General features: G+C 41.4%; 1 protein-coding gene across 1 annotated transcript; it reads right to left on the bottom strand.

Annotated features, from left to right (window-relative positions):
• Nucleotides 1-22,226: 22,226 nt before the first annotated feature.
• LOC126336739 (hemolymph lipopolysaccharide-binding protein-like) lies at nt 22,227-63,444 on the bottom strand. Its single transcript, XM_050000735.1, has 5 exons — nt 63,347-63,444; nt 47,917-48,080; nt 47,707-47,842; nt 32,793-33,047; nt 22,227-22,574 (listed from the first exon to the last, which is right to left on the bottom strand). Exons 2-5 carry the CDS (start codon nt 48,070-48,072, stop codon nt 22,402-22,404), a joined length of 720 nt encoding a protein of 239 aa, XP_049856692.1. The 5' UTR covers nt 48,073-48,080; nt 63,347-63,444; the 3' UTR covers nt 22,227-22,401.
• Nucleotides 63,445-72,089: the final 8,645 nt, after the last annotated feature.

Genomic DNA, 72,089 nt, shown 5'->3' with positions numbered 1-72,089 from the left:
CATTTGTTGATGTTCATCTTATACCTTCCTTTCAAGACACTGTCCATTCCTTACAACTGCTCTTCCAAGTCCTTTTCTGTCTCTGACAGAATTACAATGTCATCGGCGAACCTCAAATTTTTATTTCTTCTCCATGGATTTTAATACCTACTCCGAACTTTTCTTTCGTTTCCTTTACTACTGGCTCAATATACAGATTGAATAACATCGAGGACAGGCTACAACCCTGTCTCACTCCCTTACCAACCACTGCATCCCTTTCATGCCCCTCGACTCTTATAACTGCCATCTGGTTTCTGTACAAATTGTAAATAGCCTTTCGCTCCCTGTATTTTACTCCTGCCACCTTCAGAATTTGAAAGAGAGTATTCCAGTCAACATTGTCAAAAGCTTTGTCTGAGTCTACAAATGCTAGAAATATAGGTTTGCCTTTCCTTAATCTTTCTTCTAAGATAAGTCGTGGGGTCAGTATTGCCTCGCGTGTTCCAACATTTCTACGGAATCCAAACTGATCTTTCCCGAGGTCGCCTTCTACCAGTTTTACCATTCGTCTGTAAAGAATTCGCTTTAGTATTTTACAGCTTTGACTTATTAAACTGATAGTTCGGTAATTTTCACATCTGTCAACACCTGATTTCTTTGGAGTTGGAATTATGATATTCTTCTTGAAGTCCAAGGGAATTTCGCCTCTCTCTTACATCTTGCTCACCAGATGGTAGAGTTTTTAGAGTTGTGTCAGGACTGGCTCTCCCGAGGCTGTCAGTAGTTCTAATGGAATGTTGTCTACTCCTAAGGCCTTGTTTCGACTTAGGTCTTTCAGTGCTCTGTCAAACTCTTCCCGCAGTATCATATCTTCCATTTCATCTTCATCTACATCCTCTTCCATTTCCATAATATTGTCCTCAAGAACATCGCTCCTGTATAGACACTCTATATACTTCTTCCACCTTTCTGCTTTCCCTTCTTTGCTTAGAACTGGGTATCCATCTGAGCTCTTGATATTCATGCAAGTGGTTCTTTTATCTCCAAAGGTCTCTTTAATTTTCCTTTAGGCAGTATCTATCTTACCCCTCGTGAGATAAGCCTCTACGTCCTTATATTTGTCCTCCAGCCATCCCTTCTTAGCCATTTTGCACATCCTGTCGATTTCATTTTTGAGACTTTTATATTCCTTTTTTCCTGCTTCATTTAGTGCATTTTTATATTTTCTCCTTTCATCAATTCTGTTACCCAAGGATTTCTACTAGCCCTCGTCTTTTTACCTACTTGATCCTCTACTGCCTTCACTATTTCATTCCTCAAAGCTACCCATTCGTCTTCTACTGTATTTCTTTCCCCCATTCCTGTCAATTGTTTCCTTATGCTCTCCCTGAAACTCAGTACATCCTCTGGTTCTTTCAGTTTACCCAGGCCTCATCTCCTTAAATTCCCATGTTTTTGTAGTTTCTTCAGTTTTAATCTACAGTTTATAATCAACAGATTGTGGTCAGAGTCCAGATCTGCCCCTGGAAATGTCTTACAATTTAAAACCTGGTTTTTAAATCTCTGTCTAACCATTATATAATCTACCTGAAACCTTCTAGTATATCCAGGGTTCTTCCATGTATACAACCTTCTTTCATGATCCTTGAACCAAGTGTTAGCTATGATTAAGTTATGCTCTGTGCAAAATTCTACCAGGCGGCTTCTTCTTTCATTTCTTAGCCCTAATCCATATTCTCCTACTACGTTTCCTTCTCTTCCTTTTCCTACTCTCGAATTCCAGTCATCCATGACTATTAAATTTTCGTCTCCCTTCACTACCTGAATAATGTCTTTTATCTCATCATACATTCATCAATTTATTCATCATCTGCAGAGCTAGTTGGCATATAAACTTGTACTACTGTAGTAGGCGTCGGCTTTGTTTTTGTTTCTGACACAATAATGCGTTTTCCATTTAGTTATTATGATAAGAGGGCCCATTTCTTTTTATATACCATGTCGCAATCTAGTCACCTGCGTGAGATGAGAACTAAAGTATCCTGTTGTGGGTGATTACACGTAAGCAGAGATAGGTGCCCATGTACCCGAGAACAATAGCACTCTGTTGCTACAGAGAAGTCCACATTAATGGGAATCACAGGACCAAACCAACGTAACGAATGTCGTGATTTAATGAAAGGAAGCAAGAAATACACACAATTCATGAAGGTGTAATTTGAGCACTCAGTCTGTCAATATCAAGAAACGTTGCCATTGGCATCTACGCTGCTGGCTTAATTAACGATGTCCAAGGTTCTGATAACGTGCATTACACTTGAAGTACATTAGCGACACTTCAGAAGTACAGTATTGACGTCGAGGCTGAGGCTGACGCAGATGCCGGGCGGTGTCCATAAATACCTACCGGTGAAGAAACACGGACATTGTCTGGTGTCACGTGGCTTGCAGACGCAGGCTAGTCCTGGCTGTATGTGTGAATGTGACGCCCTCAAATTCGCAACGGTTGTCACAGCCAACGATGAGCGGCACCGGCTTCAAAGCTCCTGATATGGCGGCAACCCACAGCACTGGGCTGTGTGGCATGTGCCCAGATCATGAAGCCACATCCGTATGCCACAGTCCTCTACCCTTCGATCGAGGTGCCGAAGCCATCTCGCTGCATGGACGGTGGCTGGTTGAGACGAGAGTCGAAGATATGGCAATAAATGTTGATGTACCTTCAAGTTAGAGAGAGTTCCTCTCATTCTCTGGAAGACATGAGAGAGTTCATTGACATCCTTTATTCCTGCTCAAATGGCTCTGAGCACATCTGAGGTCATCAGTCCCCTAGAACTCATAACTACTTAAAAGTAACTAACCTAAGGACATCACACACATCCTTGCCCGAGACAGGATTCGAACCTGCGACCGTAGTGGTGGCTCGGTTCCAGACTGAAGACGCTAAAACCGCTCTGCCACACCGGCTGGCTTTGTTCCTGCCTGGTGGAAATAAGTCTCAATGACGGAGTAGAGCCTTGCTCCCATTTTTTAAAACGGAGTCCTTTTATTGGCCCTGCAGATTACTGTACAGAAATTTTTATACCTTCCTCGAACATTTCTCTGTTCAGAAAGTACCTAGAACCTGTGGTCACCCACGCTTTTCCAGCCGCTGTGGTTGGCTCAGCAGCTCACACTTTTCAACAGAAGCTGGGGTTTGGTAAGTTGCTGCCCCTAGTATTGGAATGACTCTGACACTGGGTTCGGGGGAAGTTCGTGAATTTTCGTTAGAGAGACACACGGATCTGGGTAGCTGGTAAAGGCACATGTCCTGATGGAACGTGTTGTTAGATATTAAGCTGGGTTGAGATTTTATGAGCCAGGTCGCAGAAAACGTGTGATATGATCATCAGCAGCAGCAGGGAGTGATTCACTTTACTTATGTTTGCTTTGAATGTAAAATTTAATCATTTTGTTGGGAACTTAAAATCATTAAGTGAAATTGTTGTGTAGGCTTATATTAAGTAGCGTAGTCGTGCAGCAAAATCGTTGTATAATTTTGTACCAGTTGTCCTATATGATCCTGAGCTGCAGCTTGGTGGCCGAAGAGTTAGTTCTATTTTTTTTTTTTTTTAATTCAGTGTGATGCAAGTTTTCTTTCCACGATGTGGGATGCCACGTGGCCATTCCCAATTTGACTGCGATCTCCTTAGCTGCAGAGAACTATGGTCCAGTATTCGATTAAGTTTCGGGTGTGCAGCCGCAAGAATTCTCTTTTTTCTTCTAATATTTCGGCTTTATAACGTTCAGTCATCTTCAGAGTGAGCCGCAAGACTGCCGCTCCAGTGATCGGTTCGTCCCTTTATATTCGTGTACCGCGCAACTGCGCATGCGGCCGCAGATGTAAATGCGCCAGAGACGTTGGTCGGCGGCAGAGACGTGCACAATGCGCGAGTTACATCTATGACTCCGCAGTCGATCTGTGTTGGCATGTCGATATATCATTGTGAGCTGCACTGTGACGACGTCTTTGTGAGCTTATTACATCAACTGCCGGGTTCCAGGATTTATCAAGGTTGAAACCACTATCTCTATTAATTAAACTCGACGTCAAGCGAATTTCAATTGCCCCTTCGCTATCGAGTCCCAAAAAACTATGTAGTTGCCAAAATTTCGATGTCTTCATACAACATATTGTGACCAGTGTCAATACAGTGCTGTATCACTGGTTAGGTTGTAAAAGTCTTGTGTACCTCCAGTGTTCTGTACATCTTCCTCGGACAGTACGAGTTGTTTGTCCCATGTAAGAAAGGCCACATTCACATGGAATTTTGTAAACTCCCCCGTTGTCGTGACAAGGACGCTCACGACTGACGAAATGATGAGACAGTATGGTGCAGTTAGGTTCACTTTGTTATCACTGATAACTAAGGACAAAATTAAGACACCGTTTTCCCGTAACGAGTCTTCCTGGAATTGCATCAGGAAATACAGAGACGTGCCATTCTTAATAGAGGCACCCACCTGTCACTGTGACGTAGTATTCTTGAAGCCTCAGGGCTCATCTCGTCCGTCGACCTAACTGATCCTTCAGGCTACTCAGCCAACAAAGACAATGGTGATCCGTCACAACGACGAACAGTTTGCGGCATAGAGATGATCGGAATACATCGATAGCTCAGAAATCTACAAGGCACTCTTTCTCAGTTGTAGTGTAGCTCATCTCAGACCTGGTGGGTACTCTGGAAGAATCACGAGCGTAATATTCATGGATCGTATTACTGACCAAAGGTAGTGCTAACAATAGCTTGGCCATCCACGGTGGACCCATTACTGGAAGCATGCAATTGGTCACGAAAATGGCGGCAACACCCTAACCAGTGGCGATCGCGAAAAGTCACTGATCAAGAGATGCGAACGAGGCCGAGAGCGTCTCACATCAGTTTTGTCATTGAGGACCCCGCACCATGGTAGCGATTCAGTGGCAGAAAGAGGATCTGGCGACCAACGTGACAAGGGCGGCCGTTTTTATTTGTTCTGGCCTTAAATACCCTGCCCTCTGAGCTCAAAAGTTGGAGAGACTGAAATGGCGGCAGACCTGAGAAGGACGGAACGGTTTTGTACATTTAAAATAATGGCTAGGCAGCTTTCGTAGCATTTCATCATCTTGCAAGTTATTAGGTATATTCAATCCGGGATCCCAAAAATTTCTCCATCCCCACGAGACGATTGTCCTCGGTTTAAGCAGTTCGATGGTGGTCCCTTATTGCCAGGAAAAATTGGTCTAATGTCGCAGTGATCATTAATTTGACCGACTTTTCAATTAATAATCTGAGCAATCTGTGACCTACATCATCTGATTCGTAGGTTTATCGGAAGTAAGAATCAGTGATCGGAATTATGAATTATTTTTATTTGATCACACTCTGTCAGGAGGCTGGTGAGAGTTCCTGTCGTTGATTCTACTCGTCATGTTATATGTAGGTCAGAGAACGCCCCCACGATGGGTTCTGAAATCAAATGACCATGTTTACGAATACCAGTCGCTTCGTCCATCTGAACTGCATAAGAGTTGTTATGTTTTCTATCTATTAACTACTCGGATAAATCCTCAGATATGTCTAAAATTTTTCTACGCACTGTGCCATTAGAGATAGGAATACTTTTCAGTTGTTGAGCAAATAAGTCACCGAGTATTCTTAACACTATATCAATCGCTGCCGGTAAAACCAGACATTCTGCAGCGGTGTGTAGTTTCTTGCATTTACCAAGCCTATGTGAAATCTGATAAGAGATAAAAAGGACCTTAGAAGTTACATCCGTGGTTTTAACAAAGTTGTAGACACTAAAATATTTGGTTTCCTAACAAAAAGCTCTTTTCTTATTTTCGTTATTGGATGTTGTTTGGTTTGAAGATGTCTCCCTAAATTGTTAGGCTTTATGCTATAAGAGCTAAGATAGTTGGACAAATTACGCACTGCGGAAGTCTTCGCCATTGAAGGTAGTTTAGGTAAAGCCTAGCAATAAATAGATCACAACATATTTTCTCGTTTTCACCTTTCAAGTATCTCCCTACCTTTCGTCGTGAGCGTCTTCATTCCTGTCACTGACCATGAACCGATGCGTACTGCAGTTAAATCTTCCTCGCATAGTCTGAAAGAGATAGCAGGTGGCGTGCATCTACCGGTCCGTGTGAGTGGCTTTCCGGTTAACAATGTGACTGAGACACCCATTTGCTTTACGGCGGACGAGGGCGTCAAGGCATCAACCGTATCTACCTCCATCCTAAACTTGATGTTGTCATGGATGTTGCTGGCATGCTCTATAATTCTCCCAGCTTTTCAAGTTCATAAGACCAGTCAACGAACATATCGTCGACGTAACGATAAAAGCAACCAGCTTCGCAGGAGCTGTGTCCAGGGCGATGTCCTCAAAATAAACCTCGCATTCGTATATTACGTAGCTCTATGGGGAGGAGACGTCGTGCACCCTTTAACACTATACATAGCTGTATTGCTGGATAAAAACTGGAATATAGGTCATCTGAATTGCTTGCCTTTGTGGAACTATAGTCGGCAGGTTGACACGACTAGGGACGAAGTTTGTACGTTGTGTTCCATAGTTAATTGCATCAACATCTTCCGGTGTTAGAAGGAATGTTAAGAAAGGTACGAAATTAGTTTTCCTTAACAAGTGTGATAGGATACAAATTTCAGAGTATGTGACTAGTGATTGCCAAATACTCAGGTCTAAGGACGAAGCTGTGAAGCACAAATGAAGAATTCATAAGAATTTTTCAATATGCCTTACATTAGTAGGTGGCGACTAAGGTCTTGAGGGATAGGAAAGATCCATCGTAGTGCAATAGCCGTGTTAAAGAGGTGGTACGAAATAAAGCGAGCTTCATCACAGGTTTAAGCAATTCTAAGGTTTAGCTGACAAACAAAACTTAATCAAGAAAAATTAATCTAACAAAAAGAGTTCAGTTAATCTGTAAGTAAATTTTCTTCAGTCTATCTGACTAAATACTGTAAGAAGTTTTGGTCATACATGAAATCAGTATGCCGATCTAAATCTTCTATTCAGTAATTCAATGACCATCCAGGCATCCAAACAGAAGATGGCAGAGAGAAGGTCAAAATACTGAATTCGGTCTTACGAAAAGGAAATTGTTATGTGGTAAATCATTACACCGTAGGACGAATGCCGATTATCAGATACTGAAATAGGTGATCGTGGAATAGAAAATAGACTAAAACAGCTGAATAGTGGGATGTATGAGATACCTGTGAGATTCTCACGGGATTGTGGGAAAGAACTTGTTCTCTTTCTGGTAGTAGTAGTTTGTCGCAGATTGCTGGGGTAATTGAGGGTAACTAGCGACTGGAAAAAAACGCAGGAAATTCCAGTTTTCAAGTAGGTTCGTGAGGATAGACACATGTAATTATAGTCCTATACTGCTCACGTCAGTCTGTTACAGAATCATGGAACTACAAAATTATGGAATGTGTTATATGCTCACGACCTAGGACTTTTATTGGAAAGCGAGAAACTGCTTTATAGAAATCAACACGTATTCTCCAAACAGAGATTTAGTGAAACCCAGCCCTCTCTGTTCGATATCCACAACTGCGTAAACATCGGCGCCCAGGTTGATGCCGTGCTCCTTAACTGCAGAAAGACTTACAGCAGAGTTCCGCATTATCGTGTAGTGAACAAAATACGAGTTTACTGAATATCGAACAGATCTGTGATTCGATTCAGGACTTCCTTGCAGACAGAAAACGACACGTCACTCTTAGCGGAATGAAAATCGACAAATGAGAAGGTAATTGTAGGAGTTTTACAAGGAATATTTACAATCTATGTGGAATATAAGTAGGCTGTTTAGGTTTTTCTATGAAAGCAGGCTGTTTATGTTTTTATGTTGGTAACGCCACGTGGTGCTCTGTATGAAAATCACTGACTGCACTGTGTGCAGTCTGTGCGTGGTCGGACTCATTGTTGGAATATTCGCTTGTGTAGTGTTGGTCAGTTGGACGTGAACAGCGCGTAGCGTTGGGCAGTGGGCGTTGATCCGCCAGCAGTGCTGGATGTGAGGAGAGAGATGCCAGAGTTTTGAGAGGTTCCTATGAGAGGCGGTCTGGACGTGTGTCCGTCAGATAAAGGAAATTCCTTTAACTGAATGTCACAAAATTATAAATGTATTATGACTGTTGAACGCTATTAAGTTAAATACATTGTTTGTTCTTTATCAAAATCTTTCATTTGCTAACTATGTCTATCTGTAGTTAGTGCCTTTAGTAGTTAGAATATTTTATTTATCTGGCATTATTGGTGCCCGATGTATTTCAGAAGGTCGAGTAACGAATATTTTTGTTAGGTAAGTGATTCAAGAAAGGTATAGGCTATTGTTAGTCATGGCCATTCTTTTGTAGGGATTATTGAAAGTCAGGATGCTTGGCGCTAAAATAATGTGTGTCAGTTTAGTGATGATCAGAATAAGTAAAGAGAAAACTGTCTGAGTACTTTGAGTTTTGCTCAGCTATTTGAAAATCAAATAACGTAAGAGATTTTCCAGCACTGTCATTCTTCACATTCAAAGGAGAAGATTCATGAAATGATTCCATGCATAAAGTCTGTAACGTTCCCCTCTTTTTATTTATTTAGGTTTGATTGTTTGATTGTTATTCTTTATTTCTATTACTCGGAATTTTTTTTTTTATTAAATTGAGCCTGAAACTTACGTAATAAATACTTCGCGTGAAGTACGATTTGCAGCATAAACAAAAATTAATTTCGGAAATGTAATCCACTGAATATTAAAAGTAAAGCTTTTGAACAACGCGCGTGACTGACTAGGTACATTCAGAGGGTACGTACATTCGCGTGCGAGTGGTTGCGGTCTGATGAGAAATTTTCATTGTGAAATAATTTCGTCGTAACACACTCGGAGATTGCGAACGTACATTCAGAGTAGAGGCACGACGTTCTATCATTCCCCGTGGCCTGGGTAAAAGAATGGCAATTATTTAAATCTAAGAGTATTTCTTTTGCATCGGACTAGTATTTTTATAAGAAAAAGAAGATTGCAGGTTCTGAATGTCTCGGCAAAACGAATCGGAAGTAATTTTAGCGGCCACGAAAGGAAAGTAGAGAGCACAATCACGTACCTCTATTGTTGAGCAGCGCCGTTTTGAAGATCTTCGGTTCCATCTAAAACTCGCCTTCTCTGCTTAACATAAATACTCCATAGGCATGGGAATAAGGCTTGTTGTGCGATGAAAATAATATAAAACACATCTTGCGTCTTTTAACTCATTCATTTACCACACACACACACACTAGTAATTAGACAGTACGACATCCCACCAGCCCATCAGAACAAAAAGTAGTCGTTCATACAAGAAAAAAAAAACGAAGGGCGAAATTGTTCCTATGTCTCTCAAAGATAAAAAGTTTACCAGATATTTCTCTGGTGTGTCACTGGAACAATTTTTCAGCACCTCTGCGATTAAATCACAATATTTTCAGTTCCTTTACAAGTCAAAAGCTGTATGAGGTTATTTTCAGATGATGTAGTTGCCAATGACAGTGTAGCACCTCTAGAAAGACAAGTGTATTGCGTTAAGACCTGCAGAAGAGAAATTACAGTTTTCGATTGCGATATAATCGACAAAGCACTGGGAACAGAAACAAGCATAGAAAATCTTGGCATAAACATCCGGAGTGACCTGAAGTGGAATGATCACATAAAACAAAAATGTCAGAAATGTCAGGTTAAGCCTCACTGGAAGTGTCTGAAGGAAATGTAGTTCATCCACGAATAAAGTGTCTCACGAAATCTTGGTTCGACCAGTTCTTGGTTATTGCCCATCAGTGTGAAACCATTATCAACGAAGAGTGATATGTTTGGTTACAATATTGTTTATGGGAGCGAGAGGTTACAGAAATGATCTACAAACTACAATGGCAGACGTTACAAGTGAGGTATTGTGCTGAAAGGGAAACGTAGTTTCTTCTTCACGGTTCAGAAATCATCCCATGATCTGCTATTTTTCTTGACATAAGTTACAGTATACAAGAACCTGTGCAGAGGAGTGGGTGGTTTTTTCTGGAGTTTGTGTTGCGTATGATATGCTGTATGTGTATGCATGTCTTGTCTGCCACATGGCTGCAGTGGCTTTCATATCTATTGCAACTGCAGTTCCAAGTTGTTGCCAACCTGGGACCATTACCGTTGGGTGTGTGAGTCAGAGTTGTAGACGGAACTGCAGCTGCAGTCTGCCTTGGTTAGCTATACTCGGAAGTTCGTCTTCCCCCCCACCACGAACCAGGGGTTGGGATGGTCTTTGTGACCACCATGTTTCGCAGCTGGACGTTGGATGTGGAGATGAGAAGTTGTGTTTTACATTTCCACCGCAAATTCACCACATTGAAGGTATTGTATGTGAGGCAATTATGTGAATCCAATCTTTCACAAAAAACACACCTACCGCCGTCCTTACGGTCTTATTTAGTATATGGCTACCTGTTTCGCTGCTTCAGTACGCCGTCGTCAGCCCTTAGGGGGTAACTGACTCTTAGGAGTAACTACAAATCGTATACACGGTTTATCAGTGACCAACATCTATGAACTGGTTTTCGCAGACTGTTGTCAACTATGGCAGATGTTTCGAGGCACAACATCGTTCTCACAGCTAGTCTGCGAAAACCAGTTCATAGATGTTGACCACTGATCAATCGTGTATATTATAGGAGCCAACACCCTCAGCGGCAGTTAAGGCCTGAAGATATTCTACTGAAGCACGGGAACTGGTAGCCAAATAATAAATAACATCGTAAGAACGGCAGAAGATGTCAATTTTATTACAGATTTGTACTTTGTTCATTTTATTAGAATATGCAGACTGGAAGGACTGAATCAGTGAGGGCCCTTTGTCTTTGCAACAGTTATTTACCTTAGGCAGTGCTTACGATAGTCATGTGAGTGCGTAGTGTTAAGTTTGCAGCATACATGCCGTATGGTAGAATAAGTTCTACTATTTACTTGCGTGTGACTCAATTTGTTCGATCAAACACAATTTATAGGTCTGTAACGGAATCGTTGTCTCCCGGGCAGCTCGTGATCACTAGTTACACGGAGAATTAGGTGAAAGGGTGCTTGTACACTATTCGTGATAGGTTTTTTTGTATAATAATTAGTTACAATATCTTGTGAATGATAGAGCGTATTAATTCTCTATAACTCCGGAACGGCCTGCAATGAGTAATAATGCCATTGCTCTCACGGTCTGTAGATGGATATTGCACGAGATTATGTGACTTACCCCTTCGGAGGAATGAAATTAAACATAGGAAGTTCACGAGTGTGCAGTAATTAGGAAATTAATAGTCTAGAGTTCACTGAGTCGAGGTGAAAAAAAGGTGAATGAAGGATAGTCTTGAATTTGTCTGTTGGTTACCGCACTGGGGTATATGGGAGATACATACGAGCGTGTCATCCCTGAATATACTTGTAATACACTGAAGCGCCAAAGAAACTGGGATAGGCATGCGTATGGAAATACAGAGATATGTAAAGAGGCAGAATACGGCGCTGCGGTCAGTAACGCCTATGTAACACAAGTGTCTGGCGTTGTTGTTAGATCGGTTACAGCTGCTACAATGACAGGGTGTCAGGATTTAAGTGAGTTTGAACGTGCTGTTATAGCCGGCGCACGTGTTGGGACACAGCATCTCCCAGGTAGCGATGAAGTGGGGATTTTCCCGTACGACCATTTCACGAGTGCACCGTGAATATCAGGAATCTGTAAAACATGTAATCTTCCACATCGCTTCGGTTGGAAATGATCCTGTAAGAATGGAACAACGATGTTTGAAGAATCGTTCAACGTGACATAAGTGCAGCGCTTCCGCAAGTTTCTGCAGATTTCACTGTTGAGCCATCAGCAAGTGTCAGCGTGAGAACCATTCCATGAAACATCATCGATATGGGCTTTCGGAGACCTACTCGTGTACCCATGATGACTGCACGACACAAAGATTTACGCCTCGCCTGGGCGCGTCAACTCCGACATTGGATTGGAAACATGTTGCCTGGTCGGACTAGTCTCGTTTCCAATTGTATCGAGTGGATGGACATGTATGGGTATGGAGACAACCTCATGAATCCTTGGGCCATGCATTTCAGCAAGCGACTGTTCAAACTGGAGGAGACTCATTAATGGTGTGGAGCGTCTGTAGTTGGAGTGATATAGGACCCCTGATGCGTCTTGATACGATTCTGACAGGTGGCATTTACGTAGACGTTCTGTCTGATCACCTGCATCCATTCATGTCCATTGTGCGTTCCGACGGACTTGGGCAATTCCAGCAGGACAACGCGACACTCCACACATACAGAATTGGTACAGAGTGGCTCCAAGGACACTCTCCTGAGTTTAAAAACTTCCTCTGGCCACCAAACTCTCCAGACATGACATTATTGAGCATATCGGGGATACCTTCGAACGTGCTGTTCAGTCGAGATCTCCACCCCCTCTTACTCTTACGGATTTATGGGCAGCATTGCAGGATTCATGGTGTCATTTCCCTCCAGCATTACTTCAGACATTAGTCGAGTTCATGCTGCGTCGTGTAGCGGCACTTCTGCCTGGTCGCGAGGGCCCCACACGATATTAGGCAGGTGTACCTGTTTCTTTGGCTCTTCATTGTAGAACATAATGCAAGTGAACGTGTCTGTTTGGATGAGAATTGTATTTGAATAACTTATTTTATCTACGGGAATGATTGTTTTGTGGGGTAACATTATTTGACGTTTGAGTGTTCCTCGTAATCAGTGCTGTCTTGCTATTTTCATTCAGTGTCATTGAATTAGAGAAAATGACAGTGCATTTTTCTCTGTGTGTGTGAGGGAGTGTTTGGGAGTGCGAGGAGGTTGATACCAAATGGTTCCAGTCATTTAATCAAGGCACATGCTGATCTATATTTTTCTGTGCAGTTCATATGGTCGTAGGAGAACATTTAGACTTGATTTGAGAGGAAGTAATAACGCGTGGTTAGAAAACTGTGAGGTCTATTTTGTAGGCAGTTACATTTACGTTCAGTACTATAGAATAATTTTGTGGACGTGTTTCTTTCCCGCCAAATGTAAGTGGATGGTTCGAATAAAGAGCCTTGTTGTCCAGAGACCAAGAGTTGGGTGTCCATATTGTTTTTCCACTCTGTCACATAAGGCCTTACCCACAGTTTTGTCGGCCGTCCGCTGTAACCGAGCCGTTCTAGGCGCTTCAGTCTGGAACCGCGCTGCTGCCACAGTCGCAGGGTCGAATCCTGCCTTGGACATGGATATTTGTGATGTCCTTAGGTTAGTTAGGTTTAAATAGTTCTAGTTCTAGGGGACTGATAACCTCAGATGTTAAGTCCCATAGTGCTCAGAGCCATTTGAACCATTTGAACAAGAGTTCTGTCAAGGCGTGCCGCCATAATTCAGAATTCCCATGATTCAGTTTGCACTTTGGAATCTTTTCGATGTGTAAGTGGGACGGGATTCAGCAATGCCTTCATCATTATTCAATTAATTATTGGCGTTATCCGTTGCTTAGTTCAATTATCGTCCACCAATAGAGAATGGATTTGTCACTAGCCGGTGTCGAAATACGTCGTCGATAAAGTCATTTGAAGGCACTACAGCATGGTAGCGTGCTTATCCACGATCACAGGAGCATGTACACTTACTGCCCATATCTTCTACATTACATAAGAATAAAAATATTTGACTGAATGTGTTGGTAGGAATGCGTAGAAAAGACTATTTTCATATAAAATACAATTATTTAAATTAAAGCCCGAGTACACCAGTAGTAAAATGGAAAATAATTAATCATTCCATCGGTTTAGTCACCTATCACTGCATATGGCGTGATTTGTTGTTGAATTTCCTAGAGAGTAAGTTCCGAACAGGGTAATTTCCGCCGCAAACCGTAAGGTGGCTTGAGGAGTATAGCTATATATATCTCGATGCAACACCAGGAACTCCCAAGACGCCTCCAAGTACCTAGGATAAACAACAAACTCCTGATGGAAAAGCAATTGAAGGGCCAAATTTTACGAGTTACAAGCTTCTTCATAATTATGCGACAATTTTCGTTCACACTTGGTGATCTAGTGTAACAAGACAAGAGCCTGTGTTTATGCGGAGCGTCGTGTGTGGAGCTAAGCACAGGGGTCAGTGTCTTAGCCATGGCGCAGCAACACGTCTGACACCTGGTGCAGCAAAGAATGAAAGAAGATTTTGTGAGTAATTACTCATACATCAAACTATAGTCCGTCTGTAAACTCAAGAGCGAACAGCGCTTTTGGTGGGGGAAGGGGCATCTTCCGGAAGAACCCTGCACCGGCCTACAGGGGCACTAAAAATCAGTTGCCCGTTACCAGTCTAGCATTGTAGATTGGCGTGCAGTGATATACGTCGTTTCTGTTCGTATGATCTTAGTTGACAATGTCAGCTCGTTAACTCTGTATATTCACTGATCTACTTCGGTTTCCTGAAGAGATGGGTAATCGCCCTGCATTGCGAGCAAATGAGCAGAATACGAAGAAGAGGAAGTATTTGGGAAGCAACTAGCCTTCGATCGTTTCTAATGTTATTACAGCGTGTGTTAAGGAGGCGACACAAAAAGAACTGTTGGCTAATATTACCAGTCCCAATCAAAATGGTTGCAATTTATGCAAACGTCAGCGTCGTCGCAATAGGACACATAATGAAGGAACGCGAAAATAAACCGCATGCTTTACTGGAATCGCCATGAAGGAAAACTAATAATTTTGGGAGGAAACCCATCGTTGTAGACAGTTTCACAATCACGAAAAACCTTTGATGCTTATCGAACAGCAGATTTTGAATGTATTCTCTCACTAAATCTCTATCTCGGTTACTACTCACTTTCTAAGGCATATTGCTAAAACATATGCGCAATAGCTATTCTAAACACTGTTGAAATTTGCTTCGAAACATGTACACCGTTTCTGGACTAGTAAGTAAAAAGCTTGTCATACGAGGTGCGTTCACATATTAATTTTTATTTTTTGGTAATAACTTTATTTGTTAATCTACAGCAATGTTATGGTCTTCAAAATATCCCCTATTATATACTAAACAATTGCGCCAGTGCTGTTTCCAATTGCCGGAACACTTTAGGAACTATTTCCTCGGGATACCTCATTCATGCTTGTAAAACCGCTGTCCTTTAAGGCCTGCTTTGAAATGTTTATACCACTTGTATGCACTATGTTTACTCATACAGTCGCACCAAAAGCAATATTTGACATTTATTCCATTCTTACAACGAAATTTAATACAGATTCTCTAATCTATTTTTATACAAAACAAATAATCGTTAATGATACCAAAATACATGTAACCTTTATGACAGCTGACAACAGAGTAAATACCCAATATGCATAACATCGTACACACACTTTTATGATATGTTTACGAAGACAGTGACAAAACATTAATACAAATAGGGCTAATACGACATGCAAAATTATATATTTCTGGTTACTTTTTAAACAATCTTGCAAGAATTGTTAAGTTTCAATGCAGCCTTTCAAAGAAAACTTCTACCGTTTAATAGAAACACGATGTAAGAACAAGCGTTAAATTCTCCAGACTGATTGCATTATATGGAGTTTATTTTACGAACAGCAATAGAGGAAAATACATTCATATGAACAGGCATTCTGTTCAATATTTGTACGCGTAGTAGAATCCTGACTTATCTTAATATTATCTATTGTGTAATGTTGTGTTTCGAAAGATGATATCGTCTTTTGTATTTCTTATAGTCTTCACGCATTTGTCTAAAAGTAAACGCAACCGAGACGTATCTGTCTGTACACGGCGTCGCCACAGATTTGAAGCGCGCACCGCGACAGGGCCGGTACTAGGTTGTGGAACAGCCTGCAGAAGCGCCTTGTGGCGTAGCTGGGTGGCCAGACTGGGGACTCGCTGGTTCGCTCTTCAGTTTACCGACAGAATAATATACGGGAAAATGAATAGTAAAAATAACAATGCGCGTACGGCATTGGTGGCCGGGAGACCCCTCGCGGGGCGGTTCGGCCTCCGCTCCACAAGTTCTTTAACGCCACTACGGCGACTTGCGACTGAAAGACACACAACATCCAGTCATCTCGAGGCAGAGAAAATCCCTGACCCCGCCGGTAATCAAACCCGGCATCCCGTGCTCGGGAAGCGAGAACGCTACCGCAAGACCACGAGCCGCGGACGGGGAGAATGAAAGTAAAATAGAAGATCTGCCTTATGACGATCACTTTAGTCTGTGGAAAGTTAAAGGCAGCAGAAAGGTTGTTACACGTTATGACCAACAAGGGAGGCAAGAATAAAGAAACATCAAAACATATATTCATAGGATTCGTTGAGCTGAAAAAAGTGTTGGACTATGGAAAGTGATAGAAGATGATTGAAACATTTACAAATATATTTATACCGTACGGTAAAAGATAGGCAATACACAACAAGTTTAAGAAAAAGGAGCGAACAATGAGAACTGGAGGAAAGTGCTTGGGTTAAAATGGGTATGTGACGGATATGGGCTTTTTCTCTCATCTACTTTTCCACCAGTATAAAGACGGAAATAAAAGAATGGACCAGAAACAGAATGAAATACTGGGTGAAATGATATCAGTGATACAGTCCACTGAGGAAATTGCAGCTCCATACAAAAACTACAGAAGCTGTTGGATTGAATGGAATGAACTGTCTGCATAGTACTTTATATGGATCGAGAGAGACCAAAGAAAAACGGAAGTGTTAAGGAGAAGCAGAAAGTAGGAGACTGAGAATGTTGTATCATAGTTGGAGATGTACTGGAAGAGGAGGTAAAGTAACGTGTGATGGACGACACAAGGAGGACATCATAAGGGGCTTAATACGGGCAAAGAGACCATTTCTAACTAACAAAAGTCTGTTAGTATCAGACAAAGGTCTTGACGAGGAAAAGAATTTTCTGAGAATGTCCATCTGGAGGACGGCAAGGTAATGGCACTGAATGCTTGATTGTGGCTTTTCTTCGAAGAATAGGCAAGGAAACCAATACAAGGACAACATTAGCTAGAATATGAGTTAAGATACAAGGGGATAGATAATATGATACTAGAAGGACAATTAGAGAGCAAACGTTTAGTGGAAGGCAGATGTTAGATTATAAGCAACAAATAACTGAAGATACTAAGTGCAAGTATTATTCTGAGACTGAGAGATGGTATATTTTGTACGACATATTCTTAATTATTCTGTATCTTCTGATGTCGGCCATGGTTTTAAAATCGACGTAAGTATTCGAAACTATTCAGCGCCGTAGATTACTCGCAAATGTAAGGGAAAACTAAATAAATAACAAATAAATTGAGTTGATGGTCTTTTAAGCCAATGAATTGTTGGACCTGCACAAGAGAGAAAGTCGTGGCGAGTCGCATAAGACCAGTCACAGGACCTCAATTATTATTTAATCGCGCTAAACGCAGAGCTCTTCCCAGTGTATCCAACAGATCTATTGGGCGGGTTGGCGTAGTAGCTACAGCAAGACACTGAACTCGCTTATCAGAAGAGTAACCAGCAAACCTCCGTCCGACTAATCATATTGAAGCTAACGTGGTTTTCCCAGATCTCTTCAGATGAACATTTGGGATGCTCCCTCGGTAGCAGCACGGTCTAATTCCATTCTCATTTCTGAAGTCTCAGAGATGCTGCTCTGTTTTTAATGGACTCGTCGTTATCTGGAGGTTAGGCTTAGTCCACCAGTCTTTCGCACGTTTGGCACAAACACGTAGTATGTCTTTTTTCTATGAAATTTCTGGCTTACGTCAAAGTTTATTTACGGATTTCACATTCACAATTTGCCTCAGTGAAAGCTACTGACGTGTCTGAGGTAATTACTTATAGATCTACACGATTGTTGCACAAAGAGTTAAAAAAAGTAACAAACGGGAACAGAGGGACAGTTTCTTGTAAACAGAAGATGTACAAGGTTATATGTAGACACAGGTGTGAGATATACATACTTTTTGATAATATTGTCCCAGAAATAAAGTAAAATAGTCCCAAATCCCCGGTACTCGCCAAGGTTTTTGAAAGGCTCTCCTTGGTTACCAATCGAAAGTAGGAACTTCAAATCCCCTCACAAACATTTCCAACTGCGATTCCCTCTGTGTATCTGGCTGCAAAGAACCGCCAATCTTTAATATGATTTCAAAGTCTGCTCTGCACCTTGCAGTAGAAAATTAGAGGTGAAAAATGTGCTTGATCTAGGTACGGATACACTTCATATACTGAGCAAATCATCGGCCTTGCCCTGAGTGTGCCTCAACAACTGCACTTTCCCGTACTTAAGTTTCCAGTTTTTCCCTCTCGAACGTAATGCCCGACTGAATTAAAATAAATTCCCATCTCCTGTTCAAACAAAGGTTTCCGAAAGGTTAGCTATGGCTGCAAGTCAAATGCTATAGCGGGAAGTACCCTCCCAAATATTGCACACTGGGAATATCTCGATACCACCAATAGCACTTCGTCTTCAGGCTACAATTGGTCCACCGTTACCATCCGACCGCCTTCTCATCCTCAGCTGACGATTTGGATAGGAGGGGCGTGTGGTTAGCAAACGGCTCTCCCGGTCGTTACGGTGGTTTTCTTTGACGGCAGCCTCTAGTATAGTGCCGGCCACACCCGACATCGCTTAACGTCGGGGATTTGACGGGAACCGGCGTATCCACTTCGGAAATCCGTTGCCTCCTCGAGCCCACCAAGAACTTGTCGGACATTTGCCTGAAAAGTTGTTATCTCAACAAAAGTTCATTCTCGAATATCCTGCTGTGGCCAGATAATGATGATTACGTATAAAAATACTGAAAAAAATGTTCGTTGCCTACATCAGGTAGACTGAAAGCGTTGAATATTCCATAAATAGAATTCCCTTAAACTCATAAACGGATAGTCAAACACACACGTAAATTCTTATTTTTTCGAAGACATATTGGTCCAAAAGTTCAGCTCCGATTTTGCCTTCCGGCAAATATTTTCGGCTTTGATGTACAGCAAATTCTGGAATTCAATCTCATCCTACAAGAAAAAATAAATAAATAAAAGTCTTATCAGTCTATATAAATTCATCTGGTGATGGAGGTTTCAACAAGTTGTAGGAATAACTAATGACTGGTAACAACTACGTAATCTGTGCTTTCGCCAACCTGACAGATCACTGAAAACCAACACGAGAAATAACTGCCAAATTTTAGCTAAGTATGTTCACTCGCTTCTCAGCTGGGAGCCTCCGACAGAACATTAAATATTTAGAAACCCCCATCCAGTTCTGATTCAGAACCATCATCTGTTAAAGAAGTAAAGGAAATAATCAACTCTTTGAAGAACAACAAGTCCCTTGGGGAAGACGGAATCATAGCAGAAATATGGAAAATAAATGACAATAATCCCACACAAGCAACTCACAGAATTGTATCAAACATTTGGGAACAAGTTCCTCTGCAGAGTGGAAATGGGCATTAATTCATCCTCTCCACAAAAAAGGAAAGAAAACCGATCCAAATAATTACAGGAGAATTTCACTGCTCCTTGTAGTGTGTAAAGCTCTTTCGAAAGCCCTTTTAAGTCGAATAGAAGAACAGGAGGACCAATTAATTGGACAGTATCAGGCAGAGTTACGCAAAGGTCGATCCTGCATTTAAGAGAAATGGAACCTAAAGACCATCTAGCAAATGAGAAGGTGTCGAAACACTGTGGTATCTTTTGTCGACTTTAAAAAGGCTTATGATTATAGCTATACATACGCAAATATTATTCCACGTTTTAGAGAAATTCAAGATTGACAGGGAAACTAGATCAGTTATCCAACTGACATTGACAGGAACAACCTCTAATGTTAAATTAATGGGACAAACGTCAGAAGCGTTTTATATTCATTCTCGTGATCTCCAAACAGATGACGTCTCCCCTTCTACTTAACATGGTTCTCAAAAGGACTGTGAGGACACGAGAAAAGGAAAGAAGGGAATTCAACTTGGGACTAAAAAAGGAGTAGAAAATCAATGTCAAGTGTCTGACTTTTGCTGAGAATCTTGCCATTCTGACCAAGAATAGAGCAGAAGCCTGATATGCACTGGAGAAGCTTCACGAAATCTCACAGAAAACTGGCCTACGAACCTCGTGCGAGAAGGCTCAGTACAAGGGAAGCAAGGATGCAGACAATCTCCCCATTACAACTCAGTACGAGAAAATGGCGAGAAGGCTCAATACAAGGAAAGCAAAGATGCAGACAATCTTCCCATTACAACTCAGTATGAGAAAGTGGCACGAGTTGCGCACCTCAAATATCTAGGTGAGATAATCCAAACATCAGCACTGAACTCAATGGCTAAACAAGAAAGAATCTCCAAATCGCAAAAGGCTTTAAGCTCACTCGTAATCACTACAATAAAAAATTCTGTTCCCGTCAATGCAAAACTAAAACATTACAACCCAGTGATTCTACGAGAACGACTCTACGCTGCAGAAACTACCGTTATTCATGGTCATATCAAAATCAGAGAGACTAAAAAGCAAGAAAGAAAAATTCTGAGGAAAATATATGGACAAGCGTTTCTGGAAGGAATTAGGATAAAGAGGCAAACAAGAGAAATCTACAAAGAGATAGAAACAATAATGGACACATTTGAAATGAGAAGGATTAAATTTTATGTCCATATCAGCACGATGAACAAGAACAGGTTCACAAGGCAAATCTGTGACATAGCAAACACAAACGAGAGTAAGACAAAGACATTAATGAACTGGGAACCACACAAGACTATATAAACAGTCGAGAACAGTTCAGGAATACCATTAAGAAACATACACTGAAACAAAAGCACACCGAGAAAATAATAGGAAATGAATCGTAGGAAGAACGCAAGAGAAAGCACAGTCAGCGTATGAAGAGAATTTATGAAAAGCGAAGGAAGAAGAAGAAATCATGACTACTCAAGTTCAACAGCTCTCTTAATAGGGAATAATCGAAAAAAAATATTAATAATGACCGGTATCAGTAAAACTGTTGTTAAATTCGATAAGAGCAACTGTTTCATCTCAGAAATGTGATATGAATTACCACATTCCAGTAGTGGGCACCCTCAATAAGTGCAGCTTCGTATTGGAGGCCTTCACTTCTGATCACCTGTACGTTGCGAAGATACCGAAGTCCACGGACACATCTAACACTAATACAACGCTCTTGGTGGCCATCTTCATAAAATTTTGAGTCATCACGACTTATTATCCATCTCGATCGAGTAACTAACAGTTTCTGTGGTGACGCAACCACTGTTTGTGGTTGACAACAATAGGCGGAGTCCTCACTTCTCTTGGACAGCGTTGCTCACTCACTCACACGCCAAGACGTCTCCCACGGATTCAAGTACGAGAAATGAAGTGCGCAACAGTGGGTGAGGGTGATGGCTACAGCTTTGTTCGAATTGCGAGCGGCATTTGCTGAGAGATTATGTAAGGGGCAGCGATCTGGAATTCTCTCGCAGTTCGTCTGTGCATGAAAAGCATGATTTTAGTAAATTTACGTCAACGTCAGACAGAGATTCCGAAATTGCAGTGAAGCGTCGCTCATTCATCCATCCCCCGCCAAAGTTCACATTTTTGAATTCTCCAAAGTTTACATTTTTGCCTTTTCCGTACATCTCTTTTCTTGGAGTGTTCCGCAAAGGGCATGATCAAATAGTGGCCTTCCACTTTACTATTTGAATGCTGCAATAAATCGTCTCAAAAACCGGTGTCTGCTCACATCTTTCAAATTGGGTTTGTTTCTTGAAATGGACATGCATAACTGTTGCCAATGAACGAAACCTAGAGTTCGTGAGAAAGCTTTCCTGCATGATCGCTTAAAGGGTTAATTGTACTAGTCAGTAGAAAGAATATGAATGAAAACTAGTTGCAGAAAGCTCTACCACAGAACTGACCGTTTAAAAAATATAAATTTGCCTGTGATTCGACGTTCTTAAGTGCAAGTATGAGTACGTAGATAGTGAAAGAATAAACACGACAACAATAATTTTCATTTCACACGGAAGGTAAAAACACTCTAGCATCAATTTAAAGTTGAAAAATATTGATACAAATGGCCGTATAATAAATGCAACTATTAGGAACATTCTCATTGGCTCCTTGTACGAATAATCAGCACTAACAGAAGAAGAAACGATTTTTATTTTATGTTTTGCTTTGTAACATCTTCCTATTCGCAGAAGAAGCCTGTTACGCAGTTTGTTTCTTCCAAAATTTGCAACCAAGCGTAGGTGTTGAAGTTTCAGCAATTCACAGGTGACTGCAGGACACAAAAGAGTCAGCCCCGACAAGCATTAGAGACTTTGTTCGCACACAAATGGCATCTCCAGAGTGCACCTGCAGTCGTTGATGGTTCCGTCTGCGTAAATATTCCCGCAGTCCTCGCCTTCCGGAGAACCGGGGAACATCCCGTTATTGGGCTCCCCCTTTGCCCACCTTACGCGGCCACTCGATTTCAGAGGTTCACCTGGAGCATAGGAAACAATCATTTCAGACACGTAAAATTTATTATTTGAATAAATGTTCAATTTGAGCAGTGAGCAAAAACCCTTATTCCTAGGTGAAATACGTTTTGCAGCCTCGAAAAAATGGCACTCATTTATGATAATCCAAGTTCCCGACGTCATCTTCTGGTCCTTTTGCAGAACCAAAGTCGAATTTTCAAATTATTATTGAGTTCGTGCAACTGAATATCGAATGTGAAGTGAGCCAAACTGCTTCATATTGAATCACTCATTTTCATACTAATACAGCCATAAAAAACGTGTAACGTGCAAGCTGCTGAAATGGGATTCAGAGGCCCACAGACACATCGTGTCCTAGAAGTTTACTCACTCGCGTGGCTCAGGTTCAGGAAATGGTTAAGTGTCAGAAGTTCACGGGGCTTGGACGACCATGGGTGTACGCTTAAGGTGCTTGGGGAGGGGATTGAGAGATGTCCCACTGACTGTACATGTAAAGTGCTGAAATTATAACCTATATACTGTACTCATAGGAAAGAAGTAAACTGAAATTTTAACCTACATGTGATGTTCATGTAGTGTACTGAAATTGTAGCCCATATGTTGCACGTATAGATGGTGATTTTTTCCATCGTGTACAAATTCTAGGGATTGATGGATGAGAGGGTACGGAACAAAAAAGGTCTAATGAACTTAAGTTCAGAAAAGCATTGTTTGCATGCAAGAGACCATTTATTCAGTCATACTTTGTTGTAGAGACAGCGGTCTACTACGCGCTGTACAATACAGCCACAGTTACAGTATGCATCGTTTCCTCCTAGAGCGTCGTACTGTATCTCATACGTCACGCCCGAGTGCCCTCTCCTGTCATGGTAATTGGTAATGTGGCGTCCGATTCACTTCTCATGCTAACTCACCTTGTAGTGGATTTGATACAGCATTGTACACAATGGTTCCTTATGGTCACTGACACACAAGCTGCACTTTCCATCAATGATAATCACGAATCCGCGGCTCTCAGTGTCTCTCTGATGATTGCTCGGTCCTCACGTCCTCTCTTCTCTCTAGGCTGAGGGCTCTCTTCGTGATGCTGTGTTCGGCCATTGTTCACCCATTCTTGCCAACACTGTCGAATAGAGACATCGCTCGTATTCAAATGTCGAGCGATTCGCCGATTACTGCAACCGCTTTACCCGATCCCCTTCGAATCGAGCGCTCGCCGACATGGCGTTTACTTATGGAAAGGCAAATGGTAGTGTGCGGCAAGCATCAAGATTGTATCAGGAGACCTATCTTCACCGACAACAAGCACAGCAGTCAATGTTTGCAACAGTGTTTCGTCATTTGAATGAGACAGGAATTTTTATGGAAGCAGGAAATCATGAATAACATACCCGAGGTGTTACGACACCAGACTTGAGGAACATTTGATTAATGCTGTGGAAGGCGACTGCCGTATCAGTACCAGGTTGACCTGCCATTACAGGGTAAGCCATACGACCGCATGGAACATACTCCATGACAACTGTTACAACTCTTGTCACTTACAGCGTGTGCAGGGCTTATTTTACCGACAGACTTTCCACATCGGGAGCACTTTTCTCAATGGTTTCTTCACCACACAACCACGATTAGAGGGTTGGTATCATCCACCGTATCCACAGATGAGGCCACCTTTACGCTCAGTGGCATCTTAAACTTTCATAACGATTATCCGTGGGATAGTAAGCAGAACCCCATGGTATGGTGATAACGAATCAAACATTGGGCAGGGAAATTGGCAACCATATTTTGGGACTAGTATTCTTCCCCCGACGCATAACAGGCTGGAACTGTCAGCGTGTGGGTGATTGTGCTTCCCCTTGTCGGAATAAGTGCCATTGATAATTCAAAGAGTTATGTGGCTGCTACATGATGGTGCTCCAGCCTACTTCGCCATTAACATCTAGACGCATCTCAGTGGAGTCTTTCCCCGTCGATGGATTGGACGAGCGAACCCGGTTTCAAAGCCTACTCGATCGCCGCATCTCAACCCTTGCGGTTTCGTCATGGGGCCGACCCAGCTGTATCGTGGATGCAGAGCCCATTCAAGATCTGGAGACAGTGGAGCAGCGTATTCACGCTGCCTTTGACACTGTTCGTGTGCAACCAGGCCGATGTGAACGTGTGAGACAGAACATGCTACGGCGCATACACACATACGTTGAGGCACATGGAAACCACTATCAACACATAGTGTATCTGTGGCTGCATGGTACAGCGCCTATTAGGCCGCAAACTCTGTAACGGTGTATTATTGTATCAAGTGTCTCAAGCATGGGAACCATACATTTCCGGACGTAAGTTTATTAGTCCTCTTTTGCTCCATATCCTCTCATCGATCAGTCGCCAAAGTTTGTACACAGTGAAGAAAATCATCGTGTGGAAAAGGTGTATTGGTAGTAGTAAGTGAAATTGTAACCTATATCTTACAGGTGTATTATGACGCACTGGTTGAAGATGTACTACGAGTACTACGAAAATCTGATTGTAGCACACTTCTCGTAGATGCTGTTCAGCATTCTTCTGTAGCACCAGATTTCAAAAGCTTCTATTCTCTTCTTGTCCAAACTATTTATCGTCCATGTTTCACTTCCATACATGGCTACACTCCATACAAATACTTTCAGAAACGACTTCCTGCCACTTAAATCTATACTCGATGTTAACAAATTTCTCTTCTTCAGAAACACTTTCCTTGCCATTGCAAGTCCACATTTTATATTCTCTCTATTTCGACCATCATCAGTTATTTTGCTCCCCAAATAGCAAAACTCCTTTACTACTTTAAGTGTCTCATTTCCTAATCTAATTCCCTCAGCATCACCCGACTTAATTCGACTACATTCCATTATCCTCCTTTTGCATTTGTTGATGTTCATCTTATATCCTCCTTTCAAGACACTGTCCATTCCGTTCAGCTGTTGTTCCAAGTCCTTTGCTGTCTCTGACAGAGTCACAATGTCATCGGCGAACATTAAAGTTTTCATTTCTTCTCCATGGATTTTAATACCTACTCCGAATTTTTCTTTTGTTTTCTTTACTGCTTGTTCAATATACAGATTGAATAACATCGGGGAGAGGCTACTACGCTGTAACACTCCCTTCCAAACCACTGCATCCCTTTCATGCCCCTCGACTCTTATTAACTGCCATCTGGTTTCTGTACAAATTGTAAATAGCCTTTCGCCCCCTGTAGTCTACCACTGCCACTTTCAGAATTTGAAAGAGAGTATTCCAGTCAACGTTGTCAAAAGCTTTCTCCAAGTCTACAAATGCTAGAAATGTAGGTTTGTCTTTTCTTTATCTAGCTTCTAAGACAAGTCGTAGGGTCAGTATTGCCTCACGTGTTCCCATATTTCTACGGAATCCAAACTGATCTTCTCCAAGGTCGGCTTCTACCAGTTTTTCCATTCGTCTGTAAAGAATTCACGCGTTAGTATTTTGCAGCCGTGGATTATTAAACTGATAGTTCGGTAATTTTCACATCTGTCAACGCCTGATTTCTTTGGGATGGGAATTATTATATTCTGCTTCAAGTCTGAGGGTAGTTCACCTGACTCATACATTTTGCTCACCAGATGGTAGAGTTTTGTCAGGACTGGCTCTCCCAAGGCTGTCAGTAGTTCTAATGGAATATTGTCTGCTCCTGGGGACTTGTTTCGACTTTGGTCTTTCAGTGCTCTATCAAATTCTTCACGCAGTATCATATCTCCCATTTCATCTTCATCCACATCCTCTTCCCTTTCTATAACATTGCCCTCAAGTACATCGCGCTTGTGTAGTCCCTCTATATACTCTTTCCACCTTTCTGCTTTCCCTTCTTTGCTTAGAACTTCGTTTCCATCTGAGCTCTTGATATTCAGACAAGTGGTTCTCTTTTCTCCAAAGGTCTCATTAATTTTCCTGTAGGCAGTATCTATCTTACCCCTAGTGAGATAAGCCTCTACATCCTTACATTTGTCCTCTATCCATGCCTGCTGAGCCATTTTGCACGTCCTGTCGATCTCATTTTTGAGACGCTTATATTGCTTTTTGCCTACTTCATTTACTGCATTTTTATATTTTCTCCTTTCATCAATTAAATTCAGTATTTCTTCTGTCACCCAAGGATTTCTACTAGCCCTCGTCTTTTTACCTACTTGATCCTCTGCCGCCTTCACTACTTCATCCCTCAGAGCTACCCATTCTTCTTCTACTGTATTTCTTTCCCCCATTCTTGTCAATTGTTGCCTTATGCTCTCCCTGAAACTTTATACAACCTCTGATTTAGTCAATTCATCGAGGTCCTATCTCCTTAAATTCCCACCTTTTTGCAGTTTCTTCAGTTTTAATCTACAGCTCATAACCAACAGATCGTGGTCAGAGTCCACATGTGCCCCTGGAAATGTGTTACAATTTAAAACCTGGTTAATAAATCTCTGTTTTACCATTACTTAATCTATCTGAAACATATCAGTTTCTCCAGGCACCTTCCATGTATACAGCCTACAATCATAAAAGAAGGCTTGTCGTAGATATATTACGAAAAATGAAACGAAATACACTCCTGGAAATGGAAAAAAGAACACATTGACACCGGTGTGTCAGACCCACCATACTTGCTCCGGACACTGCGAGAGGGCTGTACAAGCAATGATAACACGCACGGCACAGCGGACACACCAGAAACCGCGGTGTTGGCCGTCGAATGGCGCTAGCTGCGCAGCATTTGTGCACCGCCGCCGTCAGTGTCAGCCAGTTTGCCGTGGCATACGGAGCTCCATCGCAGTCTTTAACACTGGTAGCATGCCGCGACAGCGTGGACGTCAACCGTATGTGCAGTTGACGGACTTTGAGCGAGGGCGTATAGTGGGCATGCGGGAGGCCGGGTGGACGTACCGCCGAATTGCTCAACACGTGGGGCGTGAGGTCTCCACAGTACATCGATGTTGTCGCCAGTGGTCGGCTGAAGGTGCACGTGCCCGTCGACCTGGGACCGGACCGCAGCGACGCACGGATGCACGCCAAGACCGTAGGATCCTACGCAGTGCCGTAGGGGACCGCACCGTCACTTCCCAGCAAATTAGGGACACTGTTGCTCCTGGGGTATCGGCGAGGACCATTCGCAACCGTCTCCATGAAGCTGGGCTACGGTCCCGCACACCTTTAGGCCGTCTTCCGCTCACGCCCCAACATCGTGCAGCCCACCTACAGTGGTGTCGCGACAGGCGGAATGGAGGGACGAATGGAGACGTGTCGTCTTCAGCGATGAGAGTCGCTTCCGCCTCGGTGCCAATGATGGTCGTATGCGTGTTTGGCGCCGTGCAGGTGAGCGCCACAATCAGGACTGCATACGACCGAGGCACACAGGGCCAACACCCGGCATCATGGTGTGGGGAGCGATCTCCTACACTGGCCGTACACCTCTGGTGATCGTCGAGGGGACACTGAATAGTGCACGGTACATCCAAACCGTCATCGAACCCATCGTTCTAACATTCCTAGACCGGCAAGGGAACTTGCTGTTCCAACAGGACAATGCACGTCCGCATGTATCCCGTGCCACCCAACGTGCTCTAGAAGGTGCAAGTCAACTACCCTGGCCAGCAAGATCTCCGGATCTGTCCCCCATTGAGCATGTTTGTGACTGGATGAAGCGTCGTCTCACGCGGTCTCCACGTCCAGCACGAACGCTGGTCCAACTGAGGCGCCAGGTGGAAATAGCATAGCAAGCCGTTCCACAGGACTACATCCAGCATCTCTACGATCGTCTCCATGGGAGAATAGCAGCCTGCATTGCTGCGAAAGGTGGATATACACTGTACTAGTGCCGACATTGTGCATGCTCTGTTGCCTGTGTCTATGTGCCTGTGGTTCCGTCAGTGTGATCACGTGATGTATCTGACCCCAGGAATGTGTCAATAAAGTTTCCCCTTCCTGGGACAATGAATTCACGGTGTTCTTATTTCAATTTCCAGGAGTGTAGTTCTTTATGAACAACATATTTCAGTGATTTTATTGTGATCAACACCTAAACGTCCTCCTTGAACCTGCCTGGCAAGCTGAATACTCCACTGTGATATTATCTACCATAAGGACTGGAGGAACGGATTGGTAAGGTAATCCTTACCAATATTTTAGCTCTAATATGGAAATATTATCCAGAGCAACGCTTTTCTGAGGTCAAGCTTGAGTTGTTTTTCTCGTAACTGCGCCCTAACGAATAAATTTTGTACTATTTCCCTTTGTCCTCACTCGTTGCTATGTACCTGCAGTGTGCTGTCCAAAGTGTACTTGGTTTCCACCTCAACGCAATTCATAATCAATTGTTGTACTACAAAAGATAAGATAGAACAATAATATGCACTTACAAATGTAAAAAGACTCTGCGTTGTTATGCGCAGGACATGGAATCTTTTATGTGGAATGTACCTGCAGTCATGCACTTGGCCTTTGGTGCAGCAGGAACTATGGAGGGAACACGGCGTTTGTGCGCAGAACGTTATCCAAACAGAGGAATATCAAATCAGAGGCCATTTGGGGCTGTGGAGCAGGTTCTCCGTGAAAGGGGCACATTGAAAGAGATTTCTCTGCTCGTGATCGACCATGGAGTACAGACAGTCATGATTTCGAGAACCGAGTACATCAAATGTCCGACAACCAAAATTCAGCGTTCCTCCATTGCTCATGCTTTAAATGCTAGTTCTAGCAGAGTTATGAGAACTCTGTGTGATGATCATCGTCTTCCGTACAAGCTGAGTAAGGTACAGGACTTAATACCTGCTGCTTTTCCAATTCTGGACGACTTTGCAGCAAAGAATAATAATTCCCGCAATCACAAACATTGTTCTGTGGACTGATGAATTTACTTTCAAGAGCAAAGGGACGTTCAACACTCTCAATTCCCATATATGAGCTCTTGAAAATCCTCGAGCTACGGCTGTCCGCCATTTTCAGCAACGATTTTCAGTTAACATTTGGGCAGCAATTATTCACAGCCAAGCAGTGCCGCCTTACATTCTGGCTCCGAGTTAAAACCAGCTTCCTCAGCAAACACAGTAGACCTCGACACTGCATTCACGTAGCCCTTTCTTGACACCACTGACTTCGGAAATGGCGGTGGTGTCGTGCCAGTGGAATGTGCGCTACAGGGCGTCTGGCTCGTAGCTGTCCTTGGATTAAGCGATTTGTAAAAGTTCAGTGTGTCACTATGGTGCCAACTGCTACACTAATTTCTCCTGCCAAAGCCATACGCAAAAGATGACGGTCTTCCCTCTCGATGGTGCCACGTGGCAGCCTGTACACCGGTCCCTTTGCGACAGTACATTGTCGTATCCACCGCTGACACCAATTATACACTTGGACACGTTTCTGTCAAGTCTTTCTGCAATATCGCAGAATGAACATCCACATGAAGTTAATGTCTGGGGTGGGATTTGATATGATAGCAAGAGCCCTCTCGTAGTTGTTCCATGCACCCTGACAGCAAATTTGTACGTTAGACTGGTGATTCTAACTGTCGTCCAGGCTTTCACGAATATTATTCTAGGGAGTGTTTTCCGACAGGATAGTGACGGCATTCCATTCTCTACGGAGTGTCAACGTGTCGCCTTGATCTTGTCGATCACAGATCTGTATCTAGTCGAGTACGTATGGGACGTCATCGGATGACAATACCAGCGTCATCCACAAACAGCATTGACTGTTCCTGTTTTGACCGACCTGGTATGGAACTGACATCCGGCACCTGTAAAATACAGCCGGCCGGACTGGCCGAGCGGTTCTAGGTACTACGGTCTGGAGCCGCGCGACCATTACGGTCGCAGGTACGAATCCTGCCTCGGGCATGGATGTGTGTGATGTCCTTAGGTTAGTGAGGTTTAAGTGGTTCTAAGTTCTAGGGGACTGAGGACATCATAAGTTAAGTCCCACAGTGCTCAGAGCCATTTCAAGCATTTTTACAATACAATGCAGGCATTCAACTTTATTGCGATTACACCATTACCAGCACATCACATTTGCTGTAGCTTGGCTCACCCTTGCAGTAACAAGTTTTTTTGCTATGTTAACCACATAAATATGTCATCCAGACGTATTTCCGAAATTTCATTGCTCTAGAGTAACTATTTTTTTGTTAATGCGATTTTTTATTGGATGATCAGAAAGACACTGAATAGTTTTATAAGGGTGTTTCAGTGTAGGCCGTGTTAAGAAATAATTACTCAGAAAAACTTTGCGCTCTCACCTAAGCTTCGAAAACAATTGACATTAATTGCACCTGGCGGGCCACTTGAATCTGGGCGCGCAGAGACCTGCTTGGCGAACTTCAGTAGTAATTAGTTAGGAAATGTTGCCATGTATAGAATTTTTTTCTTAACAGTCACATCTCTGCACAAAGTGCCTTGTAACAGCATTACGAGCTTTTCAGCCTGTTTCTGATCGTCCTGTTTGATGAAAGAGTAAATTTCTGATATTTGGATGTTTCCTCATCCTGTACGAACCACATCTGAAGCTGCCAACAGGACGTCAACCCTAAATGATCACTCCTGCTGTTAACGTCACACAGTTACTTACTGCAAGTAGTATTAGCAAAAGAAGGAATCCAGTGGAAACAGAGAGTAGAAACTTCTCTAAAATAGTGGGCATTCCTTCGGAAATTACACACGAAATACTAACTGATTTGTTCCGTGAGTTCCGTTTTTCTTTCATGTTGAAGGATTGAAATAATAATCTTTCCAGCCTGTCTAAATACACTCCTGGAAATTGAAATAAGAACACCGTGAATTCATTGTTCCAGGAAGGGAAAATTTTATTGACACATTCCTGGGGTCAGATACATCACGTGATCACACTGACAGAACCACTGGCACATAGACACAGGCAACAGAGCATACACAATGTCGGCACTAGTACAGTGTATATCCACCTTTCGCAGCAATGCAGGCTGCTATTCTCCCATGGAGACGATCGTAGAGATGCTGGATGTAGTCCTGTGGAACGGCTTGCCATGCCATTTCAACCTGGCGCCTCAGTTGGACCAGCGTTCGTGCTGGACGTGCAGACCGCGTGAGACGACGCTTCATCCAATCACAAACATGCTCAATGGGGGACAGATCCGGAGATCTTGCTGGCCAGGGTAGTTGACTTACACCTTCTAGAGCACGTTGCGTGGCACGGGATACATGCGGACATGCATTGTCCTGTTGGAACAGCAAGTTCCCTTGCCGGTCTAGGAATGGTAGAACGATGGGTTCGATGACGGTTTGGATGTACCGTGCACTATTCAGTGACCCCTCGACGATCACCAGAGGTGTACGGCCAGTGTAGGAGATCGCTCCCCACACCATGATGCCGGGTGTTGGCCCTGTGTGCCTCGGTCGTATGCAGTCCTGATTGTGGCGCTCACCTGCACGACGCCAAACACGCATACGACCATCATTGGCACCAAGGCAGAAGCGACTCTCATCGCTGAAGACGACACGTCTCCATTCGTCCCTCCATTCACGCCTGCCGTGACACCACTGGAGGCGGGCTGCACGACGTTGGGGCGTGAGCGGAAGACGGCCTAACGGTGTGCGGGACCGTAGCCCAGCTTCATGAAGACGGTTGCGAATGGTCCTCGCCGATACCAAAGGATTAACAGTGTCCCTAATTTGCTGGGAAGTGGCGGTGCGGTCCCCTACGGCACTGCGTAGGATCCTACGGTCTTGGCGTGCATCCGTGCGTCGCTGCGGTCCGGTCCCAGGTCGACGGGCACGTGCACCTTCAGCCGACCACTGGCGACAACATCGATGTACTGTGGAGACCTCACGCCCCACGTGTTGAGCAATTCGGCGGTACGTCCACCCGGCCTCCCGCATGCCCACTATACGCCCTCGCTCAAAGTCCGTCAACTGCACATACGGTTCACGTCCACGCTGTCGCGGCATGCTACCAGTGTTAAAGACTGCGATGGAGCTCCGTATGCCACGGCAAACTGGCTGACACTGACGGCGGCGGTGCACAAATGCTGCGCAGCTAGCGCCATTCGACGGCCAACACCGCGCTTCCTGGTGTGTCCGCTGTGCCGTGCGTGTGATCATTGCTTGTACAGCCCTGTCGCAGTGTCCGGAGCAAGTATGGTGGGTCTGACACACCGGTGTCAATGTGTTCTTTTTTCCATTTCCAGGAGTGTATGTCACTTACATAATAGTGATACTCACCCAAGACAGTGATGTATTCTCCTTCCTTGAAAATATCGTGGATACCGATGAATGCAGCGAAGTTTTCTGACGAGTGAGCTCTCATCACTTCCCGTATAGCATTTTCTTCCGCCTCAGAGTTCACAATGGCGAGGTGCGCACCTTCCTTTGCGCATGTTCTCCGAGCATTTTCCCAGTTCATTTTCTCGGTGTGCAGCTTATAGTATCCAACATTTCGAAAGAATTTGTAGTCAGCACCAACACGGGGAGGGGGTGCTGTCCGTGATGTATCAAATGACACATTAGGTTCATGAAACAATAGGAAAAATAAAGCTAATAATACATGTCAACAAACCTATTCATACATGTCAACAATAGGTTAGTACAGGCCATCCTGTGAAAATCGTGTATACTCTTATAGGTAGGCCAAAGACTGTTGCTATCGAATAACTCTGGGATGTGGCTAATTAAACCAATTGTGTATTTTTTTGTGTATTACAAAGAGTATGTTGGCTACAATATATTGAAACTTAGTGCATATTAGGTTGGTAACACTGCCTACATGTATGCGAGATTCACTCGAACATTGGCATTGTTGTTGCGGTAGTGAGAGTCTGTAAAGGTTGTCGAACGTCCGTGGGGGTCTTGATTACCCTAATGTGCGTTCCGCTTAGTTCATTTATGCAGATTGAAAATAATAGCTTGATAAGTACACAGAACTGAAACATATAGTGTGTGTAACTTATAACTGTTTCCTTTCAATATTAGAACTATATTATTTTATTTTTCAGCGATATTGAGTTAAAGACTTATAACAGATGACGATATACAAAATATAATGCAATTCTGTATGAGTTGGACCAGGAAAAACATTCATTTGGAGGTCTAGATTCCGATGAATATCCTGAGTCTGTCGAAATACAGGAATCATCAGGTACAGAAGAGAGTGGAGAAGACGATGATGGTAGTCATGGTAGTTCGTCGTTTCCAAAATCTTTTTAGATAAGAATGGCTATAAGTCGTCTTCAGCTACACCATCTACGAGAGAAAGGACTAAATCCAGAAATTTAGCTACTCACCTCCCAGGACCAAAGGGTCAAGCATGTTTTATTTCTAGTCCAATTGAAGCAAGGCAGTTATTAGTGACAGATGAAATGTCAGACATGATTGTCACTTACGATAATGGCGAAATTACTCGCAGAAGTTCTTGAACCGGAGATCCCGAAAGTTACCATAACACTACCGTAATATTGTAGAGCTAAGAGCTACCATTGGACTCTTGTAACTCTGCGGCGAAAACAAGGCTGCTCACACAAATTTGGAAGAATTTTGGCAATGCCCTGTTTCGCGCATTGTTTAACATTCGATGACAAAGCAACCCGCATGAAAGAAAACAAGAAGACAAATTTGAACCCATTCAGGACATCTGGAGTAAGTTTATTGACAACGGCAAATCACTAAACACCCTTTTCGAATACTGTACAATAGACGAGCAGCTAATGGGCTTCCGTGGCAGAAGCCCATTCAGAATATACATATCTTCAAAACCGGACAAATATGGAATTAAGATTTTAATGCTGAATATTTCTAAGACTTATTATGTGCTAAACGCTATTCCATATGTGAGAACCGATTCATGGCACTAATAGGAACCTGAAGTTGACAACTGGTTTTCGTCCATTCCTCTTTGTTAGACAATGATTGAAAACTTTGGTTTCACAATGTTGGGAACTGTAAGAAAAAATAAACCTGAAATACCATTTTTACGTTCTCAAAAATGTCAAAAACACGATTTGCCTTTAATACCACAATATTCCATAAAAATCAAATAATGCATGATATTATATTACAAAATATTACTTTACACATTCAAGTCAGACTCATGTTGAATTTATACATTAATAAAAAAAATATAAAACCTTATTCTCAGTATAGTGTTGAAGTCTAACACGTACCATATTTGTAAATACCATATGGTACTAATTGTAATAACTAAATAAAATGAAGTAATACAGTCTATTACTTTATACGCATTCAAATATGAGAAAACTAAACATAAAGTAATACAAAATATTATTTATTAATAATACTATGCACATTTTATAAATACCATGAGTTACTCATTTTTGTAATAATAAGAAAACCACTGCAGGTGACTACATAGTTATTTACAACGTCATATATATAAGACAGTCCAATGTATTTATTAATAAGCTTGGAACACATGATATATGATAATATTTTACTGTGCTCCAGTGGACCCCAGTGCAAGGTGCAAGGTAATTCAAATCAAATTTGCGGTGCGATGGTTAATACACGGGGTGGTCAGAAAATGCCTGAAAAGCTTGTAATGGTGTAGCAGGATATGTTTCGCTGAGAAATAACTGTTAAACAAAAATTTATAAACTTTTGCTGGCCTTGAGTCAGTATTGCATTTGTCCAGTCAGGCCGTTGTGAGCACAAATTCCAGCAGCCCTCCAGTTTAGAGTTGGCTCTGGCTCTAAGCACTATGGGACTTAACATCTGTGGTCATCAGTCCCCTAGAACTTAGAACTACTTAAACATAACTAGCCTAAGGACATCACACTACACCAAGTCATCACGAGGCAGAGAAAATCCCTGATCCCGCTGGGAATCGAACCCGGGAACCCGGGCGCGGGAAGCGAGAACGCTACCGCATGACCACGAGCTGTGGACCCAGTTTAGAGTTGTAAAACTGCAGTGGGTACCGTAGCGTAGACCTCGACAGTTTTGATACTAGCTTTGGTCAGTTAAGGTGATATGTTGGAAATGTTTCATAGTTATCGGACTTTATCCCATAACGATCGGTTTCCGTATGTACTCAATGAGGGTCTTACGAAATTCCACTATAAACCAGAAGCTATGAACCATGTAAAAAGTGAATGCCCTACACAGTTATCCTCTTGTTTGTTATTTAAAAATAATCCGTATTTACAGTAAAATTGAAAATGTCTATATTTAATTCAGATTTCATTCGAAAATTGTTGATTTGTAACGTCAAACAGAGGGATGCTGTAGGAAAAAGAATACAGGTATCCCATATAGCGATAGGAAACGCAATTTCCTAGAAAAAAGTAAAAAAAAAAAACACAGAAGAAACATACATCAAACATCGCTACAAAACTTGGTCGAATTTATATAATCCATGTTTCTTTTAGTCATATAGAACTTTCGCATTGTCAATAATAACAGGAAACTCTTACTTTTAATAATGGTGAACATCACTCTATTGCATAGAAATTAACAATAAGTATATCTATATAGTTTTATATTTCTGCATATATACGGTACTTGCACCAAAAGTAACATCTTTAGTTACGTAAAAAACACGATAGTTACACTATCAACAATTTTTTGTTGCTTATAAAATGAAATTTATTTTTTGTAGGGATTTCAAATACACAATGGACTAACACTGAATAATGTGCGATTCTAATTATGTGCAAAAGGAAGAGTAGGTAAACAAGAAAAACAATGAGAAGTTGTCAGTGACCAATTCATCTCTTACACACTCATTTTTCTGTTCCTACAAGTGCTGCCAATACTATCGGTAATCCCACCATTTACTGCGTCATTTACGCACTCTACCAAAAGCACCAAAACATAGATTTGGTATAGAGCAAATCTACGCCAGATACAATTAACGACAGTTGCTCTCACAGCGTAGATGATAGTGCACGAGACTGCTCAGCCTTTGGCTTGGGTTCGATCCATGCTATCGTCCCACGTCCAGTTTGTGTATCTCTCACCTTTTCGGTTTTAGGACAGTAAGCGAAGAACATATTCGGCGATACCGTCTCTGATCTGGCTGTTGAACTTGCGCACCTGTCGGTCTGACTGGCTAACATAAGTGCTAATTAAGTCGGAAACGGCGCATCACATCGAATTTTTCCCTAACAATCATTTTTCATCATAGACTACACTGCAACACTGTCAGGAGCTTTTCAGAATGTCTAACTGAAAGATAAAGGTTATCATCATCTACATTACTGTTGCGAAAGTTAATCAGTTCCAGTAGAAACCAACTGTATTCGATATATCTTCATTAATATGACACGAGGCATGTAGGTGACTCTTTGTCGTGAGAATATCGCCTGCAAGGTACTCGTTCCACAAGACTCAGGCCAAGTGTAGAGCACATACAAACATTACAAATACCAGGAGACGGTGTGAGCAGATTTTATTGTATGTGCTCGGTTAATTTAGAACGAGGACCTTCATTTAAATATGGAGATAGACATAGCATCAATGAAAGTCCATAGAATAAACCTTCAGTACTTCTTCCTGTTCTTTTTTATATGACTAAAGTTCGATATTGTCTGACAAAACATACTTTCACTTATTCTAGAACATAATTACATGAGCTACAACAACAACAATAAGGTTTGGCAATGGGAAGTAGCTTAGCTGGGATATTGGCTGACATTTACATCAACCGTATAGAACAAACCTTTTTCTCAACCAACCAGCACATCTCAAACAAAATAATCTACTACAGATCATATGTTGATGATACACTCTTGCTTTTTGATGGTATAAGCAATGAAATAGGTACATTAGAAGCAGATCTAAGCAAAATGCACAAAAATATTAAATTCACAGTTGAACATGAAACTAATAGAAGCATTAACTTTCTTGACCTGAAGAATTGCAACAGTAACAGTAAACATCAATGTAGCATTTACAGAAAACTTAACACCACAGATTTCAGTATTGATAACTCGTCTTGCCACCCCCGCCAACAAAAAATGGCATATTTCACAACAATGCTACACCGAATTTTAAAAAATGCCAATGAGTGACACAGACCAACAAAATGAAATCAAGACAATTAAAACAGTTGCTCATAATAATGTATATAAACCCATAATAATAGAAAAACTCCATAACAAAATGCAGACAAAAACCACCGTTCCACTTCACAGGAGTCACCTGAAGCCAAATCAGGGTGCCACAGAAGCCAAACCTAAATATGCTACTCTCCCATACGCAGGCCCACTATCATGACGAATAGCAAACTTATTTAAAAATAAAAATATCATAATCAGCTTTTCCACAAATAATAAATTACAACAAAAAGTAATCCATGATGTAAATACCTCCAAGAGTCCGTACTGTAAATCAGGAATATACAAACACAAAGGCGATACACGCCAAAAATTCTACATTGCACAGACAAGCAGAAGTTTTGAAATTAGATACAAAGAACACATTGATGCTTTAAGACTTGGTGACTTGAACAAATCTGCATTTGCTACCCATATTGCTGAAGAAAACCATCCAGTGAGAAACACTGAGAACAACTTCAAAAATTTACATCTAGCAGAAACGGAGCCACCGTGAATATATTAGAAGAAACATAAATACACGCACACAAAAACAGCATCACAGAATATATCCTTAATGAACAAACAGAGTTAGCTAACACCCCTTTCCTGAGAAATTTAGAAAAATTGTTTTCCAACCTCCAAAGCAAATAATATTAGTACGCCTATCTGCAGATCAGGTAGCAAATTTATATATTACTATAATTCTCATGATGCTAAATGTAATTAAATAATGTACTATACCTATGCAGCAATAAAAAAAGAAACAACATTATATTTATTTATGCATTTATTTTACCTGGCAAGATTAGGGCCTTCAGGCCCTCTCTTACACCTAACTTGGCATACTCAGATTGAACGAGTTACAGTTTCTACATAACATTAAGGACATATAACGTATTATGCAGTATTGATGTTAAAGAAGAAAAAGTAGAGATTATAACAGTAGTACAATGATAATTATAACAATAAAAATAATTATAACAATCAAGAATAATAATGATAATAATAATAATAATAATAATAATAATAATAGTGAGTAAGTATATGAAAGTAAACATACTTTTCTTTTGTGAATGTCAGTCCCATTTTAGTTAGGAATTTTCTTGTTATGTTCTTGCAGCTTGTGAGTTATTCTCATCGAGCAGAGACATAAGACGATAGAATGGGGTGAAAGAGATATATAAGAGGTAGATAGGTTAGAGGAAGAGAAATAGAATGGTAAAATTCGAAGCTGTGATGGAGAGGAGAAAGAAGGAGATGGGCGGGGCAGAACAATCGTGGCTATACCGTCTCTAATATGTAAGTTTTGAGTTCCCTCTTGAATGTTAAGTAGTTCTGGATAAGACGCAGATCACAGGGGAGCGCGTTCCATAGTCGTATGGCTGAGTTGGAGAATGACACGGAGAAAGATTTTGTGTTATGTAAAGGTACAACCAAGATGCTAGACGTATCCGATCTGGTATTGCGATTGTGGAATGATGATAGGTGTTTAATGTGAGAAGATAAGTATTGGGGGCACCAGTGGCTAAGAAATCGATGAAGTAAGCACATCGTGTGGAGATCGCGTGCCTTATTTGGGCGTATCCAACCTAGCTGGGAGTATGAAGGACAACCGAATATTGCACACGTATTTAACGCAAGCATTCATCACTAGCTTGAGGCTTCTAGAATTTTCACTATTTGTGCCGTGTTGAACTACATCGCAGTAGTAAAGATTAGGCAAGACTAGTGTTTGAACTAATTTTTGTTTAACATGGGTTGGAAATATTTTTCTAAAGTTTTGAATTGCATGTAGGGAGGAGAGCGATTTCCGGCAAGCTGTGACTGTTTTCTCTTCCCAGTTTAGGTGTTCATCCAAGATTATTCCAAGGTCTTTTACTGTTTTTGTTATGGTAGTTGGGTACCACTGAGGAGTATTTTAGAAACTGTTTCGCGAAAGTACCGGCTGATTAACTTTGGATGAGATATAAGTATGATCTGGGATTCCTTGGGGTTTAGTTTCAGACCTAGGTTCTGTGCCCATCGAGGAACAGAGCAAAGATCTGCGTTCATACTCGCTACTGCGCCAGCAATGTTTTTGGGGCTTGCACTTATGTACAGTTGGATGTCGTCGGCATATAGATGGTAGTTGCAGGAGTGAATCACTGAGGAAATATCATTAATGTACAGTGAGAAGAGTAGTGGACCAAGGACGGAGCCTTGGGGAACTCCAGAGCGCACGCTTTTCCATGATGACTTTTCCGACCCACAAATGACTTGTTGACTTCTGTTTTTGAGGTAGCTGTCGAACCAGTGTATTGTGCTGTTTGAGAAATTCAGCTGTTTCATTTTAATTAGTAATATATCGAAGTCAACTGTGTCAAAAGCCTTGCTAAAGTCAAGCAGTGTTAGGATAGTAGCTTCACGTCTGTCCATAGGATGCTTACTGTCATCAGTTACTTTGATTAATGCAGTTGCTGTACTATGGTGCTTTCGAAAGCCTGACTGATATTCGTCATGCATGTTATGAGTTTTGAGGTAATCCGTCAGCTGTTCATGGACGATGTATTCTAGGGCTTTAGATATTGCAGGTAGTATGCTGATCGGCCTGTAGTCACCTGGCGACTTAGGGTTGTCAGTCTTGGGTATAGGCTGAATTAAACTTTGCTTGCACTCTTTAGGCTATGTACTACTGACAAGAGACAGGTTGAAGATGTCTGTGATAACTGGAATAATAGTGTCTACGACGTTCTTAATTATGCCAATGCTCACTCCATCATTTCCTACTGCCTCGGAAGAGATTCTCATAATTGCCTTGTGTACTGTGCCGGTAGTGACATGTTTTAGGAGAAACTTGTCTCTCGAGAGATTGATATCTTGGGGCTGGTAATTTGTCGCTGCGTGGCAGTTTACAGCTGTTGAGAAGAAATCGTTTAATTCTTCTGCAGACGCTTGATAAACAGCGTCAGATCTTCGCTTCCCTATACTGAAACTGCGCAGCTTTTTCCACAGTGCAGGAGGTTTTGATATGCCGCATACGACAGAGCGGACATGTCTGATTTTGGCATTCCTCACGCTTTGCTTCGTTCTGTTTCGGAGTTTCCTATAAGCTTCGTACGCCTCGGGAGTTGGGTTACTCTTGAAGGCCCTATGTGCAGCATCACGTTTATTCATTAACTGGCGTAATGCAGTGGTGAGCCACGGAGAGGGAGCTCTCTTTATCTTGACAGAGCGTTGAGGAGCATGTTTATCATACAGTGCAGTAATTTTGTGGCATAATTGCCAAATTTTTCCGTCTAAAGTCGGTTCATTGCTTATATCATGCCAAGGGATATCTGAGCAATTCTTTTGAAGAGCGTCATGGTTAATATTTTTTAAGTTTCTGTAGGTTACCAGGTGAGATTTTCCTTTGGTAGTATGCATTGAGTAATTTAAGAATATCACGTCATGAGCAGAAAGTCCCGGAGCAGATGCCTGATTGGCGCGGATTATTTTATCTGGTCGCTTTGTTGCTATTACATCTATGAGTGTGTGGCTGTGTGGCGTGTGATGAGTTGGTTCCAGCGGTGTTAAACTCATATCATTGGAGTGGAACAGTCGCCTTACTTTTTCGGCAGAGGGAGATTTTAACTGTAAGTCGATGTTTGTGTCGCCCATAATGATTATGTGTTCATACCGTGTCACGAGTGAGGACAGGGTGAACTGAAAGGAGGACATGGCACCGACGTTTTGAGGTTTATAGATTACTCCAATTAGCAGTTTCAGATTTGATGTATTTATTTCGAAAAACAAGAACTCTGCTTCTCCTTTGCCCTTTGCATCCGATTTGCATAGTACAGTAGGTGTCAGATCAGAGCGAACATAGGCACCCACACCACCCCCGCGTCGTGTTTCACGATCTGCCCTTTTATAATTAATGTAACAGTATGAACTCAAAAAATTAATGTCTATATACTAGTGTAAAATGCATTTCAGTTGCGTAAGTGAAAATATGATCCTTTCCAAACGTACGACATCTTTAAATGTTACGATATATCATAGCATCCTTGATACTCATGTGTTTGTAAGCTCTTTATATGTATCTAATCATGTGGTGCGTGGTAGAAATCTTCTCTGTGAAGAGTCTAAAGTGTTCAGTGAGAAAAATTTTTGTGTGCAACAATAAGAATGCAGTGGGATGTATTCACGTCTGTTGGACGAATTTTATGAAAACAAACACTCCAAACCGACATCTCACGAAAGTCACATGCAACGAAAATCTGTAACGCAACCACCTGTGTGTGGCGTGCTTATAATTATGTATTACTTATATTTTAGTACAATTAATCTGTAAAAAACACACCACACGTTATAAGGAAAGCGTCTAAACCGTCTGAAGATGAATCACAGCGATTTGAAACCGGTAACGGTACCTTTTGAATAAAGGAACTGAAAGTAAATTTGTGGCTGGTTGATGTCCCAACACCATCAACATTTGTCTTCAAATAACAGCCACGGTCTTCAACCATGTCATCATGTGAGAAAAATGCAAAACATAGTGATATCTGATAAAACTCTGAATGTTTATCTGTTAACTTACCCAAAGCTAGACGTAAATTTTTTTATTACAATCCAAAACGTAGGGTAAGAAAGGATTATAATCGTTCCTGAAATTATTCATCATTAGATAGATAAGTGGAAAGGAATTGAACATCTGATGTCGCAGAATAAGTATCTCTATGTATTTGCTGTCTCTAAGGATACATCTCTTCTCACTGATCTCGCTGGAAACGACCGAAACACAATGAAAATGTTTTCATCGTGTCTAGACTATAAAGAGTGAAAATAAATACGTGTACCCGGCCTTCGCAAGGTGATTCCTCACATAGTAGCAACACACAAATATCTCTCACAAAATTTCGTTCTCCGCGTATTTCCGACAGTGAATGAACGTTAAAGATTGGCAATCAGGCCATACTGTAGTCTCATATACAGCAACCACCTCTGCCAGAAGGACGGAGCAGTGCTGTGCAGTTGGTGCAGTGGACAGCGGTTTGGCTTCGCTTGGCATGCGGGAGATTAGCGGTTCGAATCTGGGCAAGGCGTACTTGTTTTTGTCAATTTCATTCTCCCACGTGATAATGCAGTATACACCGCTTCTTGAGCCACGCCTATCTGGCATTTACAAAGCAAAGGCTTTTGTAACGGTGGACATAAAGATAGGTGGTCAGACGAGTCAAAAAGAGACAGTTGAAACAAATGACCTGTCTTAGGACAGAACAAACAAAAAATTCGTAGCGGGCTTTTCCACCTCTTTTACAGCTTTTGTTCTGCGTGATTTATCCCCACCCTGAGGATTCTGCAATGTTTATTTTCGGAATACAGTGTTTCCCTACCTGTAACAGACGTGATGTTTCCGCATTTCCATCGATGATAATATTAATAATAACAAAAAAATGGTTCAAACGGCTCTGAGCACTATGGGACTTAACATCTGTAGTCATCAATCCCCTAGAACTTAGAACTACTTAAACCTAACTAACCTGAGGACATCACACAAATCCATGCCCGAGGCAGGATTCGAACCTGCGACCGTAGCAGTCGCGCGGTTCCGGACTGAGCGCCTAGAACCGCTCGGTCACACCGGCCGCCATTAATAATAACAGTAACGCATGCAAATACCTACTAAACAGCATGCATTTTCCAGATTCCATGTTGAAAAGCATGATTAGTGGTGACAATATATACACATGGTAACTGAGTTTGTAAATTATTTGTGCAGCATTTTACTGTCCCTACTGATGACGTAAGGCCCGAACGAAATGTAATGGATCGGAATGTGGCAAGAATAATAGTTGGTAGTAATCGACAGGACCATTGAGGGAGTGTAGGCGTATGCAGAAGACAGGTTTGGTATATAGTAGAGGCAGTGGTGCGAATCAATTCGCCTCCATGATGTGGTTCAAATGGCTCTAAGCACTAAGGAACTTAACATCTGAGGTCATCAGTCCTCTAGACGTAGAACTACTTAAACTTGACTAACCTAAGGGAATCACTTACATCCATGTCCAAGGCAGGATTCAAACCTGCGATCATATCAGCAGTGCGGTTCTGGACTGAAGCGCCTAGAACCGCTCGGCCACAGCGGGCCGGCTCCATGACATGCAAAAAGCTTATTTAAAAGCTGGCCAATGAAAACGTTTGTACATCCATTCCTGATTCGTTTCACGTAAGAACAAGCACTTTGTAGAATACCCACTGTAATAGCTGGATGACGTTTAAGACGCAAGATAGCGTACCATGCAGACTATATTTAGCAAATAAAAGCAAATATGCCTCGATGGAGACTCGAACCCTCAACCTGCAGCATGCTAACCCAAAACGCAGTCCACTGCAACAACTGCACAGCACTAGTGCTCTTTTATGACACAGGTAGTTACCGTACATGCGGTTACAGTATTGCCTGACTGCCAATCTTTAACGTCCATTTACTGCCGCAAATATGCGGAGGACGAAATTTTGTGACAGACATTTTTTATTGCTAGTATGTGAGGAGGTTCGAGTACGCGAATTGTTCTTCACCAAGTATGGTAATTTTCTGACACCTTCTACAGAAAGTACCAGCTTGATAACGTGTCCCATCTGGCGATACGGTGCTGCTCCCGTCGAAATTTTTCCATTCAACTGGTGCAGAAAATTCACTCTCCTTCAGTTACGATTTTATAGTTTACAAGATAACTAATAAGTACAAACACTTCCGACAAATCCAATGGGATTCATTTTATTTTTTTGGCACTATGAAACTTTTTTTAGAAACTCATCTCTATCATCGAAAGTTTTGGGCCCCAATCACCTTGCTTACACAGAACTGAAGCACGTTTTAATTCTGTGTCCGTAACTGTTGACAATGAAGTAGAAGATAACTCACAAATCTTCATCAACTTAAGATAAATATCATGTGGCGATAAAATTTAAATAACAGAAGTATACAAAGACGCAGTTTTACTGGTCATTAATCCAAACAAAATAAACAGAACACTGTGATTTAACTAAAAGTCTGCTTGTCGCTGATAAATATGACACTTGAGTAACATACTTTCACTATATGTGCAGCATTACATATCGCCTGATATTTCATTCAAATGAATATAATTTTTGTGCCACTTACAGATATTTTCACTCTGATCTTTCATGGCAGCAATATTGGAAGTATATTTACCTTCTTTATGAATTATCCTAATTGAATATTGACTAAAAAGAAACGAGCAACATAATCGGTAGTTTCTCAACTACCCGTAGCAGCCTAGGACGACGCATATTTTCAAAAAAGTATAAGAATATTTAAAGAATATTGGACCATTGACTTCCAACATTGATATGCTTCGGAAAATGCGTAATAATCAGAAACATTTAAGACTTCTTTTTATATCTCACATTTCTTTATGTATTAATTTGATGAATAACATTCCACTCTGCATGAAGTGCTATTGTGGTTATCAATGTGAGGCATCTAGGAGATGTAATTGGAGCTGCGGTAGGTAAGGGAAAAGTTGGAATGGAGTGTAGAAGATAGAAACGAAAGTAACTTGCGTGATGTGTTACTGTCAATAAACAATGTTCGGTGAAAGTCGGACTATATGTAGATAGAAAAATAACTGAATTAATTACAGAATGAGATGAACAGAAATGAAATGTCCGTTATACAATAATAACACTTAAGTCACCGCGATTTATAATGAGTCCCAAGATATCACAAAATCTGGGACATAGTACATAATAGTTTGTGTGGTGACCATGGACAACAACGCAACCTCTGCATCGTATTCCCATGCTAGGAACAAGGCTACTAGGGAGTTCTTGCGGTATGGCGTTCCACTTCTCCATGAGCAACGGTTTGACAATTGCGGGATGTTCGTTGGTGCAAATGTCTTTGCTGTAGCATTACATCACCCGTCGCATTTTACACGTGCCCCATGACATTTAACTCGGGGGAGGATCGGATCAGTCTATCCGCCGAATACTATTTCGTACTAGGAGCTAATTCACCTGTGCCGTTATACGCAATCACCCATTTTCATTCATAAACACGAAGTCAGGGCTGAATACAAACCTGGAAATCGCACATAGGGGTGAAATATAGTGTCACATTAACGTTTGCTGGTGAAAGGAGATATGGAGTTCAGAGGAACCATGCGACACTATCCCTCCCACACAATAACACAGGAACCAACAGAGAAATCATTTTCGACAGCGCTCCTGTGTGCATTACATTCCCTCATATGGCGAGACGTGCGAACACGCATCACACCCAGAAATGTCTTGTGATACCTAATGATAATAAGAGGACTGAAATCCGTCATTGAACTACATACACGAAGTAAATGGCGACACCAGAAAGGAGTTGCGGGACATAAACGGAAGTTGGTAAGCATGTTCTTACACCTCGCGGGTTTTAGTTACCTATGAGACGACATGGTGAATTGATGTTAGCCACTACTCCCTTGGAGACGGCAAAGACGTCATTGTCAGCACCTCGTTGAGTTTGAAAGAGGGCGTGTAATAATGCTACGAGAAGATCGATGTCCCTTCTGCGATACTGCAGAATAATGTAGCCACTGTACCTGATCGGTGGCAGCGGTGTTCACGAGAATGTATGATCGCAGGAAGACTGCGCTACAGACGGCCACGTGGCACTACTGAGAGGGAAGAACGTCGTGTCCAGTGTATGCCTCTGGTGCATCGTACTGCATGCATCTATAGCAGTAATGTGAACAGCAGTTGGCACCACTGTGGCACTACGAACTGTTTCAAACCGATTACTTCATGGAGAGCTCGAGTGAGAGACCAGTATTATGCGTTCCACTGACCCCAGTGACTTCAGTAGCGTAAAGTCAGAACTCAATGGAGGCAGATTGGAGGCCTTTAGTGTTTTCTGATGAAAGCTGGTTCTGTCTCGAAGGCAGTGACGACTGTATGAAGGAGACCAGTTGACGGTCTGCAACCATCCCGTCTGCGTTCGAGACACATGGCCCTATATGTGGATTTATGGTCTGGGGTACGATTTCGTATGACAGTAGGAGCAGTCTCGTGGTTCTTCCATGCATCCTGACGTCAGTTTGGTGATTCGACGTTCTGTGCTGCCCTTCATGAACGGCATTCCAGGGGCAGTTTTGCTACAGGACAACGCTCGTCCGTATAACTCTGTTGCACCCAAACATGGTCTACAGAGTGTCGACATCTTGCCTTGGCCTACTCGATTACTAGATAGTTTTCCAATTTACCACATATGAAACGTCACCAGCTGACAACTCTACCGTCATCAACAACAGCATTATACGTTCCTGTATTAGTCTAGCTACTGTAACACACGTTGAAGTTCATCCCACAAACTGACATTCGGCACCTGTAAAACACGATGCAGGCACGTTCGCATGTCTGTATTCAACATTCGGGTGTCTGTGTCGTTTATTAATGTACCAGCATTTCACATTTGCAGTAGCTCTTCTCGGGTTTCCATTAATCTGTGATCTTGCAATGTTAATCACTTGAATATGTTACTTAGAAAAATGTAATGCAGAAATTTGATATCCCTACACTGATTACTTTTAGTCTTTCGATTTTTTTTTGTTTCTTATATGTAGCTTTTAGAAGGAAGAAATAATCGTCATGAGAGATGGCGTAGAAATTCTGATTCTGTGATAGAATGAAGGAAAGCGGCCATGCCTTTCTTACGAAACTAACCCCGGAATTTTCCTCAGACGATTGAGAGAAAGGGCGGAAAACGTATAACTGGATGGATGGAAGGAGGTTTGAATCGTCCTCCTCCTGAATGCGAGTTCAAATACACACAAGCAAAAAGTGCGAACAACGCTCTGATGACCATGGAAGGAGGGGAAAACCAACAACACCAATGAGTAGCACAGACATTTCTCCCCAACAGACATTCTTCGCTACAGAGCCTAATTCGCGAAGATAGAAGCAACAGGAGGAAACAGAGAAGAGATTTCTTTCATTCTGATAGGACCACGGTTTTCTTCCTTCTTTGGTACTCAGAGGCGAAACTATACTTAACTAAAATAACAATTTGCTGGAAGTCGGAAGCTCCTTTCGTGATGTTACGTACTGACCTACAACACTGAAGAACGTCGTCAGGGTTTCGTCGTCACCACAACTTTGACGGGTAATGTCGATGTCGTAATGCAACGGCCTTTCCTCAGCCATCAGATCACTGACGTCTCGTCTACTTTTGCGGATGAGAGCCACCTGTAACAGACCAGACAACTGATGAGTTTCGCTATTGTGAGGCTAGTGTTAGCAGCCGGCGAGTGTACACCCACCTTGGTTATCCAGTGACCCGTAAGGTTGCGGAAGCTGCTCGCAGAGAGGCTAACACTGCTTGCAGAGGACGACACACAGTCTTCTGCGAGGAGCTCTCGAGGCGATGCCACAATGAAGAGTGTCAGCAGAAGCTGCCAAGTGCATTCCCAGACCATACTGTCCTCTGAAAAACCAGACATAGCACGATTAGGAACACTAGGCAAGGTACAGAAGTCGATTCGAATGCACAAAGCCCGACAAAGCACGTAAATATCCAGATTTCATGGATGGATGTTAATGTAACTTTGTACACATACTCTCCATCATCGGGCGTGTAAAGGGTCGTAATTCTACGTGATATTTTGAATTGCCACCAGAACACATTAAGTGTTGTTCGTGGTAAGTGTTATTACCAGTCTTGGTAATATATACAGTGGAGTAACAAAATTCATAACCCTTCGTAATATCGTGTCGGACCTCCTTTTACCCGGCGTAGTGCAGCTGTAGCTGAACACCACCAGACCACCGTTCTACCAACCTCAAGCCCTTGATCTGCAGCCATGGATGCAGCAGCGAAAGATAAGGGAGGTTTCTCAAATATTCTGATACCCCAAAAGCGTAACCATTAAGGATGGCTTCATGTTACCTACGGCCTGGCTGCCAGCGATTCCATCCCGGAGGACCGCATGCGTTCACCTGCATGCAGCACCACTTGTCCCGCATATAAAAGCATAAATGGTGGCGTTAACGCTTCCACACAGGGAAACACTGCACATTATACAAGCTGCCGATTTGTTATTGTCTACCAGTCACCACGAAAGCTGCCTACCAATCACTTAGTAGCGGCACAGGCAACCTGCCAGTACGTTGTTTCCTACCAGTTTCATGCCAGAGTTGCCTTCCAATAAGCCACGAGAGTAAAACAGATAATACCCTGGCGTTCAGTGATTCCTCCCATTCCCCCCCCCCCCCCCCCCCCCGGTTGCTCCAACCCCTAATAGTACACATAGCAAGTGTCAAGTGACATCCCACAGGTGTGACTTTGGTAGCCACCAGATAACCGAAACAGACTGTATATACGGGAAGACATTCACCAGTATTCGCCAATTAATCACCCTGCAAAGCACCACAGCAAGACGGTCCTAAACCTCTGCTTTTAAGCTGATTTAGTGCTTCATAATAACGTGGCCTGGTGCCTAAAATTATTTTGCTGAAAACCACACTACCCGTGGAAGGCTACGATACTATTGTATGCAGTTGTAAAACGTTTCGTATGTCCTATTAGTTAGTGCTAAGCGAAGTATTATGTTTGATTACGCTATCGTTTGAAAGCTGCAGGAACTATAAACAACGAGATAGGCGGCAGCAAACTTTCTTTGTATATCGACGTCTTTGTCTAAATTGGATAGAGGCAATAAGCTTAACAACCATTCTCATTACGGTGGGCGCTGAAATGCTCGCCGTTGAGCACCCACAGACACCAAACACAGAAATGCTCGTTACGGTGACACCAGTGGACAAGTGGTACGGTTCTTTTATGCTGCGATAATACGGTCAGCTCAGATAGAGAGAATAGAGTCCCAGTAGTGTTGCCAGCCGCTTCTTACGGACTAGTAACTTCTTTATCATTGTTATGATTTTCTGTAGTGACACCACACCTCAGTTTCGGGTATTTCAACAACGTCAGTTCCTGTTTCGTGAACTCGAAGTGTCTTTAACGAAGTTATTTATTCCAAAGTCAATGTCCTCCGCTTATTTTTTAGCTGACTCTTTTAACGTAACATAACTAATAGCAACATCTGGTCGGTCTACTGTTTTTGAAATTAAATTTTTTGGAACAATTGCGTCTCTTCTGAAATGCATCTGCACACTTGATATTAAAGTGTGTGATAGTTTGCACCAGCACATGCCAAGCAAAATTGTGTTTTATGCAAAATTATATGGATGTACATAATATTGATATATTGTTACGAAAGAGGTAATGTACAGGTTTCACGTCACTTTCTGATATGCACTTCTTCAAGTAATGGAGATATTAATGGTGCTTTTAAGAATCTGGGAAAGCCTACAAATGCGTTATTATACATACAGGGTGTGAGAAACACCACAAATACAGCGCTTAGCCGTGCCTTACAGGGAGTAGGAAAAACGTTGACGTTCGAAACAGTTTCCAGTCATTTTGAAATGCGTTAACACAGATCCTCTATGGTTTTCAAGGGAATCTTATTCCATACTTGCCACAAAATAGTGGAAGGTGGAGGTAACGAAGGAGGAGGTGCATAGCGGTCACACACCCTTCTCTCCAGAGTAGAGCACAAAAACTCAATAACGATGAGGTCTGGCGACTTTCACGGCCAGGAGAGATGCCACAATTCTCCCTCGTGCTCACAAGACCAGTCCTGAACGATGGGAGCTTTGCGGACACGAGGCCTGTCGTCTTCGTGCACATCATCATCACTGGGAAACAAACACTCTACAATACGATGGACCTAATTATCCAAAATGGACATATGATCTTTGGCAGTAATGTGACCTTGCCGAGCAGCAATGAAGCCATGATTACCGAATCCCAGCAATGATTCGCTCTTAGCACATTGGGAGGGAAGCTGAGAGAGTGAAGCTAGAACATCAGTCCAAATGATATTTCTAAGTTTAATGGTTTCGGCACTACTGTTTCCTGTTATGAAAATCTGGATCACTGATGTATGGTTTTGAAATTCCAGCTCGCCTTGCAATGCCCTGTTTCTGGAACCCTCTTCATTTTGTTTCAGTGCTGACAGGGACCGTGAGTGCGACAAACTATTGTGCAGTGGCTTTTCCAGTTGTCGTCCTTAATTTTTTGTCACAGTTGGTCGGTGTTGTGATTTATGATATGATGTGGTATAAATCTTCGATTCAATACCTCTTCAAACCACAAACCCTTCGGATCTCTTGGTTACGGAACCACCTGCCATGCGAGCACCAACAATTTGCTCACGTTCGAATTGTTTCACCTGTAACATAACACTACACAGATCACTGGTCCCATCACGACTGACACTTGCATCGTATTGAGGCCACTGCGCAGGTGCCGTTCGCGGTCAAATACAAAAACACAACAGCGCAACCTCCAGACATGGCTATCGCCTGCATTTATGTTCATGTATGTACGTCCCGAGGTGTTCCCATATTTTTATCCAACCCCGTTATTGAAGACTTGTTATTCATAGGGATATATTCATGGGTGTGACGTGATAATACAATGAATAAAGTCTTCAGTTTTTTGATATTTTATAGTAAATCGATTTTTTGTGTTTTTTAAGTACTATGATGTTCAGAAGTATCCGAACGGAGTGAATTGCTTTCCGCCTGATTTGTATACGACATACTATAGCAACTGTCTTGTGGGTCCCTTATCTCTTTTCGGTACACTCGTTTGACAAGTGCAGATGCAAATTAATAGAATAATAACGCTAGTATCAGAAAACTCATCATTAGAGGCGATAAAGCTTTTAACCCTCATAAACACAAAGTTTTGTAAAAATCAAAAGTTAAAAAGGAAATCTCAACTGATATTACGCTGCGAAAATTTTTGTACTTGACCGAAACCCGTATGTTCTATCCAGAAACTATAGTTCCCGTTGACTAACAATGAAATATCTTAAATATGATTTCAGCCGCAATTAACAAAGTACACACGTGTTCAAAATCGTAATGACGTGACATAAGGTATTTGTTAGACGGTGATTGAAATCCAATACATAATGTGATTGTTAAATAATAATTATATCAATAATAATAAATAAGCAGAATCAAATGATAGATACCGACATCCTTCAACTAATATAACAGAGGTAAATGAAACTGAAACGACGAGAAGATAGAAGTTTCGGCTTACCCGGATTTGAATCCTGCGTCTGTCGACATTGTTTTATAGTCACCAATAGAGATCAAATAACGCTTCCTTTCAGCGTGCATCATCGTTGCATGTACGAATTGGAGATGACGTGACAAAAATTCCGTCTCTGACTCGGAGTCAAATTCGGAACCAATCGAGATTGTTGACAATGCACGAAGAAATTTTAGAAATAAGAATAGTTTGTATCGTTAGTTATAGCTATAAAATGACATGATGGAAATTTTTGTGCCGGAACAGGATTCGAACCTAGACACCTGCGTATCGTGGAGACCTCGAAGAGTTAGCACGAAATATGAAACCGTATCGCCCCGAAGCGGTCAAACCCGCGAAAGAACAGATCTCTCTTAGAATTCTCAAGTACAAATACATAACATTGGTTTATTAAGAAATAAAAATTCGTCGTTGTAAGAACGGTTACTGCTGATAGCCTTTAAACTTGCCGCGACTTTCCACCCTACACCCACCTTTCTCTCGTCGGTTGCAAAGGAACAACAAATTTAATGTGGATTTGGAAAAGCTGTGAAATTTACATGTCGTTCCCAGAGACGAACAACGTCTGTTCGTGCATATTAAAAAGCACACAAAGCCATGCTCATTCCAACAGACTAGCCAACTACACACACACACACACACACACACACACACACACACACACACACACACACAGCTGCCCCATGATTTTCTCGTAATAGAGGATACTTCACTCTGGATGAGAATACTGACTTCCAGGAGGTGAAATACAGCCTCTTTTGCTTGAGCGTCCGCACCGCCTAAAAGAGCTGCCAAGGCAAGCCAATACGTATCTTCAATATGGTTTTGTAATCACTAAAATAAAATCACATAGTGGCCATCTGCATCTTTCATGGTCAGATAATTGAGGCGAAGTTTTCTGAATATGATATCGGGCTCATGGCCCAGAACAAAATTTTCAGAAGGTAACCTGCTTTTTAATTTTTGTTTATTATGATAAATTTGAGATGACGAGCCTTAAAGATATGTCATATCCAATAACGTGTTTCGTGATATTTGTATTATCACGGTAGTAATTTGCACATAGACTGGCAACCATACAGGGCAGTGTTTTCTAGTGGTCTCTTGTAGTATCCGTTTGGAGTAAGTAAACGACTGTACCGGAAGTAGATTAAAGGGGCACAATAAAGTTATGTAATCTGTGTTTCGTACAAACCAGAAAGAAAAGAATACTTTTAAGCATCATATTCACCGTTGGGCATACAGTTTGGTAATGTATTGAAATCAGTAAACATAAGCATTTCATGCAAGGAATCGGCGTTTTTCTACTTTCTTTTAATTATTTATAACTTCAGACATTATATCTTGTATTCACACCTATGCGTCAAGACATACAGTCACGTGAGTGACTAAGAACACTACCCACAGGACAACCTAATTAAGATGCGAATTATAAAGCCTACAATTAGGTCAGAATAGTTTATATAACAGTATGGAACCAAATGTTATAAGTGATTGTAGAACTTTTACGTTATAGGAGAGTATCGTTCGACGCTCGATAACACGTCTTTGTTGATATAATTTCAATGACCTTTTTTTGTTTGTGGAAGAGGCAACGTCGCTTGACTGTATAAATCTGAACTTCAATAGTAAGGTCATTCTCACATATTGGCTTTGAACCCCGCCACCCCTTAGATTTTGAATAAACATCACCAGCAGTGGCGGCAGAAGACACCCTTATCTGCCATCGGCCATGTCGAAGAGGGCAGAGGAGCTGACAGAGATTCAAGGAGCTCTCTTGTTCTTGGGGTGGGAAACTGCCCTCCAAAGTCAGAAGAACAGGAATGATCCATAACATGAGAATGCAGAAGGCAATGGAAACTACAGCACTAAAGGCACATAATATGTACCCACAGGACATGTGGCCTATGATTTAAAAAATTGTCACAATGATCTCTCCCTTAGCAAAAGATTCCAGACTAGCACCCATTCGGATCTCTGGGACAGGATTGTACAGTGGGAGGTGACCATGATCAAAAGATTGAATAGTCTGACGAAGGATAACGTCCAACAATTCGAAGCGGGAAATGTCAAAAGTTTTAACGTGGTTGGTCTATCAACCCTACTACAACAAAGGTCAAAATTTAATAATGATTGTGGTGTTGCTCACGCTACTAAATACTGCATTTTCGGGCAACAACAAAATGATTATGTGGCAGGTGTCATTAGAGCACAGTTAGTAAAGTCATTTCATGTAATAATGAATAACTAGGCACTCATCTTTTCGTGTTTCCCCATGCTGGTCTCGTTGTAAAATCATGGCTCAATCTAGGTGGTGATGATTTCAAGTTCGGATGCAAAGAGGCCTAGGTTTTTTCATGCGTCATTCAAAAGTTTTATAGATGTGTTTCACAAACCATTCTTGAAGATTAAACCTTTGAAAGTTATCACAATGGTGATGTAAAAAATAATCAACACTCCGAATTTAAGTTACACTTCCTTTCTATTGCTTTTGTTGCAATATCGCGTAACACACAAAACATCACTTCACAATACAAAACATACTTGAAAACATCTTCTTCACTGTTAAAAGTTCACATTTATAAGCTGACTACGTTATGCGTCTTTCCAACATGACGATTGACTCTCTAACTAACTAACTAATAATCGCTTACGCACCCAAAAATCAGACTTACAAGTACGTCATAGATCATAGTGACAAAAGAAAGAATACACATAAGAATAATGTCATTGCAACATAAACATATCGATGTATCAAAGTATCTCTACATTAATGAAATCAAATCTGAATGTTGTCTCATAAATATGTTAACTACTTTAGAGAAACACAGTAGAATAATGCTGGTATCGAGAGGTTCAGGTGGGCTGCCGTAATGGTTACGTAATTCAAGTACCATTACATTGGAAGCTAGAAAAACTGTAAAGGGAAATAAAAAGACTCAGTCAAGAAATGGTGAACTTAAATGTAAAGAAGATGAGGATTTATGGTCAGATTAGTGTAGGGCAGTATCAACCGCACCAGAAAACTGTATAACAGGAGTAGGATTCGTTATGAGTAGGAATATGGGGCAGGGAGTGAGAGTTCAGTGATAGGGTTGTTCTAATCAGAATAGACATCTAACCAATATCAAAAACGATATTTCAGGTATACATGCTGACAGCTCGCATTCGAGAGGACAACGGTTCAATCCCGCGTCCGGCTATCCTGATTTGGATTTTACGTGATTTCCCTAAATCGTTCCATGCAAATTCCGGGGTGGATCCTTTGAAAGGGTACTGCAGAGTTTCTTCCCCATTCTTACCTAATCCGATGAGACCGATGACCTCGCTGTTTTGTCTCTTCCCCCAAACAACCCAACCAAACCCATGCTGACAGTGCAAGCCGAAGATGAGTTAGAGAATGTATACGACGATACTGAATGGGTAATTCAGAACGTAACTGCAGATTAATATCTAATAGTCATGGGGAATTGGAATGCGGTTGTTGGGGAAGAAGTAGGAGGAAGGATTACTGGAGAATACGGATTTGGTACTAGGAATGAGAGAGGAGGAAGACTAATTGCGTTCTGCAATAAGTTTCAGTTAGTAATAGCGAATACTCTGTTCAAGAGTCGCAAGCGGAGGAAGTATATTTGTGAAAGGACGGTAGATACTGCCGCTAAAGGAGGAAGAATCAACAATTATCAACGATATGAGGATGCAGAAGGCAATGAAAACCACGGCATTAAAGACACAGAACTTGTATCCACAGGACATGTGGCCTGTAATTAAAAAAACTGTCGTGAGGATATCTCCATTGGCAAAAGATTGCGGAGTAGTCCCCCATAGAGGACTGGCAACAGGGAGATGACCTTCAGAAAAAAATTGAATAACCAACGAAAGGATAAGAAACTACGAGTCTGGGCGTGGAATGTCAGAATCTTGAACGTGGTAGGAAAGCCAGAAAATTTGAGAAGGGAAATGCAAAGGCTCAGTCTAGATGAAGTAGGGGTCACTGAAGTGAAATGGAAAGAAGACAAGTATTTCTGATAAGATGACTGCAGGGTAATATCAGCAGTAGCAGGAAATGGTATAACGAGAGTAGGATTCTTTATGAATAGGAAAGAGGGGCAGAGAGTGTGTTACTATGAATAGTTGAGTGGTAGGGTTGTTTTCATCAGAATCGACAGCAAACCGAAATATTAATTATTGTTAATGATTTCTTGTATCGATTCGCTAAATGTTTCAAATTTTTCAGTAAAACGTAACCCAAAAATTTAAGTATCAGTAGTGAATGTGACGTTTCACAATATATGTCATAATCAAACTTCCGGAGCCTTTTTAAACGTCTGCAGGATGTTGGGAAATTTCCGTTACAAAGTTCTAGGTAATTATGAAGGGGAGTGAGTAAATAATATATTGAACAGGAACCTCGTGTCATCAGTTTCTAGTGCATTGGCCAGAACTCGTTCTAACAGATCTTCCTCTGCCTCTACAGGAGTCTCGTAAATTAAATACTGTACACGCCTTTCGTTGACAACAGATGATCGTCTGACGTAGTACGTGTAAACCTGTCTACACTATTGCTTACCACCACAAGCAACTCTGAGACTTTTCTCTTTCCGTCAGCAGACGTGGACGCATGACACATCTCAACGGAAACCTCTGCAAAACGGAAACGGTACGTTTCCGGAAATGGACTCATATTCAAAGTATTATATATTCACTCCTCTCTACAAGACCTAGAAGCACATAACGGGGCGCACACACCGTACACAGCATTAAAAAGTATGCTGTAAATGAAAATCAACGACAATTAACGAAATTAATACTTTTTTTAAATTTTTTGTGCTGGTCGAAATGTGTCCCACCACTCTGTGAAACACTGGGAAAAAACTGGGTGTTGTTGTTATCACTGTACTAAATGACATTTTCAGGTTCTGTATCCTAGTTATAGAAACACATTTCATGAAATTTGGGTTCTTTAGGTTTTTTTGCTCGTGGGCAAAGCGTAGCGTCCCCCACTCCCGCCCTCACCCCTTTGCTTACGCGTTAGGGAAAATGCGTCGACATTACTATGATTACTATGGGTAAGAAGATTGGGGTATCAGGATCGAGTGATGCTAGGTTCACTGAAGCGGAACTCAAGTAAACCATGCGTCTAAGGCAGCAGCAATTTGTCTGCACCTTTCCAAAGGAACAATGCTGGTATTAACACTTGTCTGTATAAGGAAATAACGGAAACACCAATCTGAATTTCTAGAAGAGAGTTTGAAGCTTCTTCTTTCGAACTAGTGTTCACCGCTTATAACCTCACAGTATTTTAAGCGCAATTCTGTGCCCTAAAGCCGGCCGGTGTGGCAGAGCGGTTCTAGGCGCTACAGTCTGGAACCAAGCGACCGCTACGGTCGCAGGTTCGAATCTTGCTTCGGGCATGGATGTGTGTGGTGTCCTTAGGTTGGTTAGGTTTAAGTAGTTCTAAGTTCTAGGGGACTAATGACCTCAGAAGTTAAGTCCTATGGTGCTCAGGGCCATTTGAACCATTTTTTGTGCTCGAAATATCTAATGAGTCTAATTAAACCATCACTTCACATGAATGATTTCGAAATTTGCTAGTTTTTATCCGTTCGTACACCACAAAGGCGTAGGAAGCGGTCTATAAGAAAGGGCGGTAAAATGGGCAGAAAAGACTGACTACAGGTTAAGCTCAAAAACAAGATCAATGTAAACATTAATAATTCGTATCCGTTTCTAAGCCATTAGATTTAAATATGTTGGATAAATTTGCATGGTTTCTCTATCAAATTTTTATTACAAAGTTGCTATTTCTCCTCAAATGAACGCATAAGAATTTGTGTACACAGTTCTTCAAACAGTGGTTGTTTCTCTTAATTTAGAAAGCAGTCGTTACGACAGAATAGGTTTTTGATATTTATGGTCTTTCAGTCACAAGCTACAACGCTACGATTACGTTGTGCAAGTTAGAATATGGATAATTGACCGGATTGACAAAGAGTGTTTGTTTCCAAAAGCTCTCCTCTTTTACACTACCAAAAATCACTCGAAATCCACATATCCTGTGAACACACATTACACTGAGGTGACAAAAGTCACGGGATACCTCCTAATAACGCGTCCGACGTCCTTATACACGCCGTAGTGTGGAAACACGACGTGGCATCGACTAAATACGTTCCCTGCAAAAATACGAAGCCACGCTGCCTCTTCAGCCGTTGCCAGTGCAGGTTTTTCTGCACGTTGTGGACTCTCGATTATGTTTCATTCTGGGCGAACTCTGTGGCCAAATCATTCGCTCAAATTGCCCAACAGCGAACTACTGTGGCCCGTCGATATGGCGCGATGTCGTCCATAAAAACCGCATCCTAGTGTGGTAACATCATGAATGAGTGCAAAGGGTCTCCATGTCACCGACTTAACCTTTTCCAGTCATTGATAGGTTGAGCTAGAACTGAGGACCCAGTCAGTTCCACGTAAACACAGCCCTCACCAATATGGAGCCACCACCACCTTACACAGTGCGTTGTTGACTACTTTGGTCAATGGCTTCGTTGGCTCCGTGCCACATTCGAACCCTACCATCCTTTCTTACCAACTAAACTAGGGACTCATTTGACCAGGCTACGACTGTCCAGTTGTCTAGGGTAGAGCCCTGGAGAAGCGCTCCGGGCGATATCCCTGCTGCCATAGCCCATTAACGCCATATTTCGCAGCATTGTCCTAATGGATGCGTTTGTTGTACGTTCCACACTGGTTCCTACGGATATTTCACGGACTTTTGCTTCTCTGTTAGCAGTGAAAAACCTACGCAAACGCCGCTGCTATCGCCCGTTAAGTGAATGCGGTGAGTATTCGGAGGTGAGGGCTACTGCCTGAAATTTGGTATTCTTGGCACACTCTTGGCACTGTAGGTCTTGGAATACTGAATTCCTTAACGATATGCGAAATGGAATGTCCCATTCATCTAACTCCAAATACCACTGCGCGTTCAAAGTCTTAATTCTCGACGTAAGGGCATAACCACATCGGAAGGATTTTCACATGAATCACCTGCTTTCAAATGACAGCTCTGCCAATGCACTGCCCTTATTTACCTTGTGTACTCGATATTACCACCATCTGTGTGTGTGCACTTCGCTACTCCATGTGTTTTGGCACCTCACAGAATGTCTCTTTAATGCAATGGTTTCCATAGCCTCCTGCCTTCTTATGTCGCTGAGCATAGCTAATTCTCCCGCCTGTTAGGGACATTTCCCACCCCATGGGCAAGGCAAGGCCCTTAAACTCTGTTTACTCCTCCGCCCACTTTCACAGGGCTGCCCATGGTCATGATTTCTATACAGAATGTAGGAAGTGATGAGGAAGCAGGACATTTTATTGCTAGTCAGCCACTCTACCCCTTGACCACAGCTGTCAAGATCTGCAAAATATTTATGTCATCCCATCTTTCTCATGCAGATTTGCTACTCTGGCACAAAATATACGATAGATACACTTTTTTAAAATAATTGGAGGTATTGTTGTCGAGTGGAGAGGTGCACTCGTAAGACCCCGGACTTCAGTATCACGTCCAGATATTCAGATTTACCTAAAACCAATGATTTATTGAAGAGACACGGCCGAATTTGCTTCACCGTCATTCTCTTAAATCAAATAACACCGTCGTCGACGTTACGTTAAACCTTAATTTTCCTTCTTTTTCTTTGCTGCTAGTATTATGCTAGAATATGTTGTTCACATGAATTTCGGTTGCGTAAGGACATACGGTATGTGGCCCAAGCAGGACAGCAGTAAAACAAACTGAAATTTGGTGTTATGTAGTTGAATATTTTTTCATAAGGTAATAGTAATTAATGTTCGTACCATTTAATTTCAAATATCAGTGCAGTAATTGTTTCTAGGAGTGTAGAACGTTGCACTTAGGCGTCTACTAATACTATTTTAAGAAAGTAACAATAATGGATGAGAAAAGTATTTGAAATTTTTTTCCGCGAAATTCCTATTGTGTATCGTAAGTCTTAATTAATTCTTAATTAATTTTAAGCGCCAGTTTTCGATAAAGTTATCTGGTATGCATTGGTGGTTGCCAAATCATTGTCAAATGTGTACAATCGTCCTTCCCAAGTGAGATTCCTACCAAAAAATATTATTCTGTCAAACCTGCCGTCGTACGATGGTCGACAGGTTCGAATTTCTGTGTGTAGAGTGTTTCTGCGATCGGTATCATCCACGATAATGCACCAAATAGTCCTCAAGAACAAAGAGAAGAATAAAGTAGAGCTACAGGTGCTAATATAAGACCTGATATAAGACTGAAATATAAGAATATGAAAATTTAAAAAGATTACAACTCTGAAAATACCATACGCGCAGGAAACAAATAATAAATGTATGTATGATATTTATCGCAAAACGTAAGTGTAATTTTACGATTAATATGACGTCCTTTTATCCCCTAACTTGATAGGAAACATTCGTTTAATATCATTCTCCAGACATAGGTAAATAAATAAAAAATAAAAGAAAACAAAATAAGGCAAATAGAAACATAATTCGGTTGAGAAAGCAGGCCGCAAAACTGAGAGACCGTGGCGGTATCCACTGCGCCACCAATACAGCTGAAGTTCTTGTGTCGTAAAGATCGTCTAAATCACGTCGAAAACTTTGACCGCCGTTTCTTCAGAAGTTGCTGGTAAATTCGGTTGTGGCAGTGGCCGTGTTCTCGTAGGTTCCTCTACATATAGTACCATAGTATTATAAGGATCATGGTTATGTTTAATCGCTGTTTATACACTTTCATACAACTGGAAATTTAGTACCGCATGCAGGTTTATTAGAGAAACTACCGTCTAACAGCACAAAACGCTAAATATATGAGTGTGATGTCAAACACAGACCATTATCGTGTTTTGCTGCTTCAGAAATCATTCTCAAAAATCGCATGTGGTAGGCCTATTGTCATTAATGTAGTATACTATTAATATAATATGAGTGTGATGTCAAACACAGACCATTATCCTGTTTTGCTGCTTCAGAAATCATTCTCAAAAATCGCATGTGGTAGGCCTATTGTCATTAATGTAGTATACTATTAATATAATATGTTGCTTATGTACTAGATGTATTGAAAATCCCTACATGTAGCTCTGATAGTACTAATGCCTAGCTCTCTTTCTGAGATAAATATCTCTTTCGTTATGGAGGAATGCAGATTCAATTTTTCAGGCAAGCAAATGGGAAGCTAAGCTTTGTAAAGATCAACATCAAAAGGAGAAATCAACATCATCATTATGGACATGTTGACAGCCGATATAGTGTGTGTATGTTGTGTGCAGTGATTGGAGTTGAGAAATAAATTCTATATGTCGAGTGCAGTGACTATTGATAAGAAATGAATTTACAGTCTAACATTAGCTTCTTACGTTACGAAAAGACTTTTTTGCAGTAATGTATATGCGAGACACTGTTGTTCACCCGGGACAAACCGAAGAATTTTGCTATGTTTCAAGTGGATGGGTCTCGTGTTCGGGTCTATGGAGGCTCTAATACCACCGGAACATTCTGATTCTAGCTTTACCCGATTTGCAAAATTACTTCAGACAAATAATGAGATAATTGCCCTATAAGGTCACGGACAGCTAAGTGTGCCAATCTTGTGAAAGTAGACCGTTAATGACGTTCATGTGAATTACTTTTTGTTTTGTAACTTTAATAACATTTCGTGTACAATACCAAAGTACAAATTGTACCAAGATCAATAACACTACTACAGCTACAACATCTTACTCCCCCAATGGACTACGTCACTGCAAATCTCGTAGATCACAGGATTTACGTTATTGTACATCGTAATTAAAACATAAAGAAATATGAGATCGCGTCTGAAGTCTTTCATTGAGACTAAAGTGAAAATTCACAAATTCAGCTATCAAAAGAAAAGATATCCTCAAAACAATTATTATGAGAACATCGACAAAAGGACAAATTTACAAAAATCGTTTGCGGTGTTCCTGCACTCGAGTTTGTTGGATAATTGTTATGTTGGATTAGCGAAGGTGAGCGTATATGCTCACAGGCTCGTTCAACTTACTGAGTTATTAATCTTACATGTAACATTCCGTAACTTGATAAAGGTGGCATCACCCTATAACACTGTGCATTACTGTGATAGTAATTGGGTCCTGCAAGCGTAAGCTTGATAGTTGGTCAAAGTAACTCGGCTGTGCAACGCTCTCGCCATTTCCGTGCAGCATACATTAGAATGATGTTGAAAGTTTTTTTTGTGTCAAACGAATTTTTTCTATACTCGGTAGTGGAAAGCGTTAATGAAGATATAATATATTCCGTACGCTGTGCAATATGAATTAATTTTTCATAGATATAAACATCACATCAAAACTGAGGTCTTTTTAATTGCTCTATGCTGTAATATTGTGTTTTCGCATAAGTTCGTAGCGTTTTTCTATACAACAAACATAACAAATACACATAATCGAGACTTAAGCCATCAGTAATGTATGACGAAATAATCGGCAATGAGTTGTATAAAAGAAATTTTGTTTCCTTAACCGGTTACAGGCACTAAGTGCCCTCCTCTAGTAGGTTATAGCAACCTCATTATTTACAAGTGTCAACAGTATGATGCATACAGCATACAGCTGCTTTCAAGTGGTTCGGAAATATGCTGCTTGCATCTTATTGTTGACACTCGTAAATCATGCGGGAGTTGTAATCTTCTCAAGAAGGGCTCTAAGTGCCTGTTAAGGAAATAATTTTTTTTATACAACTGGGGGTCATTATTTCAATGTATGCGACTACAGTTGCTGAAGATGGATAAAATACTAAACATCAATAATATATTCTACCTCAGTATTTAAAAACTTCTGCCAATACTGGAGTACCTTTCCGATTCCGTAACTGTAGAAATCACGTGGCTTTGAGACGAAGAACACGTCAAGTCATGTTCGAAGCGTAGTTTCATCCGCAAATAAAGTACCTTTTATCTACTGAGTACATATGTATTTATTATATGCACAAAAGTATAACCTACGTTCATATGTTCATTAGAGTATCGTGTAAAATTCTGGAGTAAAGCGGTCAAGAATTTTTCTATAGTTTTGGTGACAAAGTTTCCCCTTTATACATTACATACTTACTAATACAAAAAGCAAGTGTACAAAAACACACGCGCATTCAAACACAACATTGTGTTAAAATTTTAGGTTAATCGACTAACTACCTTTCGAGTTTTGCGAGCACAAACATACGCAAGCGGAATTTTTATATATGAAGTTATCAAGATGCGTAAAAGTATGAAAGACATTAGGATCAGAACGTCACATGGAAGAAGACGATATTGTAATTAGAATGTATTCTGAAAACTGTTATATTCTATTGAAGCAAACATCTCAATTCCCTCGGTTTCATTGCTTCATAATGTTTTAGTATGTAATAGACTGCCATTACGCGAGGCTGACTTTTACCAAGATTTGATGAGGCAAGAAGTCCGAGAATATTTTATTCAACAGTGCCGTCGCGAAAGACTTCGTTCTCATTTTACTTACGATGATGAAGGTCGGTGGCGCTGTCTCCTTCAGAACAGAAACGAATACTGGCCCTCTCAGTACAGAAGAGATGGAAGAGTTGGAGTAATCGTAGTGACCTCACCATGGGTCAGTCCCACTTCCTTTCAAGGAGAAGCTGCGTCTACGGAAAGTACAGAAACAGCGCTGTATACACAAACACAGGCCCGGATAAGGACGATAAACGAGATTCTTTGTTGGTCCACAACTGCTTTAATTTTTTTAGAGCCTGGAAGAGTAATCACACTAAAAATACGTAGTCCTAACATTTACTGCTGTAACCCGAGGGGCTGTCTGTTTTGTACATGCCTGGTGAACATAGTATTGTCATCTGCGGATTCATATTTATAAGTAGGCGTACATGTCTTGGAGTCCATTCTTTGACATTTGCCGGCAGATTTATTACACACAACGTACTTTACATTAAGTTAGGTTGTCGCACGTTAGCCTATAAATGCATTAGTTACTTTCTTTCTTTCGTGCAATGAAAGCGTTCCACTCGCACTTCTGAAATGTAAATGGTTCCTCAGTTTGTCACTTACGGATGTTAATGTAGACAATAGAAAACAAAGAAGTCTGAACAATTGTCCAGAAAAGAGATCGCTGCGCATTTACCGCATATTATCAAACAGTATATTTGTGCGTGAAACGTAGCACTGTATCTTGACCTCACTATCCGCTCAAAATATGACGAGAATATGTTAATGGACTGTTGGTCGATATTCATATTCTGTAAGTTTCTAATTCTCGTTATGTTTTAAGGAATGACGAGGCCAAGATACACAGTACGTAAAAATAGTAATAAATTTCAGAGTGTTGGATTCGGAAGCACTATATCGTTTCAACCAGATTGCAGTAGGTACACATGGCAATTAATAGATTTGACATTAATGAGTACTTTGATTAATTTTCTTCTATTTTTGAACAACGGACTGATTAAGAAACAACTGGCGATTAGTGTAAATGGTTTTAACAAAAACTCATTAAATAGCAACAACATTTAGAGACTCACTTACTCTCCACAAGTCCACACTAATACATTCCAACCACTAGATTAAAGTGGGTTCATTGACATGATAGAATTAAATCGCAAGCTAGACCATGGAAATTCAGTAACATTAATTTAAATGAAATACTGATACGCAAATGTCGTAATGAAGAAAAATCCTGATATTGCAGTATAAGACTACATTTTTTTTATTGTTTTGAAAATATGAATGGACTCCATTTCCGAAGTGCTGCATTGTATGGTCTGCAAAATAACCTTCGGCACACATGCCCTTCTCATTCCTTAACATGCTGAAACACGCAACTAGTTATAGTGAATGACATATCTGTAGCAACATTCATACATCAAATTTATATCACGTTTTTTTTCGAATCCACGTAATTATCTCCCATTGCGACGAATTTTTAAAATTTGGCTCGAAGGTGTGTGATGCCCAGCGACATCAGCTGCGGGCTCGGCGGAGTTTCAACAGCAGGGAGTCGACACATGTAAAGAGGGTCACAGCTGAGAAGTTCATGTGGCCAAGAAGGTGAGTAATGATCTCACATTGGCACCAAATTTCATCACAATTCTGTCCAACGCCACTGTAGTCGTGTCAAATTATGAGAAGGTCGTCATCGAATCGAGACACGCAGCGCTGAAATCCCGCGGTTTCTAATTGGTGTCCGAGGAAAGCATTCAGATAGATCGCCGATCAGAACCGATACGAAAAATCCGCTAGGGGTCTCTTAAAGGGCGTCAATAATAACACCCCTTTGTCTGGGGCTTTGATTCCCAGATATTTTAAGGATTAAGCCAGCAGTCCATCGTGCGATGAGCAAGAGGACGATGTTCTTCACAACCTTTGACATTACTGACACACTCGTACGTTTCAGTCTTTCTCTCAGACCACCGTGGGGCTACATCCCCATTTAACACGATCTTATGCCCTTGGAGTACAAAGCGGCCGCAATTTTTCCTATCGTGCAAAATTTTAGAACCACTATGGGTCGTTGAAAACGATTCGATGAAGTTTGAACGTGAAGCGAAGCAGTCTCTGATCTCCTGTTTCCCGCCATCCTGCGACGTAATTACGTGGGTGTGCAACGTTACTAATTGCTTGAATAAAACCTGACCCTGTACGGCAACACCCTTGGTGTTTCGTTTCGCACATTAGAAATGTACGTGTCAGATTTTCTTGACACCAATCCTGCTTGCGGCTGTTCTAGCGCCTAATGTTAGGCAAACCACATCGAAGAGGTGTCGTTAGGCTTGCCTAACTCTCAGGTGCTAGACCAATGACCATTCTGATTTGTTATAGAAATATCTGAAAATACATTTCTAAAGTGCTGTTCGAAGGTGGTTGTGTTGCACCGAAGATGTTGCCGAATTATGGGATGGAGGAGGTTGAACATAAAGCGATATTTTTGCCGTTTTATTCAGGCACATGTTAATGTTACACTCCCGTGTTATCACGCCACAGGGATACAGAAAATAGAAGGACTGAAAAAGCGGAAGTATCCATTCCTACTTTGAATCACGTTCCAATTTCGTGGAATGGTTTTGTATGATCCCTAGTGATTCCAACTTCTACACGAGAATCAAAATTGCTGTCGCGATGCACCCCAAAGACCAGCAATCACGTTCAATGGAAATAAAACGCCCCAACTTCCTTAGAGCAGCTCTGAAACGTCTCAGGGTGTCAGCAGTGTCAAATTTCGTCAAGAACATCTGCATCTACATGGATACTCTGCAAATCTCATTTAAGTGCCTGGCAGATGGTTCTTTATTATTCCAGTCTCTTATAGTGCGCGGAAAGAATGAATACCTATTTCTTTCCGTACGACCTCTGATTTCTCTTATTTTATCTTGGTGATTGTTCCTCCCTATGTAGGTCGGTGTCAACAAAACATTTTCACATTCGGAGGAGAAAGTTGGTGACTGGAATTTCGTGAGGAGTTTCCGCCTCAACGAAAAACGCCTTTCTTTTAATGATGTCCAGCCCAAATCCTGTATCATTTTAGTGGCACTCTCTCCCATATTTCGCGGTAGTACAAAACGTACTGCCTTCCTTCGAACTTTTTCGATGTACTCCATCGGTCCTATCTAGTAAGAATCCCACACCCCGCAGCAGTATTCTAAGCGAGGACGGACAAGCGTAGTGTACGGATTCTCCTTAGTAGGTCTGTTACATTTTCTAATTTTCCTGCCAATAAAACGCAGTCTTTGGTTAGCCTTGCCCACAACATTTTCTATGTCTTCCTTCCAATTTAATTTGTTCGTTATTGTAATACCTAGGTATTTAGTTGAATTTACGACTTTTAGATTAGACTGATTTATCGTGTGACCGAAGTTTAACGAGTTCCTTTTAGCACACATGTGGATGACCTCACACTCGTTTTGCAATTTGTTTTGGTCATCTGATTACTTTATTAGTCGATAAACGACAGAGTCATCTGCAAACAACCTAAGACAGCTGCTCAGATTGTCTCCAAAATTGTTTGTATAGATAAAGAACAGCAAAGGGCCTGTAACACTACCTTGGGGAACTCCAGAAATAACTTCTGTTTTACTCTATGACTTTCCATCAAGAACTACAAACTGTGACCCCTCTGACATCTTTCTGAGACTCAATACACATGCAAGCTGTTGCTTTCAACCGCGAAATGTTTAGGAAGCAACCCCACAGGGAAATGAGCATTTTCATTTGTGTCTCTTACAGCTCACATGACCTTTCGATGTGTGCGCTTATTTTTATTTGTGTCAACACCTCGCTGTCTGAAGCGTTGCAGAGCCGAAGGGTGACACTGCAGGCCGCCACGCTTTTGCAGCATTACAGAGGAAGATTATAGGTACCTTTCAGCCAAATTTCAAAAATATGTTTCGCAGTAAGAGACAGTTACCGGGCTCCGAAGAAGAGATCTGTTCATACTGTTACACGGTATGGTTCCCATTACTAAAGTAACTTTGAGAGCTATGTGTTATGCTGATGAAAAACTGTTCTCTTTGATTTACAGCCCGGAATATACGGTAAAACAGTACAACAAGAGGAGAACATGATTTCAGGTCTACAGCTTTGCTTCCGCAGTTTTGCAATATATGCAGTAGCGGCAAGTGGTGGTATAGGGAATACGTCATAAGATTCATAGAAAAAGATTTGGCTTTTGTAAACATAACGCCATCATGTTGTTAGTCGATTTGTAATTGCGTTATATATTTCTCCACTGCTCGTAGAAAAGAACGTGTACAGACTGCTCCGTCTGACGTCGAAAACCGGTAGAAGAGAGTAGGTTGTCGAAGCTACTGAAACCGAAGGAAACATTCACAGGAGATCGTTCTCGAAAGGAAGCGATGAGTCTGAGTCAAGCGCCGAAAGATAAATTGCACAGTACAGCGGTAGATGCGAAAAGATGTTTTTGCAGCATGGCAGTCCTCGATCTAATGTCACAAAACGCGTCAAAAATCAATTGCAAACGGTGAAACGGGAGTCCCACACTAACCGCTGTATAATCTAGACAATTCTCCCTCTGACTACCATCTTTTTCGATCTATGACACACAGCCTCGCTGACCATCACTTTCATTGATATGAATAAGTCCAAAATTGGATTGATTTGCGGATCTCTTCAAAAGACGCAAATTCTTCCGCCGAAAGATTCAAATGCTGCCTGAAAGATGAAGGTAGTGGCCAGTGTTAGCCAGTACCTTGAATCGTAGATTTTTTTGTAAGTTTTTTGCAAAACGCCCCGAGCATCGAGAAAAAAAACACGGAGGAAAAATTGTAGACCAAATAAAATGGCAGCAGTATCTGTTTTTAATTGAAAGGTAAGGAAACGAATTGCTTGTTGTGAACGATTCAGTGATATTACTACAAACCGTAGCCACTAACAACAGTTTAGTTAGTCATGCTGATGTCACTAGCCGAAGCTGAAAAGAAGGCTATTCATATTGTAGAGGACGATAAAAATCTTAAACTCATTGGAGACTGGAACACTGTAGTAGAAGAAGGAATGAAATAGAGAGTGGGGAATAAGGGATTGCAGAATGAACGAGATAGCAGTGTTTATGTCTTCAATCATTTTCAGCAAGCATTATCAAGTACACTTCTCAAGAGTCTCAAGACGAGAAGATGCACCTGTAAAAGGCCTGACGGCACATGAAAGTACCATCTGCGAGGTAGAAGTTTCGAAATCATGTATTGGATCGTATTCTGTTCTCAGGAGCAAATAGAGATTCAGATCACAGTTTAGCAATTCTGAGGCGTCCATGTAAGGAAACCTTATTTAATGGAAGACATAATTCAATTAAAGAATGGAAGACCCAAATAATAAGTTATTTAGGAAAGGATTAGAAGCAGAGATATATATATTTTTTTTTACTTTAAGAATGCGTTTAGGCTAAGGTTAACGCCACATTTCAAGCATAGAAGACGTTCGGGCATGCTGTCCATACCATCACTGATGCGGTCACGGAAGGACAAAAAACTCTGAATGCAAGCGAGATTCATCCTCTGAAATAATCATTCAAGGAAAATGAGAATAGGGAACGATTGTTCGAACAAAAACTTATCGGGAAGTCTGATTAACTTGAACAATATCAGAGACGCAATTGTCTCAGACTGTTCGGGGTTGTAATGCATAGCGGAAAGAATACTGACGAATTAGTGATGAATAATGTGATCAAAAAGCTACGCCTTCCGGCGACATTGAATGTCTTTGGCAGAAGTCATAGATGGGACATAGGACGCCATCATCTACAAATCCTATATATATAATATTAAAGTTTGTTTCTTACAGGAAAGCATATGAAAGCGTCACAGCGACGGAGAAACTAGTGAAGTCATGTCTGACAATACTAGAGGATCTCACCACTCACAGATTAAAAACTTTGAAGTAGGTGATTTTGAGAACTGGTCTACAGAACGTATGGTCAAATGATGATAGGATATTGGTGAAGACTGAAATTAGAAAAAAATCAGCTTGCAATGGAAAGGAATTCAAAAGCCTGTGCTTCAGGAGCTAAACACATGTCAACTTCTGCTGCCCCTAGTCTGTGTATTTACACTGAAAATTATACCCAGCAATAACTGAACTACTGTGTTAATTACGTTTGTCATATTTCAGTACTAATTACTGTTTTTTGCTGTTTCTTACTTAAATTGTCGAGTATTGTACATGATCATCTTACTTCAACTTTTATTTCGCATTATGTTGTCATATTATTCTTGTAACTTATAATTAGCGCCATTAATTGTACGCTCTGTTTATGTTACGTTTATCTTGTTTTCAGTACTGTTGTGCACATATTATTCTAGCTTTGTTTAGCGAGTCTCTTTTCCTGTGACCACTTGGCAGTTTAACAATTGCTGAAACCTCTCTGACATTGGCCACAAAACCTCCCTCCTGCCTGATATTACCGGTCACTTTCACGTCCTGCAACATGCACTCCTCACTTTAGCGTTTTCGTACGCTTTGTTCCCACGGCAACGCGAATCCAGAGTGGCAACTGCCCATCAGCTGCATCCTCGAACGTCATGCACCTGAATGCACTATGCATCAAGTTGCACTCGCGTATGTCTTTTCCCTTCCAGTTCATCTCTTTAAGTTCAGTCATTTATTTCAATACATAGACATTCATGTAATAGTTCTGTTGCCGGCCTCGGTGGTCTCGCGATTCTAGGCGCTCAGTCCGAAACCGCGCAACTGCTACGGTCGCAGGTTCGAATCCTAACTCGGGATGGATGTCTGTAATGTCCTTAGGTTAGTTAGGTTTAAGTAGTTCTAAGTTCTAGGGGACTGATGACCACAGATGTTAAGTCCCATAGCGCTCAGAGCCATTTGAACCATTTTTTGAATAGTTCTGTCAGAAACCAGTCTCAAACCAAGAACACCCTTAAGCTCAGTGAATCTAGATGGCTACATCTTTCTAAGACACGACAAACATGACGGACGATAGGTGGAGCAGGAGCCCACTTACGCTCTGATTTAAAACCTGCTATGCTAAACACATCGAACAACGATAATGGAGACAAAAAAGAGAAATATAAGTTCATAGAAATTAAAGTGCGCGATATGTGACCTTAGTCGAAACTGCTCTTTCTCTCTCGAATCGTAGTGTATATCCATATAGATCCATAAACAAATCTATCGTAACGATTGCATTGTAAATTACGGGAGACATCCACCGTTTCAAGAATTATATACACAATGTTTTTTGCCTTCGTGTGTGGTAAAAAGGTAAATCTTCCGATAAAGATTCGACACAGATATGATGCAGATTCTGCCACCATGTCTAACTCTAGTGGCTTAAAAACGTTAATGATCTATTAACGTTTACATTACTGGTGTTTTTGAGCTTAACCTACAATCAGCGTTTCCTGCCCGTTTTTCCGCCCTTTCTTATAGTCAACTTCCTAATGCTTTGTGACGTAAGAATGAATAAAAGTCAGAAAAGTGAAAAATCATTCATGAGCAGAAACTGTTTAATGAGGCTGCTCATATATTTAGGGGACAGAACTTCACTTAAAATACTCCAAGGGTATAAAACTATGGACACTCGTTCGAAAGAAGGAGGTTCAGACTCTCATCCAACAATTCAGATCTGGTGTTGGGTTATTTCCTTATACAAACGAATGTTAGTAGCCGTATGGTTCCTCTGAAAAGGTACGAACAAATTTCTGCTCCCTTATGTGAATTGTATACCTGCGTTCCTCTTAAATGACGGTGGCCTCACTCGGTTCTGATATCTCAATCTTCTTACGCACATTAAAAATGGAAATTCCAACACATTTCCCGTAGCGCTTAATACGAAGGAAGAGGTAGGGGCTACTTTGTACCCAGCACGGCATCCTTAACAAAATAATAATTGGATCCTTTTACCGACCTCCCAGTTCAGATGATACTGTAGCTGAAAGGTTCAAAGAAAAGTTGAGTTTGATTTCAAACACGTACCCGACTCATAAGATCATAGTTGATGGGGACTTTAGTTTACCCTCGGTATGTTGTCGAAAATACCTGTTTAAATCTGGAGGTGCGCCTAAAACATGATCTGAAATTTTACTAAACGTATTCTCTGAAACTTATTTCGAGCAGATAGTTCATGAGCCGTATACGAATAATAAACGGTTGTGAAAACATACTGAACCTCTTACCAACAAATAATACTGAGTTAATAACGAGCATTAAAACCGATACAGGGATTAGTGAACACAGGGTTGTCGTAGTGAGACTGAATATTGTAACCCTCAAATCCTCAAAAATAAATCAGCCGAAGCTCGTGGTCGTGCGGTAGCGTTCTCGCTTCCCACTCCCGGGTTCCCGCCTTCGATTCCCGGTGGGGTCAGGGATTATCTCTGCCTCGTGATGACTGGGTGAAGTGTGATGTCCTTAGGTTAGTTAAGTGTAAGTAGTTCTAAGTTCTAGGGGACTGATGACCATAGATGTTCAGAGCCTTTTGAACCTTTTTTTTGCTTAAATTCAAAGAAGTAGTATCGGCAGCAGTTGAGAGATTCATATCAAGTAAATTAACAAACGACCGAGTTGATCCTTCTTGTACACAAAACGGGTCAGAACACTGTTGCATAAACAACAAAGCAAAGATGCCAAATTCAAACAGACACAAAATCCTCAAGATTGACGATGTTTTACAGAAGCTCGAAATTCAGCGCGAGCTTCAATGTGAGACGCTTTTAACAGTTTGTACAATGAAACTTTGTCTCGAAACCTGGCAGAAAATCCAA

This window comes from Schistocerca gregaria, chromosome 2 (genome assembly GCF_023897955.1).
Source record: "Schistocerca gregaria isolate iqSchGreg1 chromosome 2, iqSchGreg1.2, whole genome shotgun sequence".
NCBI classification, from domain to species: domain Eukaryota; kingdom Metazoa; phylum Arthropoda; class Insecta; order Orthoptera; family Acrididae; genus Schistocerca; species Schistocerca gregaria.
This window is presented reverse-complemented; position numbering and strand designations above follow the sequence as displayed.

Excerpts from the sequence above, each read along its gene's own strand:
- LOC126336739 (XM_050000735.1), bottom strand. The coding sequence starts at position 48,072 with ATGGTCTGGGAATGCACTTGGCAGCTTCTGCTGACACTCTTCATTGTG. Across the intron at positions 47,843-47,916 it reads CGGGTCACTGGATAACCAAG|GTGGCTCTCATCCGCAAAAG; the intron begins GTGGGTGTACAC and ends GGTCTGTTACAG. Across the intron at positions 22,575-32,792 it reads AGAATACATCACTGTCTTGG|GTGAACCTCTGAAATCGAGT; the intron begins GTGAGTATCACT and ends CCTATGCTCCAG.